Genomic DNA, 72,089 nt, shown 5'->3' with positions numbered 1-72,089 from the left:
TGTGCTCCTGTCTTTTCTTTTGGTAACACAGTTATTGCTATCTAAATCTGCAAAACATAAAATCTCTATTACATCAGACAAGCATATCTGGTGAGTTATTCTTCTATCTTTTTCTTACATTTATCTTTCCTATCTTTCTCTTACGTCTCCATCTAAAATCTTTCTCTAATAGAATACATTGTTATTCATACTTATGTCATCTATCTCTTTTAATCTTCTCTAATCTTTATTTCTACTCTTTCTCATACTCTTCTCTTTCCTTCTCTTATTCTTTCTTATCCTTTTCTCAGGCTCTTTTCATACTCTGCACATACTTTATCTTTGTCTCTACCTCTATCTCTTATCCTCTCTACATCTTCTTTATTTTGTCCTTTCTCTATATCTTACTATGTTCTCTGTTCTTTCTATTCTCTATTCCTTCTCTTCTCTGTTCTATCTCTTCTCTACTCTACTCTTCCTCTTCTCTACTTTATCTCTTCTCTAATGCCTCAACATTTTTTTCTTGTCTAGACCCATCGATCCCATCTTATACCACAATCTAAGGGTAACAACAACCCACTACTATTATTGGGTATACTCATCTGATCTTACTCCTCTCTCTTATGATCCCTCGTGAATCCTTAATCTTTCTTCTTCTCTTAATCCCTCATGGATTGTGTTTAAGTTCTTACAAAGAACTCTCTTATCTTTTTCCACTTAAGAAACCTTTCTCCATCCTAGTTATCTTTATACAAATTGGATTCCAGCAAGAATCATCTATCTACATACCCAAAAGGGATCATCATCTATTTCCCCGTAAGGACATAATCTCATTCCCGAAGGAATCCTCCTCTTTGTTCTCTAAGGAACCATACTCTTGTCCCCGAAGGAACCATGTTCTTGTCTTCGTATGAAACATACTCTTGTCCCTGTAGGAACCATACTCTTTATTCCCGTAGGAATATCTATCACTTCTCCCTAAAGGAACCTCTATCTCTTGTCCCCGAAGGAACCTTTTGTTGAGTATTTGAGATATTGAAACTGATTTGTCATGTTTGGTTATTTAGGGAAGCCTTTTTAGGGTTAATCGTTTTATGATTCCCTACAGTGCCTTTACAGTAGAAGTTCTTCATCAAGCTCTTCTAAGGCATTGGCTTTATATTAAGGCATTGGTTCTATATTTTTGGTAAATATTTTATGTTCCCTATAAATAATCATTAGGTTAGCTATTGTTTAGAAGCTTTTTCCTGGTTAGGGTTTTCTTCATACGTTCATATCATAATTAATATACACAAAACCTTTATCAGATTACTTGCATATTATGGTGATTGATTCTTGATTGTTCTTGATATTCCCCATTCGTCATCTCGGATTTATCGCAAAAAGCGGTATCAAAGCGGGTTCTTGTAGATCTTAGCGATTATTCCAAGAATATGACCTTGTTCTTCAAGTTTTGTAAGTTTTCTAAAAAGAAAAAGTCTAATACCTCGTTTATTGCAAAATCTTGTTCAGATATGTTATCTTCTACTCATTATTTCATCTGATTTGTTCTTGAATCGTGTTCTGGAAGAGAATTAGAAGAAAATTTTTGTGTTTATTCGAATTTTTGTGTTCAGATCTACTTTATCTCTCTAAAATTCGCCTCAAGTTTGTCTTCTCTCTCTAGAAACCATCTCAAATCCGTTTTCATTCTCTAGAATTCTTATCAGGTCTATTTTCTCTCTTTTCAAGTTATGTCACTTGTTGAAGATCTAATGGATGAAACAAATATATTGTTTGACTCCATTTTAGAACTTGGATTAAAGGTTACTAAACCAATCTATGGTGTTAACAAAGTGACTATGTTTCATATTAGTGGTCAATATATGTTGAAGGATGTTACTGAGTTGTATAATCTTATTATTGATAAGAAAATATTTGAATACTCATATGTTAATACCGGTGAGTTAAAAGGGAATGAGAGAATAGAAGAACAATTTCGCATTATTCGTAGTCATCTAGATCTAGAAAATAAACAACAGATTTTGGAGATGATAAGAGCTGAAAAGAAAGACGAAGATTCTCTTGATGTTCTTGGTGTTCTTGGTGAAGTTCATAATGTTCCTCATGTTTCTGAAGAAAAGATGACTCCAGATGTTCTTGTTGAGGGGGAGTTAAGTGGTTCATGATTTTCAGAAGTTTTACAATCCGAATCTATATGTTTAGAAGACGAATCTCATTGCAAAAATTCAAAAGTAGTGAATGTGAAGAAGTTTTATTCAATTAGAACTCAAACAGATGACTTTTTATGTTCTGATGATGTTTTTGGAGGAATGATTCCTTACAGAAAGTCAATACTTCGTGATGTTCAGATTTATCAAACTCCAAAAGTTGATGTACCAAAGGTGTCTAATGTTCAGATTCAAAAAGACGAAGAGGTTGTTTAGATCCAAAATTCGTTTCTACAGCCTAGAAATCAAAAACGAATGAAGAAGAAGAACAACAAGCGTAAAATAAAGAAAGTTTGGATGCCCAAGATACAAGTACCCAATGCATGTGAAACGATTTAGAAAGCTGAAGTCAAGAATGTTCAAAGAAAATTCATTTTTTCTTCAAATTAATATGTTAAAAGTTGGAGGAAAGAGAAAATAAAATTTGGTTGGTTTAATGAAATATATGGAAAATTTTTGTTTTTCATCTAAAAAGCGGGTATTATTTTCAGAAGATGATCGATTCTCTTCAAATAAATGGGTGTGCAAGAAACCATCTTCAATCTTGAATCTTAAATGGGTACCAAAGGTCTCATAAAAAAGTTTTGTCCTTTATTAAAAAAATTGGACAAAATCTGGTGAAATTTGGTGAAGATTCAGTCACATATATGAAATTGTGTTGAAAAATCAATTTTTATTGATTTTTAAATGGTTGGTAATGACAAAAAGTGACAAGTTGAAAAAGTGGGTGAAAAATGACATTTTCTGCAAGAAGAAGGTTGTTATCTGACACTTTTCAGCAAAATGGGTGCAAGCTGTCAGTTCACTGTAACAGGAGGGTCAGATTCAGTTTTATGGAAAAATAGGGGTTAGATTCGGAGTTATTGACAAAAAGAGGTTGTTTTCGGAATTTGGGCGAAATCTTCCATTTCCTTCAATCTTTAAGGGTTACTTTCGGATTTAACATACAATTGATAGTGTCGGAACCTGTGTGTATCAGCGTCACCTGTAAACGAAGGTTCGGAGCTTCAAAACTGAAATCGGAGTTCTAATCTCAAAATTGAATTCGTAGTACCTGGTTTCGGACTTTATGGTTCATCTTTGAATCGATCCGAGAATTCGGAGGCATTCGCAGTTCTAGGCTCGAAGGTTGCGATCCTTCGTAGTGTATCCATTCGGAGTTCTCCGTCGGAATTCTAGGAATGAATAGTTTGGATCAATTGTGATCATTCGGAGTTTATGCGCTCGTAAATTGCAATCGATTCGGAATCAGTGTTTCCATCGGGTATAGCATTCAGAGTTCTAGGAATCAGAACTTCATAATACAGATTCGGAATCTTGCAATTGGAACGACGTTGAACTATTGATCGGAACTTGGTATTGGATCTTTAATCGAATGATTCTTTTGTTCGTACTGAATATGTTCGCAATTTAATTTTGACTTTCAAAAGTCAAAGATGGAGTTCAGCGATTCTAATGACGACAATGAGTCATATTTTCCACCATAGTCCCCTAACTTTCAGATCTTCACAGTTTCAACCCTATATCTAAAATTCTTTACAAATTCTTGGATTTTACCATTTTAACCCCTTCTTACCAAAATATTTTCATTCTAATCCTTTTCTTGGGTCTTATTCTTTTCAAACCCTTCTAAATAATTATTTCTTATTCCATTCTCTTTGTCTAATATTTAAAAATCGAAAAATACAAAATTTATTTTTGTTATTTTTTCGGTTTTAATTTTTGAGAATTGAGTATATTCTAAAAGGATTTATTCAATCTAATCTGATTGGTTTTCAAGATTGTTGGTGATTCTTCTTAACTTTTCGAATTCTCTCCATGGTATTTGTTGAAAATTCAAGGGGGGGGTGATGATTATTCAATGGGGAGTTCATATTTGGAAGATGATATTTGTTTCTCTCGCTTTGATGACCCCATGTGTTGATGAGTCTCACAATTTAGGGGGAGAAATGCCAAGAAGATCGAAAATCGTGATCTTCATCAGTTTCAACATCTAGGGGGAGATTGTTGAGTATTTGAGATATTGAAACTGATTTGGCATGTTTGGTTATTTAGAGAAGCCTTTTTAGGGTTAATCGTTTTATGATTCCTTACAGTGCCTTTACAGTAGAAATTCTTCATCGAGCTCTTCTAAGGCATTGGATTTATAATAAGGCATTGGCTTTATATTTTTGGTAAATATTTTATGTTCCCTATAAATAATCATTAGGTTAGCTTTTGTTTAGAAGCATTTTCCTGGTTAAGGGTTCTTTGTACGTTCATATCATAATCAACATACACAAAACCTTTATCAGATTACTTGCATATTATGGTGATTGGTTCTTGATTGTTCTTGATATTCCGCATTCATCATCTGGGATTTATCCCAACACCTTTGTCTCTTGTCCCAAAAGGAACCTCTGTCTCTTGTCCCTGAGGGAACCATCTTTCTCTACATCTCTATCTTTGTTATATGACTCATCACATAACACTTATCCCATGGACAATCTACCACTTTATCTAATCAAGAGATTATCTAATCTTTCTCTTTTAATACTTAACTTATTATGTACATAATCTCTATCTATGTCTAGCAACTATTGGTATTCTACAGAATACCAATAATGTTTAGACATACATACATAATAATATGATTATATTGCATATAATCATCTTCTAACTCTTTATTTTATCTATTGGGTATTACCAAATACCCTTCCTTTCTGACCATATCTAGTCTAGGTATACATACATGCTCTGATACATGTTTGTAAATGTATACCTCATAAATTCTCTTAAATATACGTACATGCTCAACTATATGCTCTTACATGTATATTCTTCAACTACGTATATCTCATTTCTTGGGGACTTTCACTTAGTTCCCCCAAGATTCAACATAAATGCATATATATATATATATATATATATATATATATATATATATATATATATATATATATATATATATATACTCACCTTATCGGTTACTGAAGACTAAATGTCCCACTTTCCTCCATTATGCTATTGATGCATTCTGGATGCATCTTCTTTGCTTGTTGACCTATTTATACACACATACAAGTGTCTTAATACTTGTCTTAGCCTATTAAGAGTTTTTATCTCTCTAAGTCAAAAATAACCACTTAATGGATGAACATTCTAAGTTTTCATTCTATATCTCTTAATCTACTCTAACCAATGAATTTATGTCACACCCCAAAACCGGAACGGCGGAAACGTTCTAGGGTGGATGACGTCATGTCAAGTATCACAACACATGCATTATAGTAATCAAAGTACAACAAAACATTGCATTAATAGTAATAGTTTTACAAGGTTTCATTACAACGATTTAAAGTGATACAAGTAATAGAAAAAATACAGCGTGGTACTAAGCTATCTTCATCAACAGCTCCGGGGATGTACCTGTCTAATGCTAACCTGAGAATACAAATTATTTGAAAAGCGAGTATCAGCATTTTTACAAATGTTGGTGAGTTCATAAGCATTTAGTGACATTTCATTCAAATAACTTAATAAAGTAATAGTTTAAGAGATTTCAGTGTATTAGAGTCCTATCCAGAAAATCCTATATTTTCTTTAATAAAAACAGCCTTCTACCAAGACCGGTCAGTGATGTGGGGTAAAAAGTAGTCTTCCCTAAAGTGCTATCATTATCAAAATACTGAATTTGGTTATTTGAGGAAAGTAACGACATCAGGGAATATCATATGCCTCAGCAGTGAGGACTGCTGACTAAGGCAAAGAACCGTAGACTCCAGGAAAGTATCAAACAACGACACGCCTGGTTCAGTCTAACGAGTGGAGAGACAAACCCCAGAAGGTACCAAATGAAGGGTACAACTAGTAGGGTCTAAACAGTGAATATAGACCGTAGACAATATCAAATGAAAGATGCATCTAGCAAGGTCTAGAACGGTGAACACAGTGAATACCGTGAATACAGTGGATTTTGTGAATACAGTGGATACAGACCCCAGGCAATATCGAATGAAAGATACGTCTTGTAAGGTCAAACAGAGATAACAGTGTGACTCTCAAAATGAATTACCAGCATACAGTGTAGATTGCCGGTGAAATACTGTTACCTTAAGGCCAAAGAATTATAAGGTAACCCGGGATACTCGTAACCATACTAACCGACACTAGAGAACCAGACGCCCTACGAGCGTCTTGAGAATGTGACATTTGTCACCCCTTGGCTTGGTGTACCGTGGACTGTAGCTAGCAGTCAGGGTGCGGGGGTGTCAATCCCGTATAGATCTATACACACAATGTCCGTTCTCCCTACAGGAGACTCTGGTTACCAACTAGACGACGGAGAAGGCCGTGTCCGGAAGATGCATCCCAAATAGTGGGTAGAGACTTCCAAATAGTGGGTAGTGTGTAAGTGTTGAACTAGAGGAGAGACTTCCCAATAGTGGGTTTCTAATGTAAGTGTAGACTAGAAGTAGAGACTCTTAACTGAACTGACTAGAGAATTCCTATATGTCCATACTTATATACATAATATATAACTAATGAGTCAAACGACCTTCGGACGGCCATCCGATCCCACCAGACCACATCTTAACGAAGAAAAGGAAATAGGGCAGATGAGCCTTCCTAAGTCTTTCAATCATTACTTATATGTACCTATATAAGCACAGACATACGTCTAACTACAACTGAGTGGGCATTAAGTAGAAGTGATCTTTGTGAAGTAGAAGTGTCTAAGAAGTGAAGTAGAAGCGGTCGCAAGTGAAGTAGAAGTGTCGAACAAGTATAAGCGTATCACGAAGTAGAGGCGACAATAAGTGAAGCGAGAGCGTATCAAATATAAGTGAAGTAGGGTCGATATCAAGTATAAGTGAAGTAGTGTCGATATCAAGTATAAGTGAAGTAGAATCGATATTACTAAGTGAGAGCGTGAATAAGTATAAGCGTCATCAAGTATAAGCGACTATAGGTATAAGTGAAAGCGTTACCGAGTCGAAGTATAAAATAAGTATAAGCGAAGCAGCAGTATTTAACAAGTAAAAGTATATGTCTAAAAGGGAAATCTTAAATGAAAAGCCTTTATGTACAGAGAAAATCACAAATTGTATTCTTTTGTAAAATATGTTTAAAAACCTTAGAGGATCTTTCATAAACCAATTTAGAATGAATTTGGATAAATCAGTATAAGTAAAAGTTATGAAATAAGTAAAATTCATTATAATGTCCCACTCGGTAAAACAGTGTAAAGTGGTAAAATCTTGTGCATGCGGTTTATCAATCACATGTGATTGACATGATAACTGACATGTTTAACTTGTATTCCCCCCTATAAAACATTTAAAAACATTTAAAGGTTCATTTAGGGGTATGAACTCACCTGGTGTAAGTAGGTCCGACAAAGGTGTTGTTTGGGCGTTCGGTGTCACGCAAGGACTTGAACACACACAATGACCTATTTTAACATATGGTAACATATGTTTACATGCAATTAGCACATTTAATACTAATTAAACAAATATACGCGCTCACAGGAGCGGAAAACACTTTGGCTAAGTGTTTGGGTGTCCCGGGTAGCGTTTAAGGGTGCTAAGGGTCTCCTATCAGTTGTGGAACTTTGCTAAACTCAAATATCAAGTGTGTAAATGGGTTTAAAGCATTAACATGGACCAATTTGGAGTTTACGGCCCAACTCAAGGGATTTTACGGCCGTAAACTCCCAAGGGTATATTCTTGGGTGTTTTATGCTTCTAGCTTGTTCATGGGATTTTTCTAAGGACTTTTCATAAAAGGCATGAGTGGGTTTGAGGCTTCTAAGGGCGTTTTCTATGAATTTACATCCAAGGAACCACTCCTAAGGGAGTTTACGGCCGTAAACTCTCATCCTTAGAGTTTTGTGAAGTTTAAAGCCCCTAATGCCTTTCTAGTGATTTCTAATGAAGTGTGATGCCATTTTGGGGGATTAAAACTACCATTTGAGTGTGTTTTGGGGAGTTTACGGCCTAGACAATTGCTTGGGCCGTAAACTCCTTTTTACCCCATCATTTCATGTGTTTAACTCCTTAAATCCTTCCTAGCATTTTATAGAAATAGACTAAGGTCATTTGGGGGGCAAAAACCACATTTTGGGCATGTTTTGGGGAGTTTACGGCCTTGGTATAGACATGGGCCGTAAACTCCTTTTTATCCTTCATTTTGATGTGTTTAATTGATCCAAACCCCAAATACTAAGTCCCTAAATTATGTATGAAGTCTAAGGGTGGTTTGGGAGTGTTTTTGGGACATTTAAACAAGGTTTAGAGGTGTTTACGGCCTAAGCATGTGCTTGGGCCGTAAACTCTCTTTTATGCCCCAAAATGATTGTTTTAAATGTGCAAACACTCCTAGGCTAATTCTTCTATTTATTTCTAAGCCATTAGGGACAAGTTTGGGTCATTTTGGCCTTGTTTAAGGGGTTTACGGCATAAGGAGGAGCTTAGGCCGTAAACTCCATTCTAACAGCTTCTAAGTCCGAATTTTGGGCTACAAACATGAATCAATATGTTTAGAATAAGCTAGGGTAAGCGGACTTACAATTTGGAAGCGTTTGGTTGCGGTTTCGGGGCGAAAATGGGTCTAGAGAGAGTATAGAGAGAGAGTGTAAAAAGTCTCCAATAGACTCCACTCACCCTTATATAGGGTTTTAAGTCAGGGCTCAGTGGGATTTTACCCGATACTGCCGTTAAACAGGGCTTTTGATCGCACCCGATTTAGTGGTCGTGATAATAAACTAATATTTTCCAAGTAAATGGAAATATGTGTTATGCATTTTTATTTCCTTTTATCACGACTTAACGGCATATAAACATACACAATTGAAATGTTTATTAAACTTGACGACTTCTCATTAACGGAACTTTTGAACAGTGGAATATTCCGTTAACGGTAACGGAGAAATGTAACGGGGCAACTTGGGTTGTCACAATTTAGCACCGCCATAATGCATCAATTCACAATCTCATTTGTTAGGATTACAAACGCTAACTCACATTGGATTGGTTCTGCCATGAATATCACTTTCTAAGCTTGGTTAAGGCTTCTAAACACTATTAATATAGCATCATACTTAATCTATATGCTAATAAAACCAGACTATCTAACAAATTTATCAAAACATCATTAAGCCCTAATTAGCATAATTATGGAGAAGATGATTACCTTATGAGATTTCCACCTTTAATCCAATCCATAAGCACCATTGATCACTTCTTGATCCTTCTTCAACCTCAAAATTATAGAGCTTGGTGACCAATTGACCCCGGTCAATGGTATTTATTTGTTGCGTAATTGCGTTGGGGTCATCTACTCTCTATGTCGTGGTGACCAATTGACCCCGATCAATGGTATTCATTTGCATGCCATGTTGTGTCAATGTACTTGAGATGTCGTGGTGCGCTTCCTCCTTTAGCATCCTACTTTGACCACCTCATCGTAGTACCCATATACCATGAAGCGGGGGAAGGTACATTGTTATTCTCTATACCAGACAAACACACATGAGTCCCAATCATCGATCACAATGTCGTGATGATATAACCACCTGTTGGGTGTGTTAAACCAAGAAATAAAGGGAGATAATAATAACAATTAAACATAATTCATTGCTACTATATACTTTTAGATAATATAGAGCAAGCAGGGTCGGTCCACAGAGATATTAGACTTAGGTGTTGTTTGTTTTTTGCCCGCAAATCTTCTTGGCCTCTTTTCTCTGCGCCACGCAGACCACACGCAGACATTAGGCTTTGCAGATTGTTTGTTTTTTTGAAGACTACAGAGCTAAAAAGGTATGTGCGTCCTCTTCCTAGTGCAGACGTGGACCAAAGTCTTCTAACATCTTCTAGGCTTAAAAACGCATGTATCTTTGTTTTTTTTAGAAATTTGGAAAAAAAAATTACAATACTTCAAGAAAAAAAGGGTTGACGGCCCAAACATGACCTTTGTGAGAACTTTACAAATAAAAATTTAATTACAATAATGGTCACTAGAACTGTTTATATAGATATAAAAAGTACTAATATTATCTTATAGTTTTTGTACCAAATTTTATAATACATTATTTAATGAAGTTTCTTCCATTTTCACGGCCAGAAAAGACCGATTTTGTTTATGTTTTATAAAAATCAGAGTACCTCTTTTAATAAAAATGTTATGGAATTTGTTCCTAGTAAAACATGATAAATACGTTATCAAAGCATTTCCAAAGAAAAATATTTTTATTCATTTTAAAACATTTGGGATGTCATCGTCAATATAGAAACATAAGCATAAACAGAACTTACATTCATTATCAGTAGTGATTTATATCTCTTTAATCTCTCAGTGTAATGTGACTTCATATCAACACCTGTGATATAAATAAGCTGAGTGGGTCAGGTTGGGAAACCTGGTGAGTACATAGGGTTTTCAACCCATAATAATATAGTTAACTTGTTTCTTCACATAATACATGTCAAACAATTAACCCGATTACCCTTCCCCATTATCTTCATTTGATATTCCCTAAATTATTACCTTAAAGTTCATCTCCTATATCGTATTTACCTCTCATCTCTTTACATCGCATTTCCTTATATGTTCGTTCCTAAGGACTTTTCCTAAGGATCATCACCTATATCACACAGAAAATAATGGTTTGGGAATTACTCCCTCAATACGCACCTAGTAAGGATTAGAGTATCATCGCATGAATACGTAGTTACAACATCAGCTGAACTCGTAATTCATAGTAAGTGTTAGAGTATCATCACATGAATACGTTATAACATCGCCTGAACTCGTAATTCATCATCTACAGGTTATGAGCCTGCTGGTGTTTCCATGGAGTTGTCAATAATAGTTCGTGGTCGCCATCTATACTCTGGTAGATGACTACATCTCCAAATTGTCGGACAAGGTTAGAGTATCTTTCATCCTACATCACTGATTCATCATCACCGATTCATCATCACCTATCTATCCTCACCTAATTATCATCACCTATCTCTCATCATTTTATTTCATCACACACCAACTATTTCATCTACCCATGTTTTATCCCAAAATATTTGTAGATATAAAATAAATATACAGTTTAAATCATTTAAAACATGTATAAAATCATTCATCCAACATAGACAGCAAGTATTCAGATAATATGCACACATAACACGTAATTTATATAAAATACTTCATATCTATGTGTAAGATTAAAGTAACTATGCACTCACCTGAAAGGTGGTGACTCGACACTCGAACAGCATTTCGTTATCTCAAAACAATTTTCCTTCGACAAAAACCTAGTATCAATATCACTAGGGGTTAGTCTGACGTTAACCGCGATTAATTAACAGTCTAACTATTATTACTATTATATAAGTGCGACACAATACTTTTCACCCACTATATACAAACGAGGCTAGACATGGTACACCGGTGGGTAGGATCATTTTGGCATAAAATCACTTCCTAATCCAGCAAACTAAACGGTCCTCCAAATCGGAACCCCCGTACCGCGAGTGGTTAAAAGATAGTATAACGGCATTATATACCCTATAATAACAGCCCAATTGAATATTCTAATGACCTAATAACATTACTATAATTATTTAAAAGCTATATTAAAAATTCCATAGACGTAACTCACTTATAGTGGGTTTTAAAGAAAACCAAACTTTGCTCGGAGCAGCATTTCCGAACCGAAAGACTCTTTTTCTCGGGACTCCGGGAGCCTCGGTGCTTCCTTCGGGTGCTAGGGGTTCACCTAGGCTTTAAGGGGGGGGGGGGGTTAAAAACCTTAGAGAGAGAAAGTAGTGAGAGAAAGAATGAAGAAATGAGTGATAAATCCGGGCAATTTCGCATGCCTTTTATAGGCTCTTGGCTTCGGACTTACGTTGGGCGTACCGAAGGCTACGCTGGGCGTAGCTTCGGATAAGGCTCCAGCTCGCATCCAGTTGGCTCGCACTTGCATCGGAAGGGATAAGGACCGAGGTACGCTGAGTGTACCCAACCTCGAACGTGGGGTGTAGTTTCCGAGGCGACGTGTCACAATCCGAAGAAAGCCTCTGATCAACGATGGACGGCCCAGATGTTGCCACGTCATCAACTCTCGCATCAGCTTCGCAAGTTGTACACTTAACTTCTAAAATTCGTATCTTTTGCATACGAGCTCCGTTTTTGACGTTCTTTATATCCACACGTAGGCGGGAACGTACTCTACAAATTTTTTTTAGACTCCGTTTGCAAATTTTGACTTTATTTTAAAAGTTATATTATTAACAGGCCAGGACAGGATTGGTCCGTTAAAAATTCATAATTTCTTCATCCGACGTCTGTTTTTGTTTGTCTTTTTATCGTTACGCTACTATTAACGAGATCTTCGATTCTCGTTTAGGTTGTGTCGGCTAAAAACCGCTCGATCTAATATTCAAACTTCGGACTGTACACTGCTAAGCCGAAACTTCGAAAAATCATAACTTCTTCATACGAAGTCAGATTCGGGCGTTCTTTTTATGGACGCTCTCAGTTTAACGTATCCTATGACTTTTGTTTAGATCACTAAGGCTAAAAGTTGCTCTATCGTAAACTCACTATTTACGCTTCTCGGTGTCGTGCCGGTTTTGTCGCGAAACTTCGACGACTCATAACTTCTTCGTTATAACTTGGATTTCGGTGTTCGTTATATGTACAGAACCCTTGAGACATATTCTACAACTTCATTGAGATTAATCCTTTTAAATAATCTTCCATCTAAAACTCATCTTTTTTTTGTGTGTTTGTTGTCTAGCCCGGATCTACGGGCATTACTATATATATATATATATAATTATTTTATGGTTATATTGATTAATCCTATCATCCATCTTAAGAGGTAGTGAGAATTGGAAATTAAGGTTTGGACTTAGATGAAGGGGATGATCAAGAATGTTCAAAATTTACCTATAGACAGTCCTAATAGATGTTTTAAGACATGTTAAGAATTACTCAAGCTCCTGAGGTCTATGGATTTGTCAAATCAATGATAGCTAGTTATTAAGTATCATATTGGTCAACCGAATTTATAAATGCTATAAATGAGTTAAATTAACATAAAAATAAATATAAATACTTTGAATTTGTATTATACAAGTTTGAAAAGTTATGGAAGAAAAAGAACTCAACAAGGTTAACGTATCCAAAGCATAACCTATCGATATGACTAAATTGTTGTGTTTAATCCTTTGGATTTGTATCTATACATGTTATTAACCAAAATAAAACCTAATATATCTATGTTTACTTAGATTAAATGATAACCCACCAAGTACAAATTAGTGAAAGATTTTGTAACATGTAACTTAAATTGGTACTCTTGTTTGAAAGATTTCAAAGTGGATAGTTATGGAGTATGAAATATGACATGAAAATTGAGATGTTGATATGTAACCATACACATTACACTTACAATGGGTGCTTTTAAATGGAATTTATTAGGTAGTTTCATGTTGCTTTGAAATAGCTACCACTATAAAAAATATAACACTTGAGTGGTTTTGTACAATGTGGGTGTTAATGATGCGTTTTCTAGTGTCACACCCCCAAACCAAGGATGGCGGAAACGTCCGGGGGTGGAGGACTTCATGTATAGTATCATAACCACAATTTCAATAGTAATTTAAGCAAACACAACCAACATATATATAATTGAAAAAGTTACATCACTTGTATGAATTACATGTTTCAAAATCAATTACAATATGTTGACAAAATATGAAAAGTTTGACGCCTTAACGTCCCATCCTCAAAAGCACTTGATAACCTGATTAGTGTTTTCCTGAGAATACAAGTTGTTTGAAAAGTGTCAACACAAAGGTTGGTGAGTTCATAAGCTTTTATTAATAAACTTAGTAGAAGTCTTTCACATGTAAATGTCGCGTTTGTTTCAGAAAAATACGATATTTTCCTTGAAATCCGAAAAATGTAGCCTTATAACCAAAGACTAAAATGTATGAGAAATCATCATTACTTAGTAGAAATGTCGTGAGTTTAAAATGATATGGAAAGTAAATTTCTTTTATCAACCTACAACCTACTTCGGTTTTATGAAACCCCGTAAACTTTATGAATTGTTATCTCCCTAGGTGAGTCGCTATAATCATACTGTGACTATGTGAACCTGCCACAACGTTTCTCAGGCGTCGCGAAAATGAAATGACATTTGTCACCCGTAGACCTGCAGGTCCCACTGTAGCTAGCAGCAAGGTGTGGGGTGTCAAACCCAATATAGATCTATATACAAGTATCACGTTCTCCCTCAAGGAGATTCTGATTATAACTACCAGGAATTATATCCCGCACTCGGACGTACGGGGAGAGAGAGAGTCTCACAACATAGGTTAACAAGTTTACGTGAAATGTGTGTGGATACAAATCTTTCTTGTATGAATGTACCCTTTTTGTACGAGTGTGTTGAGTGATGTATCATAAACTATACCTATTATAGTTTATCTAAAATGTATATAATATGTATGAATTCTTTCATGGAAATGTACTAGTGTTGTGAATTTATCGAACTATACTTTTTATAGTTACATAATACGTGTTCTAAATGAATGAATAATATTGAATATGAATGACTTAGTTTCAGTTCATAATGATAAACTAACGAGGAAACACATTCAAATATTAGAACTTATGATTATACACTTTGCTCAACATAATACAAAGTGTTATGATATTTACTTGCTGTTGGCTAACTTTAGCAATTCTTCCCTGTTTTGGAAAAATCATAGAAAAATCATACGAAGTCGAAAACTAGATCCGTAAATTCTGAGAGTTCACAAAATGTGTCTAGTTTACTCATAATTTTTATCACGATTTTTAATGACCTCCAACTTGTGTGAAAATGTCCATAATCACAGACTGGTCCGGATTGTTGTTTGAAATGATAGGCAGTTTTGTAAAAATCACCATAAATTGTAGAAAAATCGTATGGAGATGTGCAAGTAGTCATTTTAAAGCTACAAACTTGAGCTATTTGCACCTTGTACAATTTTGAAAACAAAAATGTTTAAGATGTCCAAAACAGTCCGTGAATGGAGTTGAACTTTTCTGATGAAGGCTGTTAGAAATATTTAGTTATGTTCTTGATGTTTTAACTTGTAACCCCCCCTGAAAACTTGAGAAAACATGAAAATGTAGGGGTATGAACTCACCTTAAGTGATTTCAGTAGATGATTGTTGAATAATGGAAGTGTTTAATTCAAGAACACTTGGAGATGCCTTGAAGGTTTTCGAGAATCTAACATTATAGTTATGGAGTTTGTGTAAGAAATCAAAGATTTGAGTAGAATGAAGTGAAATAATAATAGGGAGGATGAATTTTTACTTACTAAGTGTAGAAGAACACTTGAAATCAGCCTTGAATCTCGAAAATTTGTGTAGAAGAGTTTGAGAGAAAAGTGGTGTTTGTTACTTAGTGGAATGAGAGAAATGAGAGAAAATGAGGAGTGTGGTTGTTTGTTCCAGCTCAAAAACGTGGGAGTGAGTGAAATTTGAGTGTAAGGGAACATTGAAGTGACATAGGTAAGGTGGGGAGGTATGGCTGGTCATAGAGTGGGTGTGGGGTGGTTGCTTGTGTCATAAGTTAAGGCAAAGTCAACACTCCACCTTAAATAAATCCCCCATTAGATCTTTATTATTTAGGTAATGATTTTCATAAAAATATGTTTAAATTATGAATATTTAGAGTTTATTATGTTAAAATATAATTTCTGGAGAAAATCCCGCTTTAAAATCACGAAAAACGGGCTTAAAATGTTAAAAATATCAAAAATGGGCTAAAAGTGACAATTTCCCGAAGTCTAGCCGAGGTTCGGCCTTCTGGTGCTGAACCGAGAGAGAGGGAGGCAGAAACCGAGAGGGGAGAAGAGAGAGGGAAGGAACCGAGAGGGGGAAAGGAGAGAACAGAGGGCGCGAAGAGACAGAGGGCGGAGTAGAGACCGAGCGGCGGGTAGCGACCGAGAGGAGCAGAGCGACCAGAAGAGACCGAGCGGCGGGTAGCGACCGAGAGAGACCGAGAGAGGCAGAGCGACCAAAAGAGACACCGAGAGAGGCAGAGACCGAGGCTCGGTCTCGCATGCTTCACCCACCAGAGGCTCGGTTCTGGTCCTAAGAGGCCTCTCATTCCGGTTTCGGTTCCTAAGGCCTATTTTTCTCGTTTTCGCCCCGTTTTAAGCCGTTTTTGACCCGGTTAAGGTCCGGAATGACCCGAATAATTCTAAAAAGTTACGGGAACTATTTGAGGGAGATTTGGGAGAGATTTCTCATACTTGGAGAGATTTGGGAGAGATTTGACATTCTTGGAGAGATTTCTCATACAAAGAGATATTCGAGAGAGATTTCACATACTTGGAGAGATTTGACATTCTTGGAGAGATTTCTCATACAGAGAGATATTTGAGAGAGATTTCACATACTTGGAGAGATTTGGGAGAGATTTGACATTCTTGGAGAGATTTCTCATACAGAGAGATATTTGAGAGAGATTTCACATACTTGGAGAGATTTGGGAGAGATTTGACATTCTTGGAGAGATTTCTCATACAGAGAGATATTTGAGAGAGATTTCAAGTGTGGCATTTGTGAGTGTTTGGCTCCGCAGTGCAAGTCTCTTGAGCCCCGTTAAGTCATGGTTAAGGATCCCACACACTACCAATGAGTATGCAACATGGTTTTTATCAGTTTAGTTCATTGATTAGCACTAGGGCTTAGGAAATTTTTAACACAAGACTTTTCTCAAGTGATGTTTTCCCATTAATATAACAAGTTATACAGTATGAACATAACACAAACCCTAATACACAAGGTTTAATAGAGTTGACCGGCTTGACTTGATGACTTGACTTGACTCAAGATTGACGATTGTCACATCTAGGTTACAAAATAGAAGATTTATGCAGCTCGATCATAAAACTATTTTATGGGCACATGTAACCTAGAGATCTATGGCATTTTATTATTATTTCAATGTACTATGAAAAACTAATCTAACATATGTATTATTGAAAATTACAAAGATTAGAATACATACCTTTGAGTATTATTGAAAATACTCAAGCTTTAATCCTTAAGTGTTCCTTGGAAAGCTAGCACCAATGGTGTGGATGCTTATAATGGCCCGCACCCAATGCTCTAGAAACCCTAGGAATGATTTGGAGAATGGAGGGAGGAAGAGATTTTGAATTATGTCTTATGTATGCTAAGGTTCGAAAATGGCTAACAAGGATCCCTAGTTATAGTTGGCGAATCTCCGGGATAAACCCTAATTTGAATAATTAAATAATATAATTTAATCTATTGTATGCAGTCATCCTTATCAATTATTGGAGGCTTCCAGAACCCTTGTGGATTCCCTTCAAAACTATCCAAGAATGGAGGGTTCTAGAATGCCTTCCTTGCATATCAATTAAATAATTGTAATTCACCCTTTGCACCAAATAATCAAAAATTAATTTCTAATTAATTCAAATTAATTCTAAGTTAATTATTAACCATTTCTAATTAATTTATTAATCATATAATAAATTAAAAACTCATTTCCCCACTCTCCGAAAGTTGTTACTAGCTATTTCTACTTATGGAGAACAAGCAAAAAGGACTTTGTTTTTATTATATAAAGTTATACCAATTTAGTTATAACCCTAGACTCCTAATCTAACATTGTCCCACTTAGATAAGTCATCAACTACAATTGCACATATAGACTTCGAATAACCAACAAAGTGTGCTCTCCAAAGCCACTACAGAACTCTGAATTATATTAGACAGTGACCCTAAAATAAGTGATCAAATATTCTTTCATTCTACAAGATATCATATGGACATAAGACATTGATACAAATCAATATCATAGTCCAAGATCCTATTTCCCAATTTCCAATTTATGATTACTTTATTAGACTATGAATTGAAAACATCAATTTAATCCAAGTTGGTCAAGCACTATAATGTTAACATCAAATCATCAAGGGGCCTATAGATATTGTTTTCCCTATAATAGGCTAAAGGAACAAATAACTTTGACTATATAATTATAACCCTTACTCATCATGATTCACATGGAGCTACATTTTATTATATATCTAATTACGGATGCGTTAATGTAATAACAATGCACAACAGAGTTGTAAACTATATATATATATATATATATATATATATATATATATATATATATATATATATATATATATATATATATATATATGAGAAAAGTGAATATACCTTTAAGGGTATATAAGCTTACGTACCCAAACTCAGTATACTACGTCGTTTTGTATCATATAATACATTCTAATTGTCCAATGTTCTTATAATTTAACTTCTAACATAATTACTTCTGTGATTTTTATAAATTATACATTTATCTTCCTGTTACATAATTTTTATTTTCAACTACAATATATATATATATATAGCCTAATAGGTGTTCGGAAAAAACATGTGATGTAAGAGAAAGATAATATTGAAATTTCAAAAATTTTGAAAACAAATCAAGCTAAGAGTTAAAGTTTAAGAACATTATAATTAATATATTAAACAAAACGACATATTATGGTGTGTTTGGGTACGTAAGCTTATATACCTTAAGGGTATATATATATATATATATATATATATATATATATATATATATATAGAGAGAGAGAGAGAGAGATCCGGTAAGAAATTTTTTCCGGTAGGAAGGTAAGAAATTTTTTTTCGACTTATTTTTTTGACGAACAAAACAAATGAATCAATAATAACATCATTCACACAAAAAATTCCCGAAAAAACATTTCGATGATTCATTTTTATGATGATTTTGTTGATATTCACTAAAATTGTCATAAAAGTGAATTTTTTTCTTGATTTACCTAAAAATGAATCATAAAGGTGTTTTTTTTCGTAATTTTTTTCTTATAGATCATATTACTTTTGAATCATCTAATGATTCATTTCATTTTTTGGTAAGAAAATATGCATATAAAAAATTTCTTACCTTCCTACCAAAATTTTCATTCTTATTTGATTTTGACTATATATATATATATATATATATATATATATATATATATATATATATATATATATATATATGTATGTATGTATGTATGTGTGTGTGTGTTTGTGTGTGTGTGTGTGTTTGAAAAATAGAAGATATTATCATCCTAGAAGTACTTTTAATTGAATCCATGAAGTAATCTTTAAGCGCGAGTTTAACCAATACTTAAAATCCCCATTTTAAGCACTCGTGAGTATAATAACAATCTCTATGCTATGAACAATCACTACTTACTTCACTTGGTCTGTAGAACAAGTATCCAAATGACTTTGGAGGGTAACCAAGAAATATACACTTCTCGACTCTAGGCTCCAGTTTGTCGGATCTAGGTTCCAGTTTGTCATAGGTCTCACGCCTACCGAGAGCTTCACAACCCCAGACCTTGATATGTATGAGTGAGGGAGGTTTTCCACTCAACATCTCATGAGGTGTTTTGGAAACCTTTTTAGTAGGAACAAGATTTAGTATATTGGTGGCAGTCTCTAAGGCATACCCCTATAATGATATAGGAAGCAGAGCTCGACTCATAATGGAATGAACCATGTCCAGCAAGGTTCGATTTTTCCTCTCGGCCACACCATTAAGTTGTGTTGTCCTAGAATGGGTCAATGGTGAAACTATTCCACATTCCTTAAGATATTCATTGAACTCGATACTAAGATATTCTCCACCTCTATCATATTGGAGCATCTTTTTCGTCTTGCCCAGTTGATTCTTGATTTCGTACTTAAACTCTTTGAACTTTTCAAAAGTTTTTGACTTATGTTTAATCAAATAAACATACCCATATCTACTGAAATCATCAATAAATGTCACCTACTAGCGATTAACATCCCTTGTGGCGAATCTAAAAGGTTCACACATATCGGTGTGAATTAGGTCCAATAATTCCTCACCTCTTTCACAAGTCCATGTTAAAGGTGATTTAGTCATATTGCCTAACAAACAAGATTCACATTCATCATTTGTCCTATAGTTAAATGGTTCCAACACTGCATCCTTTTAGAGTTGGACGTTGTTTTTGTTGTTTATATGCCTAAGACGACAATGACATAAGAATGCTTTGCTTAAACTATTATAATAATCAATATTATATACACAATTGCCAAAATTATTCATACACGCAACATTTTTATACATGACATTACAAGGATAAGCTTTGAAAAATAAAAACATCATTCTCATAAACAAAAATTGCATTATAAAACGAGTAACAAAATCCTTGTCTAAATAAGGCATGAAATGAAATTATGTTCCTTGTTATATTAGACGAATAAAAAAAATTTAAGTAAATCTACTCTAACACCACTATCAAACAGAAACTCATAAATCCTGATCCTTCTATCATGTGAAGAATGTCTCTTTTCCATGATCAGGTTCAGCTTCCTATTCTCGACTCTCTTACTTTCCCTTTGTCTCTACATATCAGAACAAATGAGAAAACCACATCCTTTATCAAGGACCTGAGAATTAGAAATGTGTGTGTTATTAGTATCTATAATGTATATACGTAAAGAAGAGCCAATCACTTTTTATTTTCCTTTTTTCAACTCTTTTAGCTATTACGGTAAGCTTCTCTTCCAATGCTCCTTTTAGCCATAGTGAAAGCAAATGACCTTTTTCGGATCATTAACATGCAGAACTTCATAGTAAGCTTTTCCCTTTTGACCCACCACTAGACTCTCCAATGTGGGCTTTCCCTTTCCACTTGGGTTGGGTGATAGCTTTCCTTTTCTTCGCATGGCCTTGATGAATGGCCAGGTAATGAGCAGTAACAACACTAGTAGGATAAGATTTATTCATTCTCGATTCAGTAGTTTGCAACAAATTATGGAGTTGTACCAATGTAATTTTTGTAACATCCCAAAAATTCATATAACTTTTTCATTTTTAAATTCATTTCAATCATACGATAATCATATTGAAACAGTCGAGAGTATATCATAACAACATTATATCAGAGTACAAAATCCAAAAATCACATGATGCGGAAATTAATAGGTGGATGCAATGCGATCAATTCGGGCCCTTCTCCTTCGAGTTGAAAGTAGAAACATAAATTGAAAATCGTAAGCACAAAGCTTAGTGAATTCCCTCAAAATACCCCATACTATACATAGATAACAATCAAGTGGAGATTTTATGAATATTTCCATGACACCATAACTTCTTATATAGACAATTTTGACAATTTGTGAGCATATAGACTTGTGTGTACTATTTTCAAAACCTAAAATCATGTAATATTCATATATGTGGTTATTAACTTATTATAGGTTCTTATATAGACAATTTGGACAATTTGTGAACATATAAAATTAAAAAAGAGTTTATTAATTTATTATATGTTCCATACCGGTAGAAGTTAAAATGAGTTTTGGATAGAAGTTTTTTAAAAGCAACTTATAGTTGTCCCTCATTGGAGAACATTCATTTTTATAAGTTACTACTCCTTAACTTGTCAAAAACTCTTCAACACTTTTTTAAAAACTCTATTTTGATATCGTTATAAGCTAATAAACTAAAAAGTTAAAGAATGTTTATCTTTTAATAAGGACTCTTAAACACCCCCTTAGAAGCCAATTTTAACCCATTCACACGTAATTTGAATTGATTTGAAATAGCTACATATGATATAGAGCTTTATATCACTAGTTAAAAGTAGCCCAAACTTTTAGGGTTTAGATTATTTTTAATCACTAAAAATTTTTGGATATTTTATTTGGGAAAATTATACACTGTTTAAGTTAACATTGGTCGGTAAACTTGTTTATTTTGTTCATTTTGATCACTCTAACCGACGATAGAAGGTATATAAATCTGAACATCATTATAAAGGTTATAATTAGTCATTGAACTTTTCTAGATGTTTTATTTTAGTCTGTTTAAGCTACCATTGGTAACTGGATTTTTTATTTTTTTCATTTTAGTCACTCTAGTTTTTTTTATTATCATTTCGTTAAAAAAAATAATAAGTACTAGTATTTTTTTCCTTTTATCCATAACTAAATATGTTACATCAATTGAGTAAATTATATGAATAATCCTTGTGATATACGGTAGGATGCATATTTTGTCCTATAACTTTTTTAACTCGAATGCTCCTAATAACTTTAAAAGAAGACTATTATGATTTCACAAAGATTATTCAAATAATTTACTTTAAAATAATTGATGTAACAAGTTTAGTTGCAGAGAAATGAAAAAAAATTAAATGATAATAAAAGAAAAGAGTGACTAAAATGAAAAAAAAAAAAATCAGTGATCAATGATAGCTTATACAAAGTATAATGATTAAAATAAAACATCAAGCAAAAGTTCAATGACTAATTATAACATTAACATGTTATATAACGATTATCACTGGTTGAGTAATCAAACCAAAAATAAACAAGTTCAATAACTAATGGTAACTTAAACAAAGTATGATGATCAAAATAAAACATTCAAAAAAATTCAGTAACTAAAAATGATCTAAACCCAAACTTTTATAAATGTTTACAAAATCCTAAATCTCTCCAACGTTTCTAGGCGGGACAATTGCAAAAATAATCAAAAAACTGAATAAAGTTTAAATTATAAAGCTGCCCAAACTTTTATAAATGTTTACAAAATCCTAACTAAATCCCTCCAACGTTTCAAGGCGAGACAATTACAAAAATTCAAATCTCAATAACCATAATACAAGAGTTTAAATTATACGTGGATTGGACTCTTTCCACGACATTCAACCATGTAAAGTGAGCCAAGAGATTAACCTTTTGCAGAAAAATATTAAAATAATTTAATAATAACAGTATATTATTTGTTTATTACTTTAATTCAAATAAATATATTTACTAGATTAGCTATATATGACAAAATTAAACAAAAGATAGATGAACCGTGAAACCTAAACCAATCTATATTGACTTCCATCTAAGCCATACATATTATCATATGCACATAATGAATAGACCATCCTTGTCTCGAGCAAGTAAAAAAAGTGTTATACAATACTTACAAGCTTCAACACTATTCTATTAAAAGATTATAAAAACAAATTACTATAAAATAGCAAAATAATTATATTCTATATTTGTCATTTCAAAGAAAAGACAATCTTAAAGATTAAAGAATACTCACCTCATCTAATCTCTTGTAAAGCATCAAGATTCATTATTCCTAGGCAATAAAAAAAGGTAGTTCAACTACTAAGCATCTCATGCTCATATCCACATACATTTACTTATATATTTTAAAGAATAAAAAGATAAGAGAGCTTTGTGTCGTAGAATAGAATCAGAACAAATGGCAGTTTCCCCATCCACATAATCCCATAACTCACCATCCCAAATCCAACTTTTCAGATCTCTAAATCCATCATCACATGTTCTCTTGTCTCGAGTCAATAACCCACTCAAGTCTCAACACCATAATCCCATTCCCAATCTAAACAATTAACAAGTAGTTATACCCACAAACATTAAAAAAAAAAAAAAAAAAAAAAAAAAAAAAAAAACCAAAGATAATCTTTATGTGTCACAATCTATAAAGTCCTAATGGAATCCTATACATTTTTATTCTTATTCCTTAACATTAAAAACCACAACCAAAGCATCAATAGATTCAAATCAGACAAGAAAATGAAACTACGTGCAAAATTCGACAATAACAATGAAAAGGGATATAATAATATTAATTGAAATCATTGATTGCTACATCAGTTATCATAATCCTCACCTCCTCCTTTCAAATCTCTAATTCACCCAACAAAAGAGGGTGAAAAAGGACCAAAACACTTGAGATCTACAACACCCACCACACATGATTACATCAACACCTTGAGTTTCTCAAGAAGAAAGGAAAAGGGGGAAAATTTTACTGTTAATAATAAAATATATCAGAATTAAGATTTGGTAGTTTTCTTAGAAAATTTCCTAAACTGGGCTACCATTTTCAAAGCACACCCAGATTTCTTGTTCTAAAAGTTTCTAATTTTTCTTCTTCTGCTTGTATTTAATTAAAAAAAATAATCAAGTTTCTTAGGAGAAAAAAGAAAAACTCGTTTGTTTTTCTGCTCCTCCTTTGTCGCCAACTTTCAAGCCCAAAAATCAAAACCGGAAATCGGATCGAAACCATGTTATTTACCTACTTATCAAGATTTCAATTCTGTTGAGCCACAAGTTGATCGAGCTGCATTTGCTCAATCCACGCACTCAATGCAGATTGATCCATTTGCTCAATCTGCGCATTCGAATTCCCACCACCACCGCCGCTACTACTACCGCCACCCCCACCACCTGGGCCGCCATACGCCGCCGCCAGCTTTTCCTTCATCTCTTGAGGCGTTTCCTTCACAAGTGATTGAACCCATGACAGATCAGGCTCCTCCCCATTATTCCCACCATTTTCAAAAGATGACGATCTTCGAAGCTTACCAAATTCATTCTCATTAACCCCCCAATCGGGTTTTTCAGACGAACCCCATTTTGACCACGGGTCAACCGAACCACCACCCACAATAGAACCAGATCTAGATCCAAGTTCCCGTGAACTCAAACTCCTAAACTGTTGTTGATTCTCACGTGCCAACATTGAAACCCTAGAACTCATGGGCGAAATCGGGTCAACACTTCTTGGCGACATCCTCCCGGGTGAATTTTGAACCCCAAAAGACGTATTCTTTGGCGAAAAATTTGTATTAATCGGTGATAACAAGCTTTGTTGTTGCTGAAACTGATTAAAAACCGATGAATTATGCCTCGGTGAGAAAACCGATTGATCTGAAAACCGAGGAGACGAGCTTTCAGCTGCAAAAATATCATCCAACTTTGTCGGGGTTAAAATCGTCTGATTATGAACAGCTCTTTGTTGTCTGGATAACTCATTCAGAAGCTGAAGATTCAAATCTTGATCAGACATATCTCGCGCATTAAGAGACGATCTTAATCTACTCGACTGAAGATTACTCCCCGGTAAATGCAAAGACGGGACATTCGGTTGCTGCCAGTTCATATTCGACATTCCGTTTCCCGACGGCGACATCGGCGGTGTAAAAGACGAAAGTGCCCCCGGCATCAAACTCATGGCTGCTGCAAAATCCAACGCGGATGAGGAAGATCGCGGAGACGGGACCGCGGACCCCGTTGAAACAAACAACGGGCGAAGCTCATCTTGTGTGTGAGCAAAGAAACACACCCGGCGGTTACAGCCGGTCCCGTCTTTACACAGACGGGTCCGGTACTGCGCCGGGTGTAACCAACATTCGAATACGCCGTGCGCATATTCGCACATGTCGCCACGGCGACATGTCCCTTTCCGGAAATTCGGACACGGGACACAGCTGTAATGGTACTTCCGTGGGTCCCGCCTCCGCGCGTTTTCGCCAGGGTGGACAAACGGGCATTCCGTCCAATCATGGGAGTAGGCCCGGGAGCATGGTCGGACTTTAAAGGAATACATTCGGAATTCATCGGTTGAATAAATGCTGTTTTTGATATCGGGTAATGATGGGTCAACCGGGTATTCTCTCTTGGAGTCAAATGTTGAAATTTTAGGTGAACAAAGAAGGTCGGTTTCTGACACCGGAGAGTGGTTCTCCGGTGAGTGGTTTTCCGGCGACAATGGGTCTAAAATGGGCGGGTCACAGTCGGATCCGAGAAGATCTTCGAGGGTTTTTTTCATCTCCGGGAGCTTTGGAGAGACAACGATCATATCCACGGGTCGAAGCCCGTTGACATCGATTAGATTCGGGTCGGCCCCACTTAATAAAAGCAGTTTTATAACGTCGACAGCATTTATTGATCCACCTGACGCAGCACAGTGAAGGGCGGTTGTCTTGTCAACTCCACACAATCGATTCACATCGACTTTTGATTGGGAAAGAATTAACTTGAGAACGTCTATGCTTCCGTACATGGCTGCCACCATTAATGGAGTTCTGTGTTCAAGAACCATTTGTTTTGACCCCTTTTGTCGGCCATACCATAATCCGACCTCGTCAATCCCAGATGGGTCGGATTCAATTGATCGGGAGAACCCCTGGATGTCATTATTCGCAGCAAGTTCAAGTAAAGTAGCAAAAGAATCTCCAGTTTCGATACTCAATTGGCTCATATTTTTACACCTGCTAGAGAAATTAGAAACCAAAACAGGATTTAGAATCGATCTTTTTTAAGGGTAAACTATAGATACACCAAGATTATTGATGTTAATTGGACAGTTTCACATATAAATACGAATCAGTTCTTGAAAGATATAAGACGTCAAAGAACTCTATTACACGGATTGGGGAAAAGGTTAAAAGGAAAAGCGAAGTTGCTGAGTGATAACAAACATAGTATGAATAATTGAAGATGTAGACAAGAAGATAGATTAAATCCTTGTACATAAATGGGAAAAAATAAGTTGGGGCCACTGGTAGATGATAATATGCACTTGAAAGAGAATGAAGACAAAATCTTTAGGTTTTTAGAATAGCATGATTGATCACCAAACTAGCCAATCAAAGTTTTCCATAAAAGAAGATTAATTTGGTAGCGAATTTCACTCTGATGTTTCTTATTTTCTTCAATTTACATAAAATCAAAGCAAAATGGAGTGTTTTGAGTTTTGAATACCTAATTTTTGTTATTTGTTGTCAAGAAAGCATGAAATACATCAATGGGTATTTCAGAAAGTTGATACGGGGTCAAAATCAAAATGAAAAGCTGAATCGTTATTCAGCAATTAAGAACAATCAGTTCTTTAAAAGAAGCCCCAAAAACCCATGAGGGAGATAAATATCATAATTTTGAAATGGAAAACCAAAACCCCAAAAATCGTGCTTCGGGAAGGTGTTGTACCACATGCTCACCAAGTTGTACCTTTTTTGCTCTAGAAACTATGAACATGCTCCATCGATGTCATTTCTCGTCCAATAAAACACAAAAATAACATTCCTCAACCGATCAAGAAGAAGATAAATAAGAACAAGTTACAGAAACATACCAAAAGGGTGTTTCAAGAAGTGATAAATGGTCAATAAATTTTCATCTGAAACCAACGGACTGTGTGTTTTTGTGTGTGTACGGACATATACAGATAGAAACAGATTCCAAAAGGGTCTTCAGAAAAACGAAGATCGGAGAGTTTAAGCAAGTAAAAAACACAAGTTTTTCGCCAGAGAACAGAACAGACTTACCACTGATTTTGCTTTACTTAATCATCGAAGGTTTTGAGGGGTTTTCAGATCTAAGAATCGAAGAAAGTGATAGAGTGGGAAGAGAATCAAAAGTAATGATTTCTGAAGGGATAATCAGAAGAGAAGAGCTTCTTCTTGCCTCTTCGCCATTTCCTATGCTCTCTCTCTCTCCCCCTCTTCCTCAACTGAAATAAATTATTACATCGAAAAGAAGTTTCAAATAGGGCCTACATTTTGAAAAGATGGTTACTTTTCACACTTTATTTTATAAAATGACATTATAGCCCCTCTTTCTTTTTATGTATTAATTTAATCCGTTAATGTCATTAGTGTCATAAATGAATACCAAACTATTTGTTTTATTATAAAATGTCATTATTTTAGAAATGGATTCATAAATAGGTAACGCATTATTTGTTTTGTTTATAAAATATGATCGATAAATCGTTATAAATTTAGAATTTATTGAACATCAAAGTAACTGAACCTTCTAAAATAATTGTGTTTTATGAAGGAAAAAAAAAAACACTAACCATTTATAACATCAATTGTAGCTTAAAATATATAAATACTTAAGTAGTATTTTACACTCTATATATTTGTTTGTTTTAGACATAGTATATAACATCTTTGAAAGAACATAACAAGGAAAATCATTATATCTATGGCATTACAATTAAATAGAGTTAAAATACTACCAAACTAACTACTTAATGACAACGACCATCAACATGATATTTTTAAATAAATTTCACATACAAGTGAACTAATTTGATTCATTATGATTTTTTTATTACATAAGCTAAAGATGTTAAACATACATACATAAACAACATTGATGATCTATAAAGTTTTGTATCATCTAATGTCAAATAATGTCTTTCTAACCTGCTAATCTTGTATTACCTTATTGTAACAACATACACGTCAAATGTATAAGGAATAACCGAAATATATTGTTTTATCATATATGGTTTTAATATGATTTAATTTTGTTTTCATTTTTGTTCGTCGTATTAACGGAAAATTATTAATAATTCTTTACTGTTTGTATTATAAAGTCAATCTATATATTTTCAATATATATCTCTAGTATTCATTTATTTTTAATTATAATGGTTGAACATGAAACATGGTGACATTCACTTGGCCGTTAACTTATTTTAATTTGGTATCTTGGTCGTTAACTTATTTTAATTAGCTCCATTCACTTGGTTATAAGGAGATTATGCACTTTACATCTCATAGGATGCATTTTGTGTAGTATACTGTAATAAAAGGGTGTTTATTTATTGTTTTAGAAGTATAGGGGTGGTACCTGAATTTATCCATACATAATGCTCTCTTTTTATTTTGTTGAAAGAAACGCCTACCCAATAAAAGCGGGATTATGTATTTCTTGTCTTTTTCTTTCTTTATTATTTTCGGGATTATTTGTGTACCTAAATAAATAGTCTGAGTAAGTGAAAATAATAAGTGTATTATGTGAATACATATTTTGAAAATATACTGTTATTTTTTATTTTCTTTTTTGTCAAATAGTGACAAAATTAAAGAAGGGTTAGCAGATAGATACATCGTTTTTCTCATTTTTTGTAATTAATAGTAGTTTAAGAAAATCCAATACAAAAGTACAAATTTACAAAATTCGATCCAAAAAATTATAATTAACTTACATACCCATTTCATAGATGTTTTGACTCTATTATTGATGACAAATATAGTGTTACGATTGTTAAGAAACATGACGTTACGCTACTTATTTTATAAAGGTGTAATAATGTTTTGGCATAATTTTACTTTTTTGTAATTTAAGGTTTGGTTTGTCTTTTAATATTTAAAGTTTACCCATTAAGAATTAACTTTAAGCTTTAGAGTTTACTTTTTAAAAATACAGTTTCTAGTCATCAACTTGCTTTTTTGTGTTCAAATGGATACTATTATTGACTTAATAGTTCATCCAAATTTTATTTATGTGGTCCATTTTTTGGTATTATTTAAGCCTAGATAACACTAAAATAAATATAAAAGGTAAAATCATCTCCAGCTTATTTTCATTTTTAATATGAGAGTAAATAAATATAATGTAAATAGTATTTTAGGATCATATCTCGTTTTTATACCAAAAGTGAAATTTCTAATATATCCATTTTCTTTTGTAATTTATATATATTAAGTTTTATTATTTTATTAAATATCTTTTAACAAATATATATTTTATCTTTCATAAATAATATATATAACTTACATTATTATAAAGTTATAACAAATTAAATTTTTCCTATAAAATATGTTAATCGTGTTTTAATTTTTAAAACGTTATTTACAAGTTTATTTGAATTTATATATCAATATTAAATTTTATATTCATCACTGTATCTCATATTGGTGTGTTACGGTTTTCTAATTGGCTATAGATGTTGGAGTCTCTCTTCTTTTCTATAAAAAATGATAACAAAAGCAACATCCGTGCCCTGTAATGTTGATTGGTTAAACATTCAATACCAAGTTACAATCCATCAAACGTGAACCTACATATATAACCTTAACTAACACATATCTCTTAAGCAAACGATAAGCTTAAAGAAGAGATAATGACAATATAAATATAATCCAGAACGTTAGAGAATGTAGAAGTTTTGAACCCAACAGTTTGGTTAGCAAGTCTGCTAACTAATAACGGGTGTGAATTCGAATCGGTGTGATTTCTTTTATTATACTCATTCTCTTACAAAGTACAATCCATTTGTACATGCTTTTTTCGCTCATGAAATACAGTGTTTTAAGCAATGTGAAGTGCCCACTCATTGTTACATAAAAGAGGTGTCGGCTTATTCATGTTCACATTAAAATCTATTAACAACCATCAAGTCCAAAGTACTCATTGTTATATAAAAGAGGTGTCGACTTATTCATGTTCACATTGAAATTTATTAACAATCATCAAGTCCAAAGCTTTTCACTAACGGTGATAGTCATTACTCGATATTCAGCTTCAACTGATGATCGCGAAACAACCGAGTGTTTCATTGACTTCCAGGAGATTGGTGCTCCACCTAAGATCAATAAGTATATAGTTTGTGATCGTCAAGAACAAGGGCATCCCAACGAATCATAATTGATATAGGCAATCAATTTTGTCCCTTTCTCTTTTGGCAACAATATTCCTTAACCCAAAGTGGTCTTGAGGTATCTAAGCACTCTTATAGCAGCTTCCAATGATTTTGTCTAGGATCAAAGACAAATTGGCTCAACACATTTACCATGTAAGTGATATTTGGTATGGTTTCTTGAAGATATAAAAGTTTGCCAACTGGACGTTTATACATGTTGGCATCAATCGATTCAATTTCATCTCCCTTATCAAGTTTGAGGTAGTAACGTCTAGAAAATCCACAATATTTTTTTTCATTTTTAAAACAATAAATCATACAAACGAGTTGTTCCAAAATCGATCAAAGTGAATATATCATTTAAACATCAAAGTAATATCATTAATTACAATGCAGAAAACTCTAGGGAATGTTGTGCAGTCACGTTGGGCCCTTCTCTTTCGAACTGAAAATACCTGAAACCATAAGCATAAAGCTTAGTGAGTTTCCCAAAATACCACATACTAAAACATACAAGTGTCATGGGCTACCCTAGGGGTGTCAAAAAAACCGAAACCCGATTAACCCAAACTGAACCCGAACCCTAATAAGGTAATTAGGGTCGGGTTTAATAGGGTCGGAACTCTTAATCGGGTTATTCGGGTTAACCCGACTAACTGGAATTATTATTAGGGTCGGGTTTAGGGTTGATTTTTTTCAAAATAATTTGGGTTTCGGGTCAACCCGAATAACCCAATTAAGAATTTATTACCAAAACTTTTTTTCCTACGTTGAATGACGTGAACTTAAGATCCCATAAGATTTTACAACTAATACATATTCCTTATTTAAGCAAACCAGATAATAAAATTACTATGTATAGAGATGTATAAAATGACATAATTTTCCTCTCTTCTTAATGCAGTATGGTTTGTTTGTAACAGTTTTACAAATTTTATTCACTGTTTACATTACTAACATGGTAAAAGAAACTCCAAAAATTCATATTATATACCAACTTTACATTTTAAGTCCCAATACATGTGGATTATGTATTAAAATGGCACAACATAAATTCATCTTATATTTCAACCTCAACCCACTACCCGATTAACCCGATCCTACTAACCCGAAACCCGATTAACCCGAACCCGACTAACCCGTACCTTATTAGGGTCGGGTTACGGGTGAATATTTTTTCTAGAAAAACCCGAATAACCCGACCCGTTCAACCCGAAACCTGATCGGGTTAACCCGATTAACAGCCCTAGGCTACCCCATGGTCTTTCCTTGCAGTTTCAAGGTTCAAATCACGGCCTTACATACAGGTGTCACGGCCCAGATCCTAGTCTTTCATACAACTTTCAGGGGCCAGATCTTGGTCCTTTATACAATTACCAGGGACCAGATCCTGGTCTTTCGTATGATTATCATGGGCTAGATCCTAGTCTTTCATGCAAGCATCACAGAGACGACTAGGATTCCACATAACAAGTAATGGACCGGCATTGGTGCCTTTGACCCATGGATATAGTGAGAACACTCACCTCACATTCTGAAAGAATAACTGCATCGATCATTGCTCTAAAAGTTATCTCTGCCGGTCACATATGCAATTATCAGCAACCCAAATCTCAAACTATAAAGCAAATTACCCAAAATGCCCTTATGTCAAACTTGGTCAACCCTGGTCAAAGTCTAAGTCAACGGTCAAGGTCCAAAAGTCAATATTTCTTCCCAGCAGAGTTTCTCATGCGTACCAAGAAAATACACCTAACGTACTCTGATGTTGACCAAAAGTAGGGCGTGGACTGCGTACGCGTAACTTACCACCAAGTACGCCCAACGTATGCAACCCAGTCCTAAAACTCCATTAAGAGCTTATTTCATTGATCCCTTACGTCCAAAACTCATATCCAATCCCAAAATGATGTCCTAAATCATAACGCTTCCAACTTTATGATTTTCACGTCTATAAAGTGCTTAATGTCCAAAACCCTAAGTTCTTAACCCAATAAGACATCACAACTATTGTATGGAAGGGATAGAAGGGCCAAGATCACATTTTTATGGTTCATAATAGCTCCAATCTTATCCATTAGAATGGTCCCAACAAACAACATATATCGTTTATGTGGCATCCTCATTTTCACGGTCAGAAAAGACCGATTTTGTTTATGCTTTATAAAAATCAGAGTTCTTCTTTTAATAAAAATGTTGCGGAATTTGTTCCCATAAAGACATGATAAATATGTTATTAAAACATTTTCGGAGAAACGTATTTTATTCATTTCAAAACGTTTGGGATGTCATCGTTAATACAGAAACATAAGCATAAACAGAACTTACATTTATTTACACTAGTGATCTACATCTCTTTAAATCTCTCAGTGTAAAGTGACTTCGTATCAACACCTGTGATATAAATAAACTGAGTGGGTCAGGTTGGGAAACCTGGTGAGTACATAGGGTTTTCAACCCACAATAATATAATTATTATGTTCAATCAAACAATCAACCCAATTACCCATCCCCGTTATCTTCTTTACTCTTAAGGATTTAACCTAAGAGTCGTCTATCCTGCATTCGTTTATTCCGAAGTCCCTTACTTCCAGGGTCATAGGACTGACACTAAATCCATAGCTGCCAATGTTCGTTCGTAAAGCACTAATTCCATAGCTGCTATATCTTACTCATGGGGTACTAAATCCATAGCTACCAGTGCTCAACAGGTACTAAGTCCATAACTACCAATTCCTACAGGTACTAAATCCATAGCTACCAGTGTCTAACTAATAGGTACTAAGTCCATAGCTACCAACTCCTAACAGGTACTAAATTCATAGCTACCAACGTCTGACAGGTACTAAGTCCATAGCTACCGGTGTTTGTCCCATAGGCACTAAGTCTATAGCTGCCAATGTATACTCACGTCATCTTCTATCTCTCATCATTCATCTACCCATCTCATACCCAACATATTCGTAGATATAAAATACATATACAGTTTAAATCATTTAAAACATGTATAAAATCTTTCATCAGCATAGACAACAAGTATCCAGACAATATGCACACATAACACGTAATTTATAATAAAATACTTCATATCTATGTGTAAGATGAAAGGGACCATGCACTCACCTGAGTAGGTGGTGACTCAGCACTCGGACAGCGCTTCGATACTCTCAAAACGATATTCCTTCGATAAAACCTAGTACCAGTACCACTAGGGTTTAGTCTAACGATAACCGTGACTAATTAATAGTCTAGCTATTATTATTATTATTATATAAGCGTTAAATAACACTCAATATAACTCATAATAATAGCCCAAATAATTATTTTAAGGTCATAATAATGTTACTATAATTAATTAGAAGCTATATTAAAACTAGCGTAGGCGTAGCTCACTTACAGCGGGTTTTTCGCAAAACTGGGCTTCGCTGGAGCAGCGTTTCCCGAGCCGAAAGGCTCTTTTCTCGGGACTCTGGGAGCCTCGGGGCTTCCTTCGGGTGCTAGGGGGTTTACCTAGGCTTTTAGGGGGGTTAGGGAGCTTTGAGGGAGAGTTTAGAGAGAGAAAGAAGAGGGTTGAGGGGTGAGGAAATGAGGGAACCCGGCACCTCTATTTATAGGGGAGGAATCTGATGGACTCGCCGAGTCTGAGTCATGACTCACCAAGTTGGTCCATGTGGTGGCCTTCTGGTGGTGCCACGTGTCCAATTCTGGTGGTGCCACGTCACCCCTATCGCGTATCAGCCTTCAAACTTAGAAAAATCATAACTTTCGCATACAAGCTCCGTTTTCGACGTTCTTTATATCCACGCGTAGGTAAAATCAAGATCTACAACTTTCGTTTAGACTCCGTCGGCTAATTCTAGACCGATCTTAAATTTAACAGTAGTAGGCGTTTAGACTGTTAAATGACCGTGAAGAATTCATAACTCCTTCATACGGACTCCGTTTTCGCCTGTCTTTTTACTGTTGAGTTCCTATTAATGAGATATTCAACTCTCATTTAGGTCGCGTAAGCCAAAAACCGCTCGAACTAAAATCCGAGTTTCGGGTCGTGCACTGTTAAGCCGAATCTTAGAAAAATCATAACTTCCTCATACGAAGTCAGATTTGGGCGTTCTTTTTATCGATGCTCTTAGTTTAACATATTCTAAGACTTTCGTTTAGATTGCTAAGGATAAATCTTGCTCTATCGTAAATTCACTATTTACGCTTCCCGGTGCCGTGCCGGTTTTGCCATAAAACTTCGACGGGCCATAACTTTTTCGTTATAACTCGGATTTCGGCGTTCTTTATATGTACGGAAACCTTGTGACATATTCTAAAACTTGGTTAAGATTATTTATTATAAATAATCTTTTGTAGAAAAGTCATTTTCGACCCTTATTGCCTCTAAATTGACTAGCCCAGATCTGCGGGCGTTACAGTTTAAGTCTCAAAGGTACCCAAAAGTGCATATTTTTCAACTAAGTCTCCAACATTCAGATATGAATCAAAATGATGTTTAGATGGATAAAGTTTCCAACTTTATCCATAACAAGGTCACAAACTTTCAAGATCTAAAATTTATGCACTTAAAGTGACCAAAAGTTCATAACACCCAAAACTAATTGGATCAAAAAATTTCACCATCAAGATTCAAACTTTATACCTCAAGAAGAAAGATCAAGGCGAACAAAGTCTTGATCTACAAGCTACAATGTAACCAAAACTTCTTCAATGAGTTCCTTATTTTCCAAGGTGCACCAAGAACACTCCAAAGCACTTAAAAACACCTTCTTTTTGCTCACAAGGCTCAATCTAGGGTTAGGGTTACAAGAGACGATGTTAGAGAGGTAGAGGTTGAGAATGGAATGGTTTGGGGGAGTTAAGGAGCTTAAATAGGGCTCAAACCACGAAAATAGGGTTTGGGCACTAATTGTGTACGCCCAGGATACTCAAATTACGCCCGGTGTACTTGGGATGCCCTAGTACGCCCAACGTACGGGGCTCAACCCAAAATCGCCCTAACTTCAAACAGCCATAACTTCTTCATTCCACTATGTTTTCAACGATCTTTATATCAACGGAAAGGTATTAAAGAGCTCTACAACATTATCTAAATATCTTTGACTAAAAACTTCTTGAACAAAAATCCATATTTTATGCAAGAACCCGACCTATGATTTTTCCTATTTTACCCTTTGACTCCACAACATAATTCAAAGGTTTAGATCTCATAACCATCATTACCTCCTTCCAAAAGGTCTAGACATTGCCTCCTTAAGGCCCAAATTCTTTAGACAATGACTTCCAACCCACGACCCTGGATCACATAATGATTCCGAACATGGTGTTACAGAGGTTATGTTCCATTAGAAACTGGCTAGGTTTGTAACCAAGTAAACGAGATCCTTCCAAAATGCATATTATGTGTTTTCGTTGGCTTAAGACAGGCCCTTATTTGATGTGTTCCACCTCAATTCCCAATAAATATTTTAGATTGCCAAGATCTTTGATGTTAAAACCTTTATCAAGACTTGAATTTTGTCTTTTGATCTTTTTCAAATCATTACCAGCCATGATAACGTCGTCAACATAGATTAGGGTTACTACAAAGGTATTCCTATTTTTGTGAATGAAAAGGGAATGATCTGTAATACATATTTCCCATATCGAATCAGTGGATGGTATAAAGGAGTCTAAGGCATGGTTTTTTAGGAAAACCATATGTCGCAACGTGACATGAAGGGTGTCACGATGTGGCATCCTAATTAACAATCGTGTGTTCGGGATAGTTGTCACGACATGATAACAACCTCAAACCAAGCCCATATTTTTAGGGTTTCCTCAACATTTAAAGTTATTAACTCGTGACCTAGGGCACCCTTTTCAGCCTCCAACCACTCTCAACGAAACCATAGCCTCCCATCTTGCCTTTTGAGATGTTTTATGGTGTTTTGGCCTCTTTAAGGTTGAATGAGGACTTTTTTAGGAGAATGTGATGAGTTTTAAAGGTTACAACAATCTTATTTTGGCATAAAAACTTAAACCCTAAGCTGACATGCAACCTAAAGGATTTATGTTCTCACTACGATGTGCAAACAACTATTGAATATCAAGAACCCTAAAAGTATGTTGTTGTTTTTCGAAATTAAGAAAGGTTTATTAGAAAATACATACCTTTAGTTTATTATAGCAAACAAATAGGGATGTCAAAAAGTCCCGTGGGGCCCCGGTCCCGTATGAGGGGTAGTTGTTTAAAAAAATCGGGGGCGGGGGCGGGGACAAAGTTAACCCCCGTTTTAATTTCGGGGGCGGGGGCGGGGAAGGGCAATCCCGTTCCGAAATCCCCACGGGGACCCCGTTAACATAATATATATATATATATATATATATATATATATATATATATATATATATATATATTATGTATGATTGATTGTATCTGTGTGTACCCAATACCGTAGCCATGTATGTAGGGTTAATAACAATATACGACTGCATCTTTTTACTAATAAGTTTTGACTTTTGACATAAGTTCCTAGGTCGTAAGGAGTAATAACGAGTAATGAGTAATGAAGATTCAATTCCTTCCTAGTTCTCGACTTCTTGCTGCTAACATCGCTTCCCGCTGCTAACGTCGCTTCTCTCCGGACGAACCAAACTTTAATTTCTTCACGTCGTCAGCACTACAGAGTACATCGTCTCGGTCTAGCTGTCGTCTTCTTCATCGGTTCATCTCCCTTCATCCGTTCATCAGCAACACAGTTGAACACACGCTTAGGTACTTGGCTTAGTTGTCTATAACATCTTCTGATGATCTTCAGATCTTGATACTAGAACTGATCTGTTCACTGATCTTGATACTAGAACTTCAATTTCTTCACGTCGTCGTCTTCTTCGTCCCCCTTATATTAGTGTGTTATAATCATGATTTATATTAAATTAACTTATTAATCATAATGAACTAAAGTAAAGAGAGTGCATGCATGTAGATTGGAACTTCTAGTCTTCTAGAAGCAATAACAACTAAAGGTTGAAGCCGACGAGTCATTAGGTTCACAATTTTTTGAGAAGTTTGTTTATCTGCAGGTTGCAGCTCCATTAGGTTCACATTTTTTTTTTTTGTTTTCCTTGAGCTTTTACTTGCAGCTCCATTAGTTGAAAACTGTAACATTTTATTTGGTTAATTCCAAAAATTGATTTGCATTCCATACAAACTTAGGATATATATATAGCAAATAATTGATATCACTAACACAAATTGTAATAATTGTTAATGTTTTGTGATGTTGTAAAATAAATTTCAGGCTTCAAATATCATGACTTCTGCTGATCAAACTCAGCCACATCAATCAAATATGGTTCATGATACCGCCAATGCTACTGATCAGGCTGCGGAGAATGATAAAAAAAGAAAACTAAGATCTCCGGTATGGGCTCATTACGAATTGAAAAACATTAAAGGAACTCAAAAGGCTGTTTGCATTTATTGCAATAAGGCATTAACTTACAATAGCAACACTGGAACAAAAGGTTTGTTGGGTCACCAAAACTCATGTAAAGCAGGGAAATCTCAAAAAAAAATTGACGATTTTCAAAGTCGTTTAGTTGGAAAAAGTCTAAGACGGACGAAAGTGGGGGATCAGTTTTAGCAACCCATTGTTTTAATTATGAGGATTCACGAATGGATCTTGCTAGGATGATAGCGCAACATGACTACCCACTTCGTATTGTTGAACATGAAGGCTTTAGAGTTTTTTGTCAAGGGCTTCAACCATTATTTAAGTCTATTACTAGAAACACGGCTAGGAGTGACGTCTTGAAATTGTATGATGAGGAAAAGGAAAAGCTAATGCAATTCTTAGGGAGTATTCAAGGTCGTATTGCAATAACTACCAACATGTGGACTTGCAACAACCAAAGAAAAGGATACATGACCGTGACATCTCATTTCATTGATGATTCATGGAAATTGCAAAGCCGACTTTTGAGGTATTTACTAATTTATAGATATATGATTAATATAATACTATGTTTTCATTATATTAAATTCAATTTAAATTGTTGATTGGTAGGTTTATATATGTGCCTTGTCCTCATACTGTAACGAAACTAACAGATGTGTTGTTAGATTGTTTGATGGAGTGGAACTTAGATAGAAAATTATCAACTTTAACCGTTGATAATTGTTCAACAAATGATTGCATGATTGAACTGATAACAGAAAAAATGCCTTCTGATGGGTTGATTTTAGGTCGAGAGCTATTTCATATGCGATGTGCAGCGCACATTTTGAACTTAATTGTGAGAAGTGGGTTGGATTCCTTTAAGGGGATTGAGAAAGTCTGTGAGAGTGTTTCTTTTTGGACAACAACACCAAAAAGAATGGAGACATTTGAACAGAATGCGAAACATTATGGTGTTATTTGTGAAAAAAAAAAATAGCCCTTGACTGCAAAACTCGTTGGAATTCTACATACTTGATGCTTGCTACTGCCGTGAAATACAAAAAAGTCTTCTTCAGGTTAAAAAACCGTGAGCCCCAATATAAGAGTTTACCTGATGAAAGTGATTGGGAATTGGCTAGTGAACTTTGTGGTAGACTGAAGATCTTTTATAGTGTCACAGAATTGTTTTCGGGAACAAAGTATCCTACCACTAACATTTTTTTCCCTAAAATTTGTGAAATAAAGTTAGCTTTAAAGAAATGGGATGACTCCAAGTTCATTGAAGTTAGTACAATGGCATCAAGTATGGTCACAAAATTTGATAAGTATTGGGAAGAAAGTTATGGGGTGATGTCTATGGCTACCGTCTTGGATCCTAGGTTTAAGATGAAAATCTTAGAGTACTTTTTCCCTCTTATCTATGGCGATGATAAAGCAAAAGTTCATCTATTGAATGTTAAAGCAATTTGTGAGGGTATATATCAAAAATATGATTCAAGATGTGTGAGCCCAACAAGCAATGATGATAGTGTCCCTACTTCTACTAAAAATGCAACTCCTAGAGTTGAGACAGAATCATTAGATGATTTTTTTCATGGAACTCTTCTCGTAGTGTTGTTTGTGGGAAAACAGAGTTAGAAGTGTATTTAGAAGAAAACACTTTACCGGGGAGTCATGATTTTTATATTTTAGCTTGGTGGAAACTAAATGCTATTAAATATCCTACTTTGAGTGTGATTGCAAGAGACATATTGGCTATTCCCATCTCTACTGTTGCTTCAGAGTCTTCCTTTTCTACTAGTGGTAGAATTATTGGTCCACATCGTAGTAAACTTCTTCCGAAAACAATTGAAGCTATAATATGCACCCAAAATTGGTTATCTGGTGGGAAAAAAGGTATGCATTTTTTTATTCGTTATTTGTTTGTCATTTCCATACTAACGGTTGCTTACTATAATATTCTTATAGGTAGTCTTGTGGATGGTGGCGATGACTTAAATGTTGATGAAGACGAAGAGAAAGATGAAAAGTAGAATGATTTTATATTATGATAATCATTGATGCTTCTTTGAATTTATCGTGCATTTTTTGGTTTGTAACTTTGAATTTATTGGGCTTTTTTGGAACTTTAATCAGATGATAGATTTGGATATATTGTGGTTTTTTTGTGGAACTTTACCGTAATCGATCATGTTTCTTTGAATTTTTTTGGTTTGAAACTTCGAATTTATTTTGTTGTTTTTCGGGGGCGGGGGCGGGGGGGATAATCCAGGAATTCGGGGGCGGGGACGGGGATGAGAATGCTAGATATTTCGGGGGCGGGGGCGGGGGCGGGGGAACGGAAAAATTCCGGGGGCAGGGGTGGGGGATGCAGTCCCCGTCCCGTTTGCCCCCGTTGACATCCCTACAAACAAACTAATATTCATTCTTTTTTGGTCTTCAAAATTCAGAAAGCAAGCACTAGAAGTCACGTGCCCCTAATGGCTCACACCCATACCCTATCAGACTGGAAGCTAAAGAGGTGAGAGGAGAAAAAGGAGAATTTTTGGATTTCACTCTTGGAATAAAGTGAATTCTAAGAACCAGACCCAAGGGGGATTATATAGGTGATAGTTATTAATCACATGTAATTGATATAATAACTAGTATGATTCAACTTGTATTCCCCCTATAAAAGCATTTAAAAACATTTAAAAGGTTGATTAAGGGGTATGAACTCACCTGTAATGAGTGGATTGTACGGAAGTGTTGGACAAGGTGCTAGGTGTCAAGTGAAGACTTGAACACATATAATTATCCTAAATAACATATAATAACACATATATGTATCCAGTTAGTCATTTAACAGCTAATTAACTAAGTTAAGACACCTTAGGACATGAAAACACTTTGATTCAAGTGCTATAGGTACCAAAGGGTTGCATCTAAAGGTTGTATGGCATTTCAATGGAGTTTATGGCCCAATGACCACTCCTTAAGGAGTTTACGGCCTATGATCATTTACCCCATGAGTTTACGGCCATAAACTCATGGTACTTAGTGTCATTTGGTGTTTTAAGGTCTTATAAGTCAAGATTGAGTATCCTATGATCAAGTCCAAGCCATAGGAAGTAATAGTGGCACCATTGCCCCACCTTATAGAGTTTACGGGCCATGGTCCATTCCCCATGAGTTTACAGCCGTAAAATCATGTGTGCTTGATTCTTTTGCTTGTTTAAGGTCCTATACTCCACACAAAAGTGATATAAACTTGTATCCAAGGCTTAGGAAGGGACTAGGGCACAAATGCACCCTTAAATAGAGTTTACGGCCCAAGGATCCGTAAACTCCCTTTTGATTGTGTTTTCTTGATGTTTCTTAAGTCTAAACAATTTCATTCAAGTATATAATAAGCTAGGACAAGTGTACTTACAAGACAAAAGCTTGATTGGGTGTTTAAGGTCCAGGAACACTAGTGTGTGTTCTTGGTGTTTTGAAGAACACTTGAAGATCTAAGTAAAAATGAAGAATTCATGGATGAAATGGTGTATAACAACTAGATGTAAGGTTATAACAACAAATCAAGTGAAGAAACACTTACGTTTTTGGAAGATTGGAAGAAGAGTGTGATGATACTTGAGAGAGAATGGTGGGAGTTTTTGAGTTTGAAAGCTGGAGAATTAGAGAATGAAGAGTAAACTCATGCCTTAAGCATGAGTTTGCGGCCCTAAGGGAGTTTACGGCCCAAAATCCATAAGTTTGGCCGTGAACTCCTTATTGAGGTGTTACGTGTGTGTTTGCTACTCCAAGACCCTAGAGAATACTTCCTTTTATTCGTTCGTTTCAAGAATAATTACTAAAAACATTCAAACGGACTTTAAACCAGCTAAAAATTAGCAGAAATGTATTTGACTTTTATTTGAAGTGCTTGACTGTAGGGTTTGTACGAATGAAAATTTCGGATTGTCACAATAGTGATATGTTATTATATGACCAATTAATAGATCTGTATGATTATATGTATTTACTGGTTTTGTGTTTATGTTTACCTGTTACATATGTCGATATATTGTGGTTGGGTTGATGCAATCCTACTTTGTGCTAAAGGCCAAGATACCCGGGGCGGTCCGGATAGTCTGTAAGCCCTGTGACGCGGTCAAGTCAGGCCGAAAGCCTGTAGAGCAGTCCATGTATGTTGTAGGCCCTACGAGGAAATCCAATTATGTTGAAGGCTCGTCGAACAGTCAAGATAGGTTGTGGGCATTGCGAGGTGGTCCAGTCAGGCTGAAGGCTTATATTTGCATGCTTTATTTGTTATGTTGTGTTATGGTACTTTGGGGAAACTCACTAAGCTTTGGCTTACAATTTTAGTTTATTGTTTGAGGTATTTCCGAGGATCGTTGGAAAGCAAAGGCCATATTGTGCACATCTTCATTTTTTCATGATATTGATTTTTGGGACACTTTAATATGACTTTACTTTTGAAACAATGGTTCTTTGTATAAACAATGATTGTTAATGGTTATTTTCGAAAATTTTGAATTTGTATGATTTTTGGGATGTTACAAGCTGGTATCAAAGCCTTGGTTTGAGAGAATTGGAGGAGCATTTGTATGAATCCACACTCAAACTATGGAACTGCAAAAGTTTTAAAATGATTTTCAAAATTGTTTTCAAAAGTAACCAATGAAGGATGTGATGTGTACGATTAGATGGAGCTAGAAAGTATACCCTAAGTTACCACACTGTTATTTGATATGATGTTTACAATAGAACAACATGTTAGTGACAAGCTAGGGATCTTTAGGAATTGCATGATAGAATTTCCTGATATATGATGCCTAATAGCCTAGGGTTACTTCTTGTATGGAATTGACATCATTACTGTAGTTGCTTAGTGTATGCATCATAATTATACATAACTAATATTTTATAGCCTGATAATGTTTGGTTTAACCTTATATCTTGTTCCTCATTTGGTTGTGGTCTTAGGGTAGAATCAAGTATTCAATTGTCTATAGGATCCAATGTTATGTATGATCAACATACGCGAGTGCTATAGGGTCGGTGGAAGTTTCATAGATGAGTATATGTGTGAGAAGCCGACCATATAAGGAATATTTATCCACTCCCGAGAGAGTGAGGATAGGAGGTATGTGTATCCTAGTTGTTGTATTTGTTTTAGGTGGTTGTGATGATCCTTCAGATAAATACGGGTATGTGTGGAAGGTAGTATGGGCCCGTACTACTGAAAGCATAGGACCCATACACATCGCAAAGAAGTCACGAACCCCAATGGATAATTTCGTCATGTGGTCGAAGCAATGTGTACTGTGGCATTCTGATGCATTTTTGGTTCGATTTAGTATAGAGCTTACGAGGGGACGTGATTCAGGGTCTGGAGTTAAGGGTCAGGATAGGTCAGGGTTGATTGTTGATCAAATGCGAGAGATGATTACCATTGAGGTTTCATAGATATTACGGGAAGAATTCTTTGGTATCGTGGATCAGATCATTGGCGGGCTAATTGCCAAGTTTGAGGAGCGAAGTACAACTTTGCAGACTGTAAGGGGGGACTGCTGATATGACTATTAGGGAAGATAACATGGTTTGATACCATGATTTGTGGCTTTTTTCCATATATGTCGGTCTTTGGTTATGGTTGTTCAGGCATGAGAATGAGACTGGTGATTGTTTGGGCCTTAGTGGTCATGTCAATTTGGGTTTGGACGGTGCAGACCTAGGTGATTTAGCTAGTTTTGAGGTCTCGAGGGCCTTACTTGAGGCCATGCCAGTTGAGTCGCATGACTCAAGAAGGAAACAATTTTTATGATCGACTCGAGGATTCCAGTTGGAAGCTGAGTGGTTGACAGATGGATTGGAATGTCGCTATCTACGACAGAGTTATGTTCTTCCAACTTGTTGCGCTCGAAGGAAAGACATAGCAGACTTGTGATATTCAGAGTCGGGGTGTAGAACTAGCACAAGGCTAGATAGTTGCGGTTTTTAGCAACATGTATGGCAGTGTGGGAATACACAAGAGGATCTTTGCGGCATGATTGCCTATAGATGAGATAAAGGGTCTGATTTCCCGTAGTATTCATAATGAGAATCAAAGAGGTTTTCCTTTTCCCTAAATTTTGTCTATCTTCCTGTTCCATATAATGAATGATGAATTGACTCTTAGGCAAAAGAAACGTAGACAAGAATATTAAGTCTAATATTATTAACCTAATTTATATTTGGGTCTATACTCAACCTAGTCTAATATATATGCAAAATGTTTTTTGGGCCCTATGATTTAATGAACCTTGTTATGATGCCCACACTTTGAATTATTTTTGGATCGACCTTGTAAAGCTATATACAATTACATAATATATATGTAGATGTTCAATTGAGACCATTACAATTTTGTGAGACATGAGGATGCAATCATAGCCACTCATATTGGAGATCAAAAAATAAAATAAAATATAAAGTGCAAAATAAAAGGAAAAATCCAAAAGTTCTTTTAAAAAAAATATATTGTTTTCGTTATTTAATATATCCGAAAAAATTAAAAAAGATAAAAAAAATCAGTATTTTTCTTGAAATATAAGTGAAATATTGTAATAAAATATTATACTATAAATAACTAAATCGAATTTTTAGAATGTTAGAATATTATAGTATTCTACTAAAATTGGTAGATATGCTAAACTATTATAATATGATACTTGAATTCTTAAATTTGTTAGAATATTCTAATATTTTATTAGATTTTTTTTGAATATTTGTAGTTTAATATGTTAGTAGAATATTTTAACATTTTAAAAATTTGATTTCAATATTTAGAGTATAATATTTTATTACAATATATCATGTATATATTTGAAAAAATGGTAATCATTTTATTTTATTATTTTCTCTTTTTGGATAAAATAAATTACGAAAATAATATTTAAAAAAATCAAAAAACTTCATTTATTTCGCAATTTAAAAATATTTTACTAGGATTGCGTTCCATATCTTTATATATATATATATATATATATATATATATATATATATATATATATATATATGAGAAAAAGGAATATACATTACAACCCCACCTAAGCTTAGGTACTAAACCTCTTGAAAATATATTGTTTTACTACATAAAAATTACGGTTAATGGACTCACGATTAATACTTCAAGATGTAAATTCAAGATCGACACAATAGGGTTTAGGGTTTAGAGTTTAGGGTTTAGGGTTTATGGTTTAGGTTTATGTTCAGGGTTTAAGGTTTAGGGTTTATGTTTAGGGTTTAGGGTTAGGGTTTAGGGTTTAGATTTAGGGTTTAGGGTTTAGCTTTAGTGTTTAGGGTTTAAATTTATGGTTTAGGTTTAGGTTTAGGTTTAGGGTTTAGTAATGTTCACTTGGATGAAGTAATAAATGATAATTGAGGAAAGAAAACGGAGATGATAAAACGATAATGAAAGAAAGAAATGTTATGGAGAATGATATATTTACTAAGTGAAACCAAATTGGGTATATTTAGCATGTTAAAATGACATATTTTAGAGGTTTAGTACCTAAGTTTAGGTAGGGTTGTAATGTATATTCCATATCCCCTATATTCCCTATCCCCTATATATATATATATATATATATATATATATATATATATATATATATATATATATATACACACACACACACACACGGTCCAATTCGGTTTTATACGGTTTGAAAAGTATGAAACCACAAACCAAATTGTTCATGACATTTTAAAAAAAATTTGAAACGCCAAACTATAAAACCAAACCGATACCCGATTTTGTCAGTTTCACTGTTTGAAACCGAACCATAAACGCCATAGTAGAAGCGGTTTCTTATATGGGAGGACATCTAGCTAACAGGTAAAATGGATTTTTTGTCCTTATAATGCATAAATAAATAAAAATTATAGAACATTAACAAAGAATAAAGCGTTCATATGGCCAAAGCACCCATTACATCTCTTAACAAACCTATCAATTTTAGATTGAGTTCGGAGGTCCAATTGTAAAATTTCATCTTCTTAAGCAAAACGAGGCCTTTTTTTTTCTTTCACGTAAACTGTTTAGTTGGGCCACAACTCTCTATTCGAAGCATTTCGGGCCGGAGTTATATAAATTGGCCTAGGGTTTTAATATAATCTCCTGCCGTCTACTGAATATCACCACTGCAAGAGGTAAAGAAGGTAGAATCGCCGTCGCCGTACTTTGTACCGGAGTAATCCCTCTATCTCTACACGTTTATTTTCCATCCTTTTTTATCAGCTCCTCGTATATGTAATCACACATGTTATGCGTGTCACTCTCTGTTATTTATGTATTATTTATCGAAGGATTACAATGTCTACGAGACTTTGTTAGTAATAATGTCTGCATACTTGTTTCAAATCATGTTGAAGTTGTACTGTTTGTATGTTCTTTTGTGGAGGTTAGATGTTGCGTAAAAATTAGAGTTTCATATATGCCTTAATACGCTGATTACATTTCCTTTTGTCTATATTGCATATGTTGATTGTTCTGTAGTGTAGAGCTTTAATACTTATTTGATCTTATGCTGGATCGCATCATTGACTAAGGTTGTGATTAACAGTATCTAGAAGATGGCGTATGCAGCGATGAAACCAACAAAGCCAGGGCTAGAAGAGCCTCAAGAACAGATTCACAAGATTAGGATTACCCTTTCCTCCAAGAATGTTAAAAATCTTGAAAAAGGTACGTGTTCTTTCAACCTCAGTTATTTCAGCAGATCCTTTAACTTATCTGTTCATTCTTGTGTATGTAATTATGGTGCTGAGGGGAACTTGTGTTCTTCATTGGTTGTTACTAACAAAATGACTAAACTACCATGATATAATAATCATTTGATCTCTATATTGGTGATTGTTTAGAAGAGTCTTGACAAACTTTAATGAATTGGGGATTTGTGACAGTGTGTGCTGATTTGGTTCGTGGTGCGAAGGACAAGAAGTTGAGAGTTAAGGGACCAGTTAGAATGCCCACCAAGGTTCTTAATATCACAACCAGGAAATCTCCTTGTGGTGAAGGTAATTCAACTTTTCATTTTGCTTGTGTTATACTACAAGTTCATCTCATAATTTCTAATGAAAGAACAACATTTAATTTTTGTATTTGATGTTTGTAATGATGTAGGAACAAACACATGGGACAGATTTGAGCTTCGAGTTCACAAACGTGTGATTGATCTTTTCAGCTCACCAGATGTTGTGAAGCAAATCACCTCCATCACCATTGAACCTGGTGTTGAGGTTGAGGTCACCATTGCTGATTCTTAGATTACCAAGTGTTGTTTGCCTTGCCCTATACATTTACTATGTTTTATCTTGGGTAAGATTTCATGTAGGGTTAAATACTTTTTGCAATTTTGGAAGTATTTCAAGTGAAGATTTTCAGAGTTATGTTTATCTTTAATCTATTGTATTTTTATCAACTTAGTGCATTTCAAAGTTCATGCCCATTTTGATATTTTCTGTTGGTGTGTAGTTTCATGTGAGATATTGAATCCAATTACTAAAACCATTCAGACTATTTAGAAGTAATACAAAATTGGTGATCCTATTTAACACGTAGATATATATATATATATATATATATATATATATATATATATATATATATATATATATATATATATATATATATATATATTTATTTTTATTTTTATTTTTATTTGACATTTTATTTTAACATAATCATGAATCCACCCAACCACAATATCCTTAAATAAGGCTCATACTAATTTGATATTTTTGGAGCTTTTTGCTATTAGTAATTTTGTAATATGATGAAAATTTGAAGTAATCCACTAAACAAAATGAGCGATCACTCTGTTTAAAAGGTCAAAAAAAGTTCGAGTTTGTTAATATAAACGAGGCCACTGTGGTCATATTTTCTGATTATCCCTTAGTTATATTTCTTGTACTAGTAGTTAAACATAAGCGGTATCCTTAAAAGACATTCTACAATGCGTGTTTTATCTATTTCTCAATCGACCTCAATCATGCATGAATTCTCTTTTCTCGTGAAAAGTAGGGCCTTAAAACCTAATTTTATTACTTTTATCTCTAGCCCTAAATAAAAATCGTAATAGGCATGTTTAAAAGACGATATAAAGTAGAACAAAAGAAGATTAGATACAAATAAATACATGTATGCAACCCTTTGCAGATTTACAAAGAACACCACCATCTTCACATAGACCCAATCTTTGAAGTCATCAAGAAACAAAAAAAAAGCTATGTCCCACACGGGTCTTGAAAAGTAAAGCACCACATGATACCAATCTTTGAAGTCATCAAGAAACAAAAAAAAGCTACGTCCCACACGGGTCTTGAAAAGTAAAGCACCACATGATATCCAAAATCCAGTAGCAAAACCAACTCCCCCACCAATATAGAACCATACCCAAAATTCATCTAGACCTTCTCCATCACCCTTACTTTTACCAATGACAGATGGTACTTCATCTTCTTCGTCTCCAAGACATTTTGTAACAAGGGGAGGTCCACATAATCCTATGTTTCCATCGTATCTTGAAGGTTCAAAGGACTGGAGTTAAGTGCTAGATGGAATTCTATCAGACAAATTATTACATGAGACGTCTAGGTAATCCAATAAACTCATTTGAGACATGCTTGATGGTATATCTCCTGACAAATTGTTTCTAGATAAATCCAAAGCTAAAAGTTTTTTCATCAGACCTATATTACGTGGAATCTCTCCACGAAGAGCATTCCCTGATAAGTTTAGCGCAATCACTTCATAAAGATTGGTGATATCATATGGGATTTGTCCTGTTAAATTGTTGCTTGACAGGTCAATGCTCTTCAACAATCTCAAATTGTTAATGAATTCACGTTTATCTCCTAGCCACTCAACCACTGCATGGTCAGCATAAGCAACACCATCTCTACCTAAATCGAAATACGATGAGTAATCATATTGTAGATCTTGTACTTGTGTGAATCCTTCTTGAACCATGCTAGTAAGATTGCTCAAACATGAAGGAATGGTTCCATGGAGATTGTTTATTGACAAGTCCAAGATTTGAAGGTTTTCTAATTCACATAATTGTAAAGGCATGGTTCCGAAGAAGTTGTTTGATCGTAGGATAAGAACATACAACCTCAATAAGTTTCCTCCAATCCAAACAGGAACGTTACCCGAAAACTTGTTGCCCCCCAAATTCAACGAGTTTAAACTCGTACAATTCTGTAAAGATATGGGTAATTCTCCAGAGAAGTTATTGTTGTATAAATACAATACCTTGAGTTTGATCAAAGATTCAATAGAAGTAGGAATTCTTCCTGATAGATTGTTGTGTCCCAGATTTAGAACTTTTAGCTGTTTGAAATTCCATAAACAGTCTAGAAGTTCCCCGGTTAAAAAGTTATGGGAGAGATCAAGAACTTGTAAAAACCCATCAACAATTTGGCATAAAAAGGAAATCCCTCCATAGAATTTGTTTCTCGAGAGATTTAATGATGCCATGGTGGAAGAAACATTAGGTATTGGACCGTAGAAGTTGTTGGAACTCAAATCCATGACCGAACCAAAGTCAAAATTCGATGATAAATCTGGTACTTTTCAACTGATGTTGCTGGAAGAGAGATTAAGATAATGTAATCGTGAAGGCCACGTGTCCCAAAAATCAAGAGGAACTGTGTCTGATATTCTAGTGTTAGAAATATCAAGACGAGTAAGATGTTTGAGATTTTGAATCCATTTTGGGAATTGAGGCCCTAGATTGCAAGAGCTTAGATCAATCGCCTCTGCAGAAAGGTTTGACATGGGATCTATGGAAGGAACTCCTTCGAGTGAGTTTTTTGAAAGATCGTTTATAGAAACCTTCGAGTTTCCAATGTTTACAGAGATGGCACCTCTAAGATTATTGAAAGAAACGTCAAGGGTTTCAAGCTTGGGTAATTCCCACACTTTCTCACTTATAGTTCCGTTTAAGTGATTGTGAGATAAACACAAGTATCCTAGGTTTGAAAAGTTTTCAATCTCATCGGGTAATGACTCTGTAAATTGGCTCCCTCAAGTTGACAACCATTGTAATGTAAATGATGTGCATCCAGACAAGTTGTTCAGAAAATCAGGAAGGTTGACAATAGCAGAGTTGTTTTCCAATCTAAAAACTTCCAAATTACAAAGGTTACCAAGATATTTTGGTATCCTATCTATGGGGTTGTTAGAGAGCAAAAGAAAACGGAGCTTATTATTGGTTAATGGGAACAACCAACTATACATGGATGAGGTGAGATTGTTGTTTCTAAGATCAAGGAATTCAATAGATGAAGAAGAGTTGACAAAAGAAGAATACGGATCCATGACTTGAGAAAGCTCACATTCTTGTAAACTTAAATGTGATAGTTTTCCAAGACCCAAAACTACATTAACCCAATTGTTTGCTTTGGACATGGAGATCTCATCCATCTCAAGATGTTGCAAATAAGATAGATGAGACATCCACTCCACATTTTCAACTCTACATCTTCCAACATATCCAAGGAGAAGCTCTTCTAAGTTGGTGAGGTTTCCAAACTCTGGAGGAATGGTTCCATAAAGAGAGTTATGGGAGAGGTCAAGGTAACTTAATTCGGTCAAGGAACCAAGTGAGGCTGGAATGATTCCATTAAAACCATTGTCGCTAAGATCAAGGTACCTTAATTGAGTCATGGAACCAATGAACGTGGGAATGGGTCCATGAAAAGAATTGAAGGAAAGTTGAAGATGATTCAAGTTGCTTAAGTTAACCAACGAATGGCTAATCTTACCTCCAAGACCACTGTGCCATAGTTCAAGCTCTATGACATGACCAGTTTCGTTGTTGCATGTGACTCCGAACCACTTACAACAATCGTCTTCTTTAGCTCTCCATGTATAGAGATGACCATTGGGGTCTTGAAGGCCAACTTTGAAATCAAGGAGAGCATGTCTCTCTTTATCAGAGCATTTGTTGACAACACCTTTATCATCATCACCTCCTCCTCCTCCTACCAGCGTTACCAATTAGTTGGCAGTTGTAGTCTCAGTGAGCAGCAAGAGAAGTGAGAAGATTATAAAAACACAAGGATTCATGATGTATGTGCACAACTTGGTGATATTTGGTTTGTATTAATGCATATATGAAACGCCACAGCCCTTAAGGTTATATATAGTGTGGGGTGTGATGAAGAATCTTTCATGTGGATTACCTCAAATTGGCGCCTATTTGTGTCATACAATACTCCAAATTGTGATATTTGAACGAAAGTATAAGACAAATTAAAAATGAATAAATGAAATAAGTTGCCCAAGTTAGACGTCAAAGACTTGCAAGTCTTGGAAATTTGTATTTATTTTAAATATCTTTTCCAAACTTGTGGTAGCTTTTGGCCCTCATAATATGTGATGTAACTCCCAAAAAGAAAAAAACGAACTGTTGGAATCAAATACCATAAATATCCATGAAATTTGGAATATGATATTCTTTTGAGTCTAAGAATTTAATGAGTAGGAAATGAATTTTTCCTACTTAGACTAAATAGTAAACTTGTTTAAATCAAGCCGACTTGTTTAAATGAACCCAAGTTGGTCCATTTCGATTTAGTCCAAGGTGTTTATTGTTTAAACAAAATATATTTTAACTAAAAGCTGCTATCTATGACTCAAAATTTTAAAATGATTAAAGAAATTTACAAATTTATTATAACTTTTTGAAGAACGTAGACTTCATTTAATTTATGATCGATATTATTTCTTTCATTAGTACATGTTATGCCTAGAGATGGTAAAAACACATGTATCTGATGGATACCTGGCACCAGAATTGTAGTTGATTGATGCCAGGGATAGGTACATGGTTTGCCCGAAGTTATAAAATAGGGACAAGGACAAGGAAGGGATCCCCCTAGGTTAACCGAACCCGGGCCAAACAATGTGACATTAATTGTTCACAAACAATATCAATTTCATAATATCAGAATTTCACAAACAATATGAGTATTTCACAAATAATATTACTAAATAATATTCCTAATATCAAAATTAATAGAACTTCATAGTATCATAATTCACAAACCATATCAGTAGATGAAGCTTGACACCCAAACAATATTCAAAACCGGATCTTCAAAAATTCAAACCAACTAAAAGAAACTTGGAGACGAAGCTTGAACTCACTAATCTAGAAGTTGAAGTAGATAAAGCCTTGAACAGATTCATGATTGTTAGAACTTTAGACCCAAACAATGTGTGGTCTCATGAGGTTGGAGGAGTGCATCCACACCTTCTAGCTAGTACTAAACAAAGAAAAAAGGAACCCTAAGTCCCTAAGTCTAAACAAGTCTCATGTCTTATTTCAAAATTATATATATATATATATATATATATATATATATATATATATATATATATATATATATATATCTATATAGGATATAGATCCGGTAAGAAATTTTTTTTGTAGGAAGGTAAGAAGTTTTATTTCTACATAGTTTTTTGACGAACAAAAAAAATGAATCACTAGATGATTCATTTGTAAGATGATTCACAAGAAAAAATTCTCAAAAAAACATCTTTATGATTCATTTTTAAGTAAATTAAGAAAAGATTCACTTTTATGACAATTTTAGTGAATAACAACAAAATCATTATATAAATGAATCATCTAGATGTTTTTTTGAGAATTTTTTGTTGTGAATCATCTTACAAATGAATCATATAATGATTCATTTTGTTTGTTCCCGAAAAAAATATGTAGAAAAAAAACTTTTTACCTTCCTACCAAAAATTTCCTTCTTATTTGATTTTGACTCTCTCTCTCTCTCTCTCTCTCTCTCTATATATATATATATATATATATATATATATATATATATATATATATATATATATATATATATATATATATATATATATATAAAAGTAGCATTCATTTGGTATAGTGTTTGATAAAACTAAATAATAAGTAAAATAATAAGTAGCATTCATTTGTCATTTAAAGGAGAACATACAAGGTCCAAGTAGAGGTGCACATGGTCCTAGTAAATTTAGTTTTAGATTTTTTAATATCAGGATCACAGATAAAATCAGATCTAGCCAATTTCAGATTTTGGATAATCCAGAATAAATTTTAGTTGGAAATTATAGGATCCGGTCGAAATCTGTGGATAGATTTTTTTTTTTTTTTCTAGATTTTGGTTGGAAATTATAATTTTTTTTAGATAAAGGTATCCTACAGATAATCCTATCGAATTTTTTTGTAACCAAATAAAATAATATAGTGGTTGGATTATTTTACAGATAAAAAGCTTTGGATCCGTTTTGTGATCCTCTAGGCCCAAATATTGTTCATATGAAACTTTGAACATGTAATTAAAGCATACCCGACGATAGACGTAATACCATCCATGGCGTGAGAATTAAATCATGGAATGCAAATAGTTAACGAAGCTGTCTAGGTTTTGAACGTAGGCCTCCATTTTAAAATTTCATTTCCCAACCACTAAGCTCTATGATCAACATGCATATTGATTTAAATATGTAAAACACGTATTCAACCTCATATGTTATCAAACAAAATTGTACACAATTACAAACTTCTTAACGATTGTAAACCACTTTAAACACTCACTACTCTTGTCTTTGTTCATCAAAAACATACAACATTGCACCTAAAAATTCGTTTATCTTTAGTACAACACCTCAGAATTGTCACCTAGCTTTTGGGTACTCTTCACTCCAAAAAACTTACATGGCTCGGGTGCATGCATGCTTAATTATTATATATAATTGTCGTGCGATAGGCCTTAAAAGAATGAATGTTTGGCAGGAGCTCGACCAACAACCCTCATCAAATTAGCCACTTCCAAGATCCTTGCCACTTTCGTCCCTTTCTTTGCCTCTGTAGTCGCTCTCCTTTCTTCTGCTTTCCTTCGAGCTTTTGCTATGTCATTCTGCATTTTCTCCATTGCCTTTGCTCGTTTCTCCTCCAGTTTTCTCTACACCAACCAATATGATCGATCATGTTCGTACGTATTACATTTAAACAATCTTTATAGCGACTTTGATTCAGCATATAGCTTAATAAAATCATATATATGAAAAGGAAATCAGTTAATCTTCTCACATCGGATCTTTACTATCCACTCTCCTATCTCAAAATCGGGAATAAAAATCGCTATCTGAAAATCGATTTCAGTGAATATAAGGGTTGTACTATGTTCATTTGAAGTTGTGTCCGAAGATAGATTAGTGCTACAGGGTTCTCTGCAGTTGATTTATAGTACTTGCATAAAGATAATGTACTAACAAAATGACAAAAACTACAGTTACGATTGTTTACCAATTAAAAGACTTTTCGTTAACACTTAACAGGATACGTGTGTATGCTTTGACCCGTTAGAAGAATCGTACGTACCTCAACTTTCTTCATCCACAAACTGGATTTCTGAACCTGTTCATTCTCCCACCCGTTAATGATCGCATCATCACGTTTGAATCGATTATTGATCTTTGAGATCTTGGCGTTTTGCCAAGCGGATATCTTTGATTCGACCTCATCTTTCTTCATCCTCTGAACGGACACCTCGCTATGGTTTCCACCGGCGGTGATCATGGAACTTGTGCCACCCTGTGGTCTAGTCGGCGACGCCATAGGATTATTATCTGGCACGATCGCTAACGGATTAGTTTCTCTCGTATCTTCCTCACCAATCCTTTCCAGATCACTGCTTCCATTGTTGGTGTTCATACTGTTCACTCCCTCGCTGATTTCGCTTCCGTTTATGCCAGTTCCGGAGGGCATTAAACTCTCTGCTCATGGTGGTGAAGTTTTCACTTTCGGTGCTGGTTACTGAGAGGGATGAGGATCGGTGGCTGGTGGTTTCCTAGGGGTCATGGTGAGGGCGATAGGGTGGTGGTGGAAGTGGGGAGGTTAGAGCATGGATTTCTCTAATGTTTTCATCATCATCATCGCCTTGTTCTTGATCATGTGAAGAATAAAGTGTTTGATCATTGAACATGCTTGTCTTCTGGGAAGATAACAAAACAGAAAGAACAAGAATTAGAGCTTGGAGAAAAAGGGTTGGGAAGGAGAGAAAATGGCGTAATCACAATATAAAGTATGCATTACGATGATATGATTAATGATGTTGGGTTAATTAAGCAAAAGAAAAAAAATACTAAGCAAATACTAACCACAAAAAAGAAAGATGACTTTGCATGGAGTGTAGACTCAAACATCTCTTCGGTAAGAAGTACTTATCATGTTTTCCTTATTAAAATTTTCTAACATATTTATTTAGTAGAGGTGATAAAAATCACAAGCTATGTTGCTCGTTTTGGTGTTATAACATATTTTTAAAGTAATTATTATCAAGATGGACTAATGAGTTCCATTTACTTAGCGAAACAAGAATATATTCGGAGTGACAAATATGGACTTACAGATATGGGGTTCGGTGAAAGCACCCATGGGTACAAGGTTCTAAGGGGCAACACCCTTGGTGTGGTCTAGGGGCAGCGCCCCTTGAGGGGTCTAAGGGGTAGAGCGCCTGACGGTGGTTACTAATTATGATGTAATAATGAGTTATGTGCCAACGAGGGAACCTTGCCTGTCCACATCTCGTGAGGCGTTTTGGCAACCTTCTTAGTTGGGACTAGATTAAGGATATGAGCGGCAGTCTCTAAGATATACTTCCAAAATGAGATAGGTAACGAAGTTCGACTCATCATGGAACGAACCATATCCAACAATGTTCGATTGCGCCTCTCAGCCACACCATTGAGCTGCAATGTTCTAGGTGACGTCAATTGTGAAACAATTCCACATTCCTTAAGATAGTCGTGGAACTTGATACTAAGATACTCACCAACCCTAATAGATCTGAGCATCTTTATTTTCTTGCCTAATTGATTCTCCACTTCTTGTTTAAACTCTTTGAACTTTTCAAAGGTTTTCGACTTGTGCTTGATTATCCATCAAGGTCACATAGAAATGGTTTGCATCCCTTTATGGTGGATCTGAAGGGCCCACACACATCTGTGTGTACGAGATCCAACAATCCCTCACTTCTTTCACAAATACCAATGAAAGGTTATTTAGTCATCTTTCCAAGTAAACAAGATTTGCGCGTGTCATCTAACTTTAGGTCAAATGACTCCAAGACTCCATACTTTTAGAGTTGGGCAATGCACTTCTTGTTGACATGTCCAAGACGAAAATGCCAAAAGCATGCATTTTCTAAACCATTAGACGAATCAATATGCAACACATTATTTCCTAAGTTATCTACTACCATCACAGTTTCATATACACCATTACAAGGCAATGCTTCAAAAATATAAAGTATCATTATAGAAAGCATTAATAGAACCAACTTCATTATTAAATGAAAATCTAAAACCTTGTTTGTACAAACCATGAAAAGAAATAATATTCCTTGTTATCTCGGACGAGTAGCAACAATCATTCAACTCTAATCCTAACCCACTACTAAGCACTAAAGAATAGATCCCGATCTTGGTGACAGGCGACGATTTTCTATTCCATATTATCAGGTTCATCTTCCCATGCTCCATATCCCTACTTCTTCTTAGGCCCTGCAAATAAGAACAAATGTGAAAACCATATCATGTATCAAGGACCCAAGAACTAGCATGTGATGAGTTATTAGATTGAATAATATAAATACTTGCGAAGGAGGGCTTTATCTTCCCATCCTTGATGTTCTACAAGTATTTCAGGCAGCTTTGTTTCCACTGCCCCTTCTTGTGACAGTAGAAACACGTTGCTTCTTTAGGATTGGATGAGGGAGTGATAGAACCGGCTTTACTTTTGGATCCATTAGAAGAGGATCCATCATGAGACTTTCCCTTGTGGCTCTTAGAGAGAGCTTTCCTCTTTTTCCCTTTACCATGTCCTATAGCGAGAACCGGGGTAGCAACAGTAGAGGTGGACTCAACAACTTTGCCTTTAAGTCCACTTTCATCAGTTCTTAACAATACTTGAAGCTTGCTCAAGGTGACTTCCTCCTTGTTCATATGATAAGTCATCTTGAACTAATCATAGCAAGGAGGTAAAGAGTGTAGAATTATATCAATCACTAACTCTTCGTCACAGTTGACATTCAACTTGAGTAGGCGATCCACATACCTTTGCATCCTTTGCAAGTGGCTCGTGATGGACTCTCCATCTTTCATCTTGGTTGTTATTAACGAGGCGACAATCTCATACCTTTCTTGACACGCGCTTTAATGGTACTTTTCCATCAAATCTTGGCACATGTCATAATGCCAATAGTCCTCGTAGAACCACTGCAAATCAAGAGTCATAGTGGCTACCATAATACATGACACCTTTGTCGCGTCCTTTTCGTGAGCCCAATACTTAACTATTTGTTCAGCAGTAGCTTTGGTTTCATTTATCTCTTTGAGTTCTTTGTCGAGAATGTATTCTTTCTCCTCGTATCGCAGGGTCGTCGAATGTTGCAACTTCATTTATTAAAATTGGATCCATAGAAAGCGACCCACCCACAAATGTTCAAAAGAGAAAAGGAGCTTGAGGAGTTAAATTTCGAGCCAGAAGCGTTGTTTGAGCCAAACATCTGAAAAAGAAAAGGAACAAAGTTTTGATCAGATAAAGAATCCTTAATATAACATCCAAATGAAATATTAAGGCTAGGACCCAACACAATAATTCACAATTCGGAAGAGGGAGGCCGTAATCCAACTGAAGATTATTTGAAGGTAGGTAAATGACGATTTACCAATTCCACCACAAAAAACGAAATGAAGAATTAGGTTTTAAATGAAATGAAATTCCTATATTCTTTTGAGATTCATTAAACTTTTCAATGACATGTTTAATGTCGATTATGCCCTTCAAGTTTGTGACTGGGATACCGAGGATCACAAACAAGGTGTGAATAACCATGCAAATTAGCTTGACACTCTTGATGTCGTTTACCACTTAATCAATGCGTTGGTTAACCACACACGCTCCATTGATCTATGGTAATTCTCGAGCTACCCTTTTCACCTTTGTTAGTCCAAGTTAGTGTGCCGGTTAACCACATACGCTCCACTAATGACTTGGCAAGGTGCAAAGCGCAATTTCATGGAATAGTGTAGCACCTGGTTCCTGGTATGTAAATTTTTTATCTAAGTAATTGTCATTTTAGCCTTGGACTCGGCGAGTTGTAGGTCCGACTCGTCGAGTAGGGACGCGGTCCAGGGGCACGCTTAAGTTGGCGACTCGGTGAGTCCATATCCTGGACTCGGCGAGTCATCGCTGTTTGATGAAACCCTAATTCCAAGGGTTTTCCCCCTATTTAAGCTAGCTTGTGCAACCCAAGCTCGCCCCCTTTCACCCTCAGAGCGCCCTAAATCAAACCCTAACTCGTTTCTTGTGAAATTGAAGTGATTAGAGTGATTCCTTGAAGTTTTTAAGAGAAGAAGGAGAGTGGAGCAAGAAGAGGAGAAGGAGACCAGATATCTTGGTGCTATTTCAGAGTTCTCTGAGGTATATCTCTACTCTATTCTGTTTGCATGCTTAAAACCCCATTAGATCACCTTTTGAGCTCTCCTTGAACCTTTTCCAAGCTTGTGCATGAAGTAGAATTCGTAATAGGTTGAGTATCCGCTAGAACTAGTCATGTTGGAGCTCCAGAAGCTCAGATCTATAACCATTATGGGAGTAAATTGCTGGAATGTCCTAGATCTACCTTCTTAGCCATTATTTCGCCCCTAATCCCCAATCTATTCATTTCTACACGTAAAGTTGGAAACTTTACGTGTAAACCAGGCCCTAGGAATCCAGATCTATGAATGGCATGAGCTGGATCCAAGCAAAATCGCGTGTATGGTTTTTACATGTGGCCAACTCGGCGAGTCGCTCATCTAACTCGGCGAGTCGGTTCGCGAGTCCCAAGGTTGTTCCCTTTTGTGTCTGCGAGTTGGGGTAGTGAGTCATAGGGTATGACTCAGTGAGTTGGAAGCCAGACTCACTCATGAAGTAACTCGGCGAGTCAATGCCATGACTCGGCGAGTTCATGGCAATCTTCTTGTCTTAAGAACAACTCGACGAGTTGTTCATACAACTCGGCGAGTCACAACTTAAAGTGTTCTTCGGATGAAGGCGAACTCAACGAGTTGTTCATACAACTCGGAGAGTAGGATGAAGGACTATTAGACTTGGGTATAGAGAAAGGGACTCGATGAGTCGGCAAGCCAACTCGGCGAGTCTGGTCAACTGGCAGTTGACTGTGACTTGACTCATGACTTGTTAAGGCTAAATGGGCAATTTACCCTGAGGGCGGTTAGCCGTATTTGACTAAGTGTTTGGTGGGAATTACAGCCGGAGGATTTCCGGAGCAGCAGCAGCAGCACACAGACTATTCCCATACAGATCAGCAGCTACTACGAGGTGAGTTACCTTCTAGTAGCGGTGGGTCTACGGCCACAATGCCGGCCCATCAGTAGGAGTTGTATGATGGATGATTGTCTCTGTGATGTTCATCTAAGGTTGCTACTACCTATGATATGTTTATGTGCTAGTATGATATGCAGCTATGTGCTAGTGACAGTAGGGGGAGATAGTCCCCAGATTACCGGTCGATAGGGCCGAAGGGGCGGTCATGCCCAACCATGCTAGATAGATTACGAGATATATGTGTTATGTGGTAGTAGTAGGGGGTGAAATAGTCCCCAGTATCCGGTCGAGAGGACCGAAGGGGGAGACCAGCACCCAGATATGCTAGTCAGTATCCGGTCGAGAGGACCGAAGGGGAGGCAAGCTCCCAGTTATGCTAGACAGTATCCGGTCGAGAGGACCGAAGGGGTAGGTCGGGTACCCAGATATGCCTGACGATATATGCATGTTATGTGATTGTATGGTATGTGGTAGGTTGGGGGAACTTACTAAGCTTCGTGCTTACAGTTTTCAGTTTTGGTTTCAGGTACCTCTTCTTCGAAGGGGAAGGAGCTGGCGCGGTAGCGGCCCATCACACACATGCTTCGTATTCCGCATCATGAAAACTTCCTGGGGATTTGTACTCTGACATTATTATGTTTATTGAAATGTTTTCTAGAGATGTGATATCTTATTCAAATACTATGATCGGTAAATGTTTTGCTAAAAATATGTTTTCAAAAATGAAATTTTTGGCTCGTATTTTGGGGTGTTACAAGTTGGTATCAGAGCCCTGGTTTGAGGGATTCAGACACACCTTCGGGGGTGTTTGAACTAAAATCGAGGGATTAAAAGATTTTGGAAATAGATAATGTTTTCTAAAAGGCTAAGTAAAGGGTTTTGAGAAAGAACAAAGTGTGTGATGTGCGTGACCAGCCGAGCTCAAGTAAGTATTCCCTAATGTACCCATACAAGTTTATTTATGTTTATCAGTTTCTGTGGAACAGCATGCTAGAATAGGACTAGGGATCTAGGAGTGATGCCTTATGTGCCTACCTTATGTGCTTCAGTATATGAAAGAGTTGCATGCTAGAGTTGAGTAGACAGCAGTAGGGTAGCCTGTTAGGTTATTCCTGATTGTACGAGTTTCGTATTGTATGCTAGTTCAGTTTTCTCTACGAGGATAGAGTGGCTTAAGATTGTTTTCTTTATGTCCAAATGTTGCTTGCTTTGTGCTATGTGGGATTTGAAGTGATGGGAGTTAGCTGTTAGGTGAATACTTTAAAATCACATGTGATCAGGGTTGAATAATCTCAGAGTGTTAGATTTGACCCTATTGCATAGCTCTTGTTTGAGTCCTAACCGTTGTAGGGATGAGTCCCTTACTTGAAGGATTATCCGAGCCTCATCACATGTGATTGTATTCAGGTACTAGCTAATTGGCATCACCAAGAGGCCTTCATCAGCTGAGGACTGGGTTGGGTGGAGTCAGAGGTTTCCTAGGGAAAGCCTAGGATAAGAGTAGCAGTGATCAACAGTAGTGGAAGGGACCTGGTTGAGTCGAGGCGGTCTTTGGGGAAGGTACGGATAGATGTGGAAGGTAATATGGGCCCGTACTACTGAAAGCAGAGGATCCGTACCCGAACCGAGGAAGGCTAAGATAAGACCAGGAAACTTGTAGTGAGTGTGATCCCTCCAGGGGTATCAGTATCGCTAACAGTTGTTATTTCTTTGTATTTCAGAATGGTGGTACTACGCCCGAGGCCAGTAGTTGACAGTACAGGAGAGGGATCGGGTTCGGGATCAGGTTCCGAGCCAGTAGATGAGGGGCTATGCGAGTTCATCGTGTCAAAGATCACCAGAGGCATCCTTGAGTCGACCCCCATTATCTTCGGGTCGATCAAGGAAGGGATATTGGAGATGATGGAGGATCGCCTCCGTGCATTCAGGAGCGACATGGCATCTGGCTAGTCAGGACCCCACACACTTTCCTTCAAGGACTTTCGGGGCAGTGGTGCACCGAACTTTCATGGGGCGAAGGACCCCATAGCTGCCAGACGATGGATTTCAGACATTGAGTCTGCACAGTTGACTAGCTTCTGCCCTGCGGGGTCGAAGGTGAGATATGCAGCAGGATGTCTGAGAGATCGAGCTAGGGATTGGTGGGAGTCCGTCGGTGACTCGTTTGGAGACTCGGCTGTCGAGGCTATGACCTGGTCGGACTTCGTGACCAGGTTTTGTGACAACCGTCATATTCGGGTCAATTTGTGACAATCGTCAATCTTGAGTCAAGTCAAGTCATCAAGTCAAGCCGGTCAACTCTATTAAACCTTGTGTATTAGGTCGATGAATCGATAAAGCAAGAACATATGAGTTTTTGATTCGCAATTGGATTGATGATTGAGGGATGATTCGTGAAGAAAAACGCGAAGTCAAGGACTATGAAATTGTTGGTTGCAAGAATTTAAAAACTCGATTGTGGAGTTGTTGATGCTCATTTTGCGAAAGTAAAACAATCGAGTGTTCGCATCTATGAATCAATTTGAAGTCAATTGGGTTAATATTCGCATATGGGTTCAACATATGAAAATTTTGATTTCGCAAGTTTAGAGTTCAAGAACTAAACTGTGTTCGCATCTGGAATGAAAAATTTTGTGAATCGCATTTGATTAATTAGGTTAAAATGCGAAGGGATGCGAAGGGTGTAAGAATGAAAATGCGAAGGTGATAAATGCGAAGGTGATTAATGCGAAGGGATGCGAAGGGTGTAAGAATGAAAATGCGAAGGTGATTAATGCGAAGGGATGCGAAGGGTGTAAGAATGAAAATGCGAAGGTGATTAATGCGAAGGGATGCGAAGGGTGTAAGAATGAAAATGCGAAGGTGATTAATGCGAAGGGATGCGAAGGGTGTAAGAATGAAAATGCGAAGGTGATTAATGCGAAGGGATGCGAAGGGTGTAAGAATGAAGATGCGAAGTATTTCACAGTAGAATGCGAATTGGGGAAGAAAACAGAAGATTTCAAATATTGTCCCTGGAGTTTCGCATTTTTGGAAATAAATACTCAACTTCGCAAATGGGGGTCATAAAATGATGAAATTGCAGAATTTTTAAAGAGATACACACACATAGACAACCACACATATATTTAGAAAATTAAACTAAAAATGGGATATAGACTATTATAAGACATTGTTCTTGACTTTTGAGTCCAAAGACGTATGATCCGAACTTTAATTGTGAAATCGTCCTTGATTGAGTCAATTTCCTTTATAGGAGTAATATATTCCATTGTGCCTTGCAAGTTAAAAAAAAAAAAAAAAAAAAAAATCAAAGTCACAAGCAACCACCCCACACCCACTCTATGACCAGCCATACCTCCCCACCTTACCTATGTCACTTCAATGTTCCCTTACACTCAAATTTCACTCACTCCCACGTTTTTGAGCTGGAACAATCAACCACACTCCTCATTTTCTCTCATTTCTCTCATTCCACTAAGTAACAAACATCACTTTTTCTCTCAAACTCTTCTACACAAATTTTCGAGATCCAAGGCTGGATTCAAGTGTTCTTCCACACTTAGTAAGTAAAAATTCATCCTCCCTATTATTATTTCACTTCATTCTACTCAAATCTTTGGTTGCTTACACAAACTCCCTAACTATGATGTGAGATTCTCGAAAACCTTCAAGGCATCTCCAAGTGTTCTTGAATTAAACACTCCCATTCTTCAACAATCATCTACTGAAATCACTCAAGGTGAGTTCATACCCCTACATTTTCATGTTTTCTCAAGTTTTCAGGGGGGGAATACAAGTTAAAACACTAAGAACATAACTAGACTTTTCTAATAGCCTTCATCAGAAAAGTTCAACTCCATTCACGGACTGTTTTGGGCATCTTAAACATTTTTGTTTTCAAAACTGTACAAGGTGCAAATATTTTAAGTTTTTAGCTTTAAAATGACTACTTGCACATCTCCATACGATTTTTCTACAATTTATGGTAAATTTTACAAAACTGCCTATCACTTCAAACAACAATCCGGACCAGTCTGTGATTATGGACTTTTTCACCCAAGTTAGAGGTCATTATAAATTGTGATAAAAATTATGAGCAAACTAGACACATTTTGTGAACTCTCAGAATTTACGGATCTAGTTTTCGACTTTGTATGATTTTTCTAGGATTTTTCCAAAACAGGGCAGAATTGCTAAATTTTACCAACAACATGTAAATATCATAACACTTTGTATTATGTTGAGCAAAGTGTATAACCATAAGTTCTAATATTTGAATGCGTTTCCGTGTTAGTTTATCATTATGAACTGGAATTAAGACATTCATATTAAATATTAAATATTATTCATTCATTTTGGAACACGTATTATTAGACTATAAAATGTATAGTTTGATAAATTCACAATACTAATACATTTCCATAAAAAAAAAATTCATACATATTACATACATTTTAGATAAACTATAATAGGTATAGTTTATGATACATCACTCAACGCACTCGTACAAAAAGGGTACATTCATACAAGAAAGATTTATATTCACACACATTTCAAGTAAACTTGTTAACCTATGGTGAGACTCTCTCTCTCTCTCCCCGTACGTCCGAGTGCGGGATATAATTCCTGGTAGTTATAATCAGAATCTCCTTGAGGGAGAACGTGATACTTGTATATAGATCTATATTGGGTTTGACACCCCACACCTCGCTGCTAGCTACAGTGGGACCTGCAGGTCTACGGGTGACAAATGTCATTTCATTTTTCGCGACACTGAGAACGTCGTGGCAGGTTCACATAGTCATAGTATGATTATAACGGCTCACATAGGGAACAATCCATAAGTTTACGGGATTTTATTTTAAAACCTAAATGAGTTTTATGTCGATTTAAAATCACCTTTTATCTCTATGGGTACAAATACAAAGTACCGGGTCTCTATACAAAAAGGGGTACAAATACAAAGTACCGGGTCTCTATACAAAAAGGGGTACAAATACAAAGTACCGGGTCTCTATACAAAAAGGGGTACAAATACAAAGTACCGGGTCTCTATACAAAAAGGGGTACAAATACAAAGTACCGGGTCTCTATACGAAAAGGGGTACAAATACAAAGTACCGGGTCTCTATACAAAAAGGGGTACAAATACAAAGTACCGGGTCTCTATACAAAAAGGGGTACAAATACAAAGTGCCGGGTCTCTATACAAAGCTATTATTATATTAAAACTACACATCCTCTAAAATTGTTAGACTTCACTATAGTCGCTGAGCGTATATGTTGAGTCATATAAGAATTTAGTCTTGATTGGCCTAGAATTGGTGGTGCCCGCCTCATCTCCTGTTCCTCGTTGGGTTGTGGACCTAGGGCAGACCCACTATATTCAATGTTTTATCTAAGTTAAGCCTTATATAACTTTATATGTTGGACGATTATAGAGGAACTCTACGGATTACTCTAGGGTTCTTTACAGCATCATGTAGGATTATTTCTATTCATACTTAACTAAGAAAATATTGGATTTTCTGGAAATCAAACTAAATCGATTTTACAAGGAAAAACGGTTTCTACTTCAAACAAAACTCTTATGAACTCACCAACCTTTGTGTTGACACTCTTTAAAACTACTTGTATTCTCAGGAAATCAGTGAAACAGGAAAACTTCATCGCTTTGAGGATGGGACGCTAAACCGTCAACAATTTATTTTGTCATCATAATGTAATTGCTTTTGAAACATGTAAACATATACTTTGGTGTAACTTTTGCAATTATATTTATGGTGGTTGTTTTTACTTTGAGCACTATTATACACGTTGTTGTGATACTGTACATGAAGTCCTCCACCCCCAGACGTTTCCGCCATCCTTGGTTTGGGGGTGTGACAGATTGGTATCAGAGCATTGTTTATAGTGAACTAAGTATATCGAACCACCTAAGATATACAAACTATAAATGCATTGGGACTAAGGTCTCTGATTTTAAGATTTCAAAACCACTATACCTTTAAGAATAAATAACTCTTGTTAAAAGTATACATGCATGCATACATACTAAGGTCAGCATTATTTTTTTAGGACAAAACAAAAGTAATGATTGTTGGATATCACAGGTAAGCCTGGGGATGTATGATCAGTCTTGGGAATAGCATAGCCTGATCAACTATGCTGGTCCGAGGAGTGATTAGCATATGCCCAAGAATGGTTGTGATGTGGCAACAAGTCTAAAAACTTACCAACACTACCACAATGAAATACCATAGGGGTATTTTGGCATTATTAAAATTACATCTGCGAGAACTAAATAGATCTTTATCAATAGGTCAATAGTCGCTTAGTGGATACATTAAAATTTTATGTATCCAGGACGTCATAGACTTAGAATCTGTGGATCTTTGCTCTACTTCCTGTTCTCGTTGGATTGGGGATTTAGAGTTAGGGTCGCTTATTCGAAGGTCTATCCTGTCCCGAATACATATAATTAGTATGCACTAAACAATTTGTTGAAGTACCTGATAAAGATCATCGTATAATTAGCCAATTAGTACTTTTGCTTAATTATTTCTTATATCCCCATTTCTCGCGAAGATATCATGGCTGGAGTTCCATCCACACGATGACCCGTACTACCCTAACCACGACAATACCAAATGGCTCGGAGAGGAGCCAGAGAATGATTACCCAACCCCTGTAGATGGTCACCAAGCTGAAGGCTATGCTGATGGTTCTGACCCCGACCCTGAAGTGGAGAACTTAACCCCGATGACTCTTGTTCCGAATCCCAACCCTTGACCGGCTTTCAAGGCCCGACGCCTCCTTGGGTAGAGTGCTTGGAAACCTGGAGCAAAGAACAAAACCAACATATGTCGTTTAATAGAGAACGAAGCTTCTACAACATAAACGAAGGAAACTCAGCAGATAATTTTTTTTTTTCAATCCTAGTCTATAGAGTTGCCCGAAACGAGATTCAGGGTAGAACAACTCTCCATAGTATCGCAGAGGTTGATGCAAATACAAGAATACATACGATCCGCACCAATCGCCTTGAGCACACTCGCGAAAAATCTAAGAGAGACCACAAAACCCACTAACTCGTGAAGTTCATTAATATGGACTTCCTTTATGAATTATATATAAGGAATTCTTAAATCGAAGAATAACGCAGGAAAAATCAAATTCTATAACAACTGACTTGTCTTTACTAGTAGGAACTTACCATCTGATCAGTTTTCCTTTTTGCAAACTCTTTGACCATCATGCCCACCATGACACTATGACAACCACCCTTACCCAAGCAAGAGGAGGGAACAACGAAAGAAAGTTTTGGGACAACAAGAAGGACCAATCAACCCAAGGCCTCGCTAGGAAGCAACAGATCCTTGCTGTTCATGCTGCCACAACCCTCACCACACCAACTCCCATGAAACCATACGCTGGAACACTTCCAAAATGCAACAAGTGTAACTTCCATCACACTGGGGCTTGCCGAAAGATGCATTGCAAAAACTGCGACAGAGAGGGGCACACTGCTCATTTCTGTAAGGCACCAGCACGACCTATCAACCAGGTACCCGGCTCTAGAGTAAGCCCAACCTGTTACGAGTGTGGAGAAACAGGACACTTTAAAAGGGAATGCCCAAGGACAAGAGATGCTGGTGGTGGTGGGAGGGTGTTTGCAATCACCGAGGGAGAAACCACTCCGGAACTGCCCGCAAATATCAGTACGTGTTTCTAACATCGACATTTAAATCCCGAATTTCTTTATATGATAAATCTAGCATCGATTAAAGCATGCATAGTAGTAATCATGTGACATCGGGCGAGTTATTCCTCGCCATAATCAAATTCTGGTACTACGAAAAGTCATCCCCATCTTTCCTCTAAATTCCTGGATCCCCATTCGAAGTGCAAATTTTGGGACGAAATTCCCTTTAACGGGGGGATGATGTGACAACCGTCATATTCGGGTCAATTTGTGACAATCGTCAATCTTGAGTCAAGTCAAGTCATCAAGTCAAGCCGGTCAACTCTATTAAACCTTGTGTATTAGGTCGATGAATCGATAAAGCAAGAACATATGAGTTTTTGATTCGCAATTGGATTGATGATTGAGGGATGATTCGTGAAGAAAAACGCGAAGTCAAGGACTATGAAATTGTTGGTTGCAAGAATTTAAAAACTCGATTGTGGAGTTGTTGATGCTCATTTTGCGAAAGTAAAACAATCGAGTGTTCGCATCTATGAATCAATTTGAAGTCAATTGGGTTAATATTCGCATATGGGTTCAACATATGAAAATTTTGATTTCGCAAGTTTAGAGTTCAAGAACTAAACTGTGTTCGCATCTGGAATGAAAAATTTTGTGAATCGCATTTGATTAATTAGGTTAAAATGCGAAGGGATGCGAAGGGTGTAAGAATGAAAATGCGAAGGTGATAAATGCGAAGGTGATTAATGCGAAGGGATGCGAAGGGTGTAAGAATGAAAATGCGAAGGTGATTAATGCGAAGGGATGCGAAGGGTGTAAGAATGAAAATGCGAAGGTGATTAATGCGAAGGGATGCGAAGGGTGTAAGAATGAAAATGCGAAGGTGATTAATGCGAAGGGATGCGAAGGGTGTAAGAATGAAAATGCGAAGGTGATTAATGCGAAGGGATGCGAAGGGTGTAAGAATGAAGATGCGAAGTATTTCACAGTAGAATGCGAATTGGGGAAGAAAACAGAAGATTTCAAATATTGTCCCTGGAGTTTCGCATTTTTGGAAATAAATACTCAACTTCGCAAATGGGGGTCATAAAATGATGAAATTGCAGAATTTTTAAAGAGATACACACACATAGACAACCACACATATATTTAGAAAATTAAACTAAAAATGGGATATAGACTATTATAAGACATTGTTCTTGACTTTTGAGTCCAAAGACGTATGATCCGAACTTTAATTGTGAAATCGTCCTTGATTGAGTCAATTTCCTTTATAGGAGTAATATATTCCATTGTGCCTTGCAAGTTAAAAAAAAAAAAAAAAAAAAAATCAAAGTCACAAGCAACCACCCCACACCCACTCTATGACCAGCCATACCTCCCCACCTTACCTATGTCACTTCAATGTTCCCTTACACTCAAATTTCACTCACTCCCACGTTTTTGAGCTGGAACAATCAACCACACTCCTCATTTTCTCTCATTTCTCTCATTCCACTAAGTAACAAACATCACTTTTTCTCTCAAACTCTTCTACACAAATTTTCGAGATCCAAGGCTGGATTCAAGTGTTCTTCCACACTTAGTAAGTAAAAATTCATCCTCCCTATTATTATTTCACTTCATTCTACTCAAATCTTTGGTTGCTTACACAAACTCCCTAACTATGATGTGAGATTCTCGAAAACCTTCAAGGCATCTCCAAGTGTTCTTGAATTAAACACTCCCATTCTTCAACAATCATCTACTGAAATCACTCAAGGTGAGTTCATACCCCTACATTTTCATGTTTTCTCAAGTTTTCAGGGGGGGAATACAAGTTAAAACACTAAGAACATAACTAGACTTTTCTAACAGCCTTCATCAGAAAAGTTCAACTCCATTCACGGACTGTTTTGGGCATCTTAAACATTTTTGTTTTCAAAACTGTACAAGGTGCAAATAGTTTAAGTTTTTAGCTTTAAAATGACTACTTGCACATCTCCATACGATTTTTCTACAATTTATGGTAAATTTTACAAAACTTCCTATGACTTCAAACAACAATCCGGACCAGTCTGTGATTATGGACTTTTTCACCCAAGTTAGAGGTCATTATAAATTGTGATAAAAATTATGAGCAAACTAGACACATTTTGTGAACTCTCAGAATTTACGGATCTAGTTTTCGACTTTGTATGATTTTTCTAGGATTTTTCCAAAACAGGGCAGAATTGCTAAATTTTACCAACAACATGTAAATATCATAACACTTTGTATTATGTTGAGCAAAGTGTATAACCATAAGTTCTAATATTTGAATGCGTTTCCGTGTTAGTTTATCATTATGAACTGGAATTAAGACATTCATATTAAATATTAAATATTATTCATTCATTTTGGAACACGTATTATTAGACTATAAAATGTATAGTTTGATAAATTCACAATACTAATACATTTCCATAAAAAAAAAAAATTCATACATATTACATACATTTTAGATAAACTATAATAGGTATAGTTTATGATACATCACTCAACACACTCGTACAAAAAGGGTACATTCATACAAGAAAGATTTATATTCACACACATTTCAAGTAAACTTGTTAACCTATGGTGAGACTCTCTCTCTCTCTCCCCGTACGTCCGAGTGCGGGATATAATTCCTGGTAGTTATAATCAGAATCTCCTTGAGGGAGAACGTGATACTTGTATATAGATCTATATTGGGTTTGACACCCCACACCTCGCTGCTAGCTACAGTGGGACCTGCAGGTCTACGGGTGACAAATGTCATTTCATTTTTCGCGACACTGAGAACGTCGTGGCAGGTTCACATAGTCATAGTATGATTATAACGGCTCACATAGGGAACAATCCATAAGTTTACGGGATTTTATTTTAAAACCTAAATGAGTTTTATGTCGATTTAAAATCACCTTTTATCTCTATGGGTACAAATACAAAGTACCGGGTCTCTATACAAAAAGGGGTACAAATACAAAGTACCGGGTCTCTATACAAAAAGGGGTACAAATACAAAGTACCGGGTCTCTATACAAAAAGGGGTACAAATACAAAGTACCGGGTCTCTATACAAAAAGGGGTACAAATACAAAGTACCGGGTCTCTATACGAAAAGGGGTACAAATACAAAGTACCGGGTCTCTATACAAAAAGGGGTACAAATACAAAGTACCGGGTCTCTATACAAAAAGGGGTACAAATACAAAGTGCCGGGTCTCTATACAAAGCTATTATTATATTAAAACTACACATCCTCTAAAATTGTTAGACTTCACTATAGTCGCTGAGCGTATATGTTGAGTCATATAAGAATTTAGTCTTGATTGGCCTAGAATTGGTGGTGCCCGCCTCATCTCCTGTTCCTCGTTGGGTTGTGGACCTAGGGCAGACCCACTATATTCAACGTTTTATCTAAGTTAAGCCTTATATAACTTTATATGTTGGACGATTATAGAGGAACTCTACGGATTACTCTAGGGTTCTTTACAGCATCATGTAGGATTATTTCTATTCATACTTAACTAAGAAAATATTGGATTTTCTGGAAATCAAACTAAATCGATTTTACAAGGAAAAACGGTTTCTACTTCAAACAAAACTCTTATGAACTCACCAACCTTTGTGTTGACACTCTTTAAAACTACTTGTATTCTCAGGAAATCAGTGAAACAGGAAAACTTCATCGCTTTGAGGATGGGACGCTAAACCGTCAACAATTTATTTTGTCATCATAATGTAATTGCTTTTGAAACATGTAAACATATACTTTGGTGTAACTTTTGCAATTATATTTATGGTGGTTGTTTTTACTTTGAGCACTATTATACACGTTGTTGTGATACTGTACATGAAGTCCTCCACCCCCAGACGTTTCCGCCATCCTTGGTTTGGGGGTGTGACAGGTTCAGGGCAGAGTTTGCGCCGGCTGTCGAGCTTCAACAGCTGGCCAGAGAGTTCCTTGATATGAGACAGACGATGGAGACTGTGGCGGAGATCACCGCCAAGTTCCGGGAGAGGGCGTTGCTGGTGCCCCAGTACGCGGGTGACGAGGATACGAGGAGGACCCGCTATCATGATATGCTACGAGCTGATATTCGGGAGCATGTCAGTTTTTCAGCTTGCCCTACCATGGACTCTATGATTGCCAGGGCAAGGGAGAGGGAGATAGATCTGGAGCACATCCGAAAGATAAAGAGGGAGGAGGGGCATGTTATGGGGGCTTCGGGGAAGAAGCCCAAGGGATCAGATGCGGGGCCGAAAGGCCAACAGGGACGGGGTCGCTGCAGGAAATGCGGCAAGACGCACGAGGGAGCGTGCAAGTTGGGATCGTCAGGCTGCTACAAGTGCGTCAAGTTAGGGCACTTCAGCAGGGATTGTACCGCCCCTGCACCTGTGATTCAAACATCGGGGTTGCTGTGTTTCCACTGCAACCAGAGGGGCCACAAGAAGGCCAATTGCCCCCAGTTGACATCACCAGCACCGGTTAAGGCATATGAAGATTTTGCCCCTCATTAATTTATTTTCCAATTTTCTTTTATTACAAAAATTAAATAACAGTTATAAATAAAACAAAAGTAAAACCCATCCTACTACTTGTTTTTCTTTCTTTCTTAAAATGCTTACTGCAAATGACCACCACTGGTCACCACCGCTTCCACCACAACCGGTCACCACCATCTAATGAACTAAAACAAAAAATTTTGGATCTGCAACTCAAACTCAAAATTATCATATTTGTGAAGTCTCACCATCTATCTCTCTTCCTAATTTATACACACATATACAAAGATGGACAAGATGATGATCTGGGAACCAGATGAAGATTTGAACCAACTTCTAGCACAAACACACACATACAATAACCGAACTTAGTTTTTCTTAAGCATATGAAGATCAAACATGTCACACAAAACTCATATTTAATAAGGTCAACATAAATGGGCACATAAACAC

The 72,089-nt window shown here is 36.0% G+C and overlaps 3 protein-coding genes and 2 pseudogenes across 5 annotated transcripts; 1 reads left to right on the top strand and 4 right to left on the bottom strand.

Moving 5' to 3' along the window:
* Positions 1-23,920: 23,920 nt before the first annotated feature.
* Positions 23,921-27,608, bottom strand: OXS2 (CCCH-type zinc finger protein with ARM repeat domain-containing protein). Of its 2 annotated transcripts, none has more exons than XM_078996478.1 (2): positions 27,434-27,608; positions 23,921-26,380 (listed from the first exon to the last, which is right to left on the bottom strand). In XM_078996478.1, the coding sequence occupies exon 2, from the start codon at positions 26,365-26,367 to the stop codon at positions 24,415-24,417; it is 1,953 nt and encodes a 650-aa protein (XP_078852604.1). In that variant the 5' UTR covers positions 26,368-26,380; positions 27,434-27,608; the 3' UTR covers positions 23,921-24,414. The 2 variants fall into 2 exon arrangements, with proteins under 2 accessions (XP_078852604.1, XP_078852603.1); XM_078996477.1 differs by having other exon boundaries at positions 23,921-26,377.
* An 18,447-nt stretch (positions 27,609-46,055) lies between these two features.
* Positions 46,056-47,425, top strand: LOC145048068 (small ribosomal subunit protein uS10y). The gene is made up of 4 exons (XM_078996476.1): positions 46,056-46,195; positions 46,568-46,689; positions 46,908-47,021; positions 47,128-47,425. Exons 2-4 carry the CDS (start codon positions 46,578-46,580, stop codon positions 47,268-47,270), a joined length of 369 nt encoding a protein of 122 aa, XP_078852602.1. The 5' UTR covers positions 46,056-46,195; positions 46,568-46,577; the 3' UTR covers positions 47,271-47,425.
* A 1,124-nt stretch (positions 47,426-48,549) lies between these two features.
* LOC145048067 (receptor-like protein EIX2) lies at positions 48,550-49,539 on the bottom strand. Its single transcript, XM_078996475.1, has one exon. The coding sequence runs from the start codon at positions 49,537-49,539 to the stop codon at positions 48,550-48,552; it is 990 nt and encodes a 329-aa protein (XP_078852601.1).
* A 495-nt stretch (positions 49,540-50,034) lies between these two features.
* On the bottom strand, positions 50,035-51,078 carry LOC145048066 (receptor-like protein EIX1; annotated as a pseudogene).
* A 2,666-nt stretch (positions 51,079-53,744) lies between these two features.
* LOC144998330 (remorin 4.1-like) lies at positions 53,745-55,005 on the bottom strand (annotated as a pseudogene). Its single transcript, XR_013660257.1, has 2 exons — positions 54,401-55,005; positions 53,745-53,981 (listed from the first exon to the last, which is right to left on the bottom strand). The product of XR_013660257.1 is annotated as a remorin 4.1-like (transcript).
* Positions 55,006-72,089: the final 17,084 nt, after the last annotated feature.

The sequence above is a fragment of the Lactuca saligna genome, chromosome 5 (assembly GCF_052625555.1).
Source record: "Lactuca saligna cultivar CGN05327 chromosome 5, ASM5262555v1, whole genome shotgun sequence".
NCBI lineage: Eukaryota > Viridiplantae > Streptophyta > Magnoliopsida > Asterales > Asteraceae > Lactuca > Lactuca saligna.
This window is presented reverse-complemented; position numbering and strand designations above follow the sequence as displayed.

Bases quoted from the DNA above. Each gene is read 5' to 3' on its own strand.
- OXS2 (XM_078996478.1), bottom strand. From the start codon at position 26,367: ATGAGCCAATTGAGTATCGAAACTGGAGATTCTTTTGCTACTTTACTT.
- LOC145048068 (XM_078996476.1), top strand. From the start codon at position 46,578: ATGGCGTATGCAGCGATGAAACCAACAAAGCCAGGGCTAGAAGAGCCT. The intron at 46,690-46,907 runs GTACGTGTTCTT...GATTTGTGACAG, and splicing joins TGTTAAAAATCTTGAAAAAG to TGTGTGCTGATTTGGTTCGT. The intron at 47,022-47,127 runs GTAATTCAACTT...GTAATGATGTAG, and splicing joins GAAATCTCCTTGTGGTGAAG to GAACAAACACATGGGACAGA.
- LOC145048067 (XM_078996475.1), bottom strand. From the start codon at position 49,539: ATGGATTTGAGTTCCAACAACTTCTACGGTCCAATACCTAATGTTTCT.